Source organism: Tachyglossus aculeatus, chromosome 9, assembly GCF_015852505.1.
Source record: "Tachyglossus aculeatus isolate mTacAcu1 chromosome 9, mTacAcu1.pri, whole genome shotgun sequence".
NCBI classification, from domain to species: Eukaryota; Metazoa; Chordata; class Mammalia; order Monotremata; family Tachyglossidae; genus Tachyglossus; species Tachyglossus aculeatus.
Genome location: NC_052074.1, coordinates 46,502,361 through 46,574,449, shown reverse-complemented (window position 1 = coordinate 46,574,449; position 72,089 = coordinate 46,502,361). Strand labels below are relative to the sequence as shown.

General features: G+C 44.3%; 1 protein-coding gene and 1 non-coding gene across 3 annotated transcripts; both read left to right on the top strand.

Annotated features, from left to right (window-relative positions):
• Window positions 1–36,036: 36,036 nt before the first annotated feature.
• On the top strand, window positions 36,037–68,349 carry ACVR1C (activin A receptor type 1C). Of its 2 annotated transcripts, XM_038751384.1 has the most exons (8): window positions 36,037–36,262; window positions 49,892–50,137; window positions 54,720–54,950; window positions 57,931–58,098; window positions 58,953–59,109; window positions 61,594–61,718; window positions 64,292–64,422; window positions 66,667–68,349. In XM_038751384.1, the coding sequence occupies exons 1-8, from the start codon at window positions 36,112–36,114 to the stop codon at window positions 66,790–66,792; spliced, it is 1,335 nt and encodes a 444-aa protein (XP_038607312.1). In that variant the 5' UTR covers window positions 36,037–36,111; the 3' UTR covers window positions 66,793–68,349. The 2 variants fall into 2 exon arrangements, with proteins under 2 accessions (XP_038607312.1, XP_038607313.1); XM_038751385.1 differs by lacking the exon at window positions 49,892–50,137.
• Window positions 59,604–59,769, top strand: LOC119932755. The gene has a single exon (XR_005452490.1). It is a non-coding gene; the product is annotated as a U1 spliceosomal RNA (small nuclear RNA).
• Window positions 68,350–72,089: the final 3,740 nt, after the last annotated feature.

Sequence of the window (72,089 nt, the reverse complement as noted above, 5' to 3'; positions counted from 1 at the left end):
GGAAACTTCTTTTATGACCTGTTGTCAGTATTCAGGGAAACAGCATGACCTAATGAATAGAGCATGGGCCTGGGAGACAGAAGGATCTAGCTTGCATCTACCCCAATGCTTAGAACAGTGCTTGATACATAGTAAGTGCTTATAATAATGATGGCATTTATTAAGCGCTTACTATGTGCAAAGCACTGTTCTAAGTGCTGTGGAGGTTACAAGGTGATCAGGTTGTCCCACGGGGTGCTCATAGTCTTCATCCCCATTTTATAAATGAGGGAACTGAGGCACAGAGAAGTTAAGTGACTTGCCCAAAGTCACAAAGCTGACAATTGGTGGAGGCGGGATTTGAACCCTTGACCTCTGACTCCAAAGCCCATGCTCTTCCCACTGAGCCACGCTGCCTATCAAATACCATCACTACTATTATTCAGGGTGCTGAGAAACTTTAATATATGCCTAATTAGCAGCGTTGTTCTGATTGTAACCTCCTTAAAGGCAGGAATGGCTCTTTTACTTTTTTCTTCTGTATTCTCCAAAGCTGTTTTTGAAGATGACACTAATAGCAATAATTGTGGTATTTCTTAAATGTTTATTATATGTCAAGGATTGTACTAAGTCCTGGGCTAAATGTAGGGTAATCAGAGTGGACACATTCCCTGACTCACTCAGGGTTTCCAGTATAAATAAGAGGGCAAACAGTTATTTAATTCCTATTTTTCAGATGAGGAGCCTGAGGCAGAGAGAAATTAAGTGGCTTGCCCAAAGTCACACATCAGGCAAGTGACAGAGCTGGGTTTAGAACCCAGGTCCTCTGATGCCCAGGCCTGTGCTCTTTCCATTGCACCATACTGCTTCTCTAGGACATTCATACTGGTTTTTTAAGTAATATTTGTTAAGCACTAACTATGTACCAGGCACTTTATTCACTAAAGGATAATCACAGTTGGACATAGTGTGTGTCCCATATGGGGCTCACAGTCTCAATCCCTATTTTACAGATGAGGCCCAGAGAAGTTAAGCCACTTGCCCAAGGTCACACAGCAGACAAATGGCCGAGCTTCGATTAGAACCCAGGTCCTTCTTGCTCTTAGACCTATGCTCTATCCAATAAGCCACACTGCTTTTCATCCTGTTGAATGTCCTCATAGTAATTAGGAATAATGTGACTGAGGCAGTTAGCCAAATTCTTTTGGGCAGTAGGGGAGTTGGGCTCAGGGTAAAGATTACATCAATGATGCCTTCAGGCAATCCCTAAATCTCATTTTCCTCAGTCTCCTTCAATATCTTCCCTCTCCAAACCACTAGTATAATAGAGTTGACTTACTTTAGTTGGATTTCCATCCCCTTCCCTGCCCACCTGGGGAAGCAGAAGCGTGAGTGGGAAGAAGGAGCCACAGATGGAGGGGTGACCCTTAAAAATAAAATTTGGCTCTTAGATAATTGAGAGCTGGCTGGGCCCCCAGCCTTCTCAAGACCTGGCTTAATTTCATAGAGAGGTGTGTCTCTGGCTTGGTGATTGTCGATGTTCACAGCAGGACAGTGAACCTGGCCTGGAACAAGATCAGTGGGTGTGGGTTGAACATTTAAAGAGTTGCCTTAGCCCTGCTGCCTCCAGTTATCATGAACAGGGCCAGGGTTGATGGCGGGACAGGCAAGAACAAGGCACAGTGAGGAGGTTAGCAGCAGAGGAGTGGAGTGTGCGGGCTGGGCTGTAGGAGGAGAGAAGGGAGGTGAGGTAGGAGGGGCGAGGCGCTGGAGACCCTTGAAGCCAAGAGTGAGGAGTTTTTGCTTGATTCAAAGGTTGATAGGCAATCACTGGAGATTTTTGAGGAAGAAAGTGAAGTGCCCAGAGCGTTTCTGTACAAAGATAATCTGGGCAGCAGAGTGAAGAATAGATTGAAGTGGGGAGAGACAGAAGGATGGAAGATCAGACAGGAAGCCGATGAAGTAATCCAGTCAGGATAGGATGAGAGATTGGACCAACAAGGTAGCAGTTTAGATGGAGAGGAAAGGGCAGATCTTGGCATTCATGTGAAGGTGAGACTGGCAGGTTTTGGTAAAGGATTGGATGTGCTGGGTGAATGAGAGAGTGGAGTCAAGGATGACACCAAGGTTGCGGGCTTGTGAGACGGGAAGGATGGTAGTGCCGTCCACAGTGACGGGAAAGACAGGCAGAGGACAGGGTTTGGGAGGGAAGATGAGGAGCTCAGTCTTGGACTTGTTGAGCTTTAGGTGGTGGGTGGGCATGCAGGTGGAAATGTCCTAAAGGCAGGAGGAGATACTAGCCTGGAGAGAGGGAGAGGCAACAGGGGAGGAGATGTAGATGTAGATTTGGGTGTCACTAGATTCATTGAGAGCTTACTGTGTGCTGGGCCCTGGGAAGAGTAGTAATGGTAATAATTATGGTATTTGTTAAGCGCTTTCTATGTGCAAAGCAATGTTCCAAGCACTGTGGTAGATATAAGGTAATCAGGTTGGTCACAGTTCCTGTCCTACGTGGGGCTCTCAGTCTGAATCCCCATTTTACAGATGAGGTAACCGAGGCACAGAGAAGTTAAGTGACTTGCCCGAGGTAACACCTGACAATACAACTGAGTTGGTAGACACAGTCCCTGCCCATAACAAGCTTACAGTCTAGTGATTCTGCACCCAGTAAGCACTTAATAAATACTTTTACTACTAGTATTACTCCTCCTATCACTACTGCTACTACTGCAATTCAATTATACTCTCTGGGCCTCAGTTTCCTCATCTATAAAATGTGGATAAGCTAGTTCTCATAATCTCACTGCATAGTAAGCTTTTAGGAGATGCCATAATTATTAAGTGAGCCCCCCACCAGACAACCTGTAACCTCCCCAGTGCTTAGAACAGTGCTTTGCACGTAGTAAGCGCTCAATAAATGTCATTATTATGATTATTATTATTAAGTATCCCTGTCTCCACATTAGCATGGCTGTAATGGACCATTGTGTCTGCAGTGCTCTGTGGAAGGTTCATTCCTGACTGTTTTAGTGACCCTTCTCTCCTGGGATCTTCACTTCTGAGCCTTTAAGCCCAGGATTCTTAACTCAGAACCCTAATGGTGTGATCCTTGTGTGAACCTTTAGAGAAGGGCATTCTCTGTGGACTGTTCAGCCTTTCAGAATGCCAAAACATGTTTTCTTTCCATGTGGTGGACTTTTTTCCCCTCCATCAGGTATGTGATTTTGTCAAGACTGCAGTCCGTGTCCTTGGACATTTCAAGGTAAACAGGCCCCTAAGGTATGTTATTCTCATACTTGCAGAGCAAGTCTCCCGACAGACTCTCTTTGGGCTAAGTGGAATTATGTGAAAATTAAGTTCCAATGTGTTTTGGAGAAAGTCAGTCAATCATATTTACTGAGCCCTTAATGTGTGTAGAGCAAGTGCTTGGGAAAGTACAGTCTAACAATAAACACATTCTCTGCCCAGACAACCAATACTGGAATTGCCTCAAAGTACTAGGCATTTTTAAGGGTGCTCACAGGACAGGCTTCTGAAAGTCATCAGTTGAAGCTCTCTGTTGAATATTTCTCTCCCAAGACAGAGACTCTCAGGGTAAGGGATTTTCAGGAGCAAGAGGAACCAGAGTTAACACAGCACCCCAAATTTTCCAGGTGTTTTTGCACCTAAGTTTGCTAGAGAATAAATAGGCAGCTGCAATTATTTCATTCCCCTTAAGTAAGCTGCTACATGTGAAGACTAAGAGGAGCCTGATGTCTAAGTCTAAGGAGAAATATTCTATTTGAAATGCCATGGCAGCTTTTATGTAACACTTCAATCCTTCGTGAATGGCATTTTAGGCCAATCTTTTCATTTGGTCTTCTGAAGATGTGTGTTTTCTCTGTAATCTAGACCAACATTGAATCCTAACGTTCAGGGAACTATCCTCTGTCATTGTGCATACACTTAATTTTTCAGAGGTGATAAATTCCAGAAACTATGGAGTCTATTAAAGTTCTAGTGGCCTCTCGTCTGCCAGTCGGGTTCCCATTAGGCATCAAGAAGGTAGGAGGGCAGTGGTGCAGCACATTGTGAAGTGTACATGAAGTCTCTTTATGTGCATGACCCAGTGAGACCCTCATTGCCTTGATGTCACAGTACCAAATTGCCATTTGTTAACATAAGAACAGTTGAAGGTTGAAACATCTCTCGTTTAAATTGTGAAACATGGCCCTCCGTGGCCTACCAGTTGTTTGGGAAAGACATTGCCTAACTGCCTTGCTTGTATTTTTTCATGAGACTGGAAGAAATATTGTTTACTAAATGTAGTGATATTTCTTGGCGAGTTTTGGGTGCAATTTTTGAGTCTCAACCTGCAGGAGACCTATGTAAGTGTGGTTGTAATTGGACTTTTCCCAGTAAACATTTCAGGAGGGAAAATATCATAGAGCCTGATTTGTTTTAATACTATTTCACTCTAACAATTTGATTGGAACCCATGTTTAAATTTTACCTGAAACTATTTCTAATGTGAAAGAACACCATTGCTACTTAGCATAAGCAACCACATTTGTTTCTATTCCAGCTGGCAGTCATGGGCTTGAGGCTTCTATCAATGGCCAACTGGTTTGAAGGGAAGCCTGTTACATATGTGCCTCCAAAACACAGTGAGTGCACATGTCCAGTGAGAAGCAGCATGGCTTAGTGGAAAGAGCAGGGGCTTGGGAGTCAGAGGTCATGGGTTCTAATCCTGGCTTCGCCACATAATAGCTGTGTGACTTTGGGAAAGTCACTTAATTTCTCTCTGCCTCAGTTCCGTCATCTATAAAGGGGGGATTAAGACTGTGAGCCCACATGGGACAACCTGATTACCTTGTATCTACCCCAGTGCTTAGAACAATGCTTGGCACATAGTAAGCACTTAACAAATACCATTATTATTATTATTATTGTTGTTGTTGTTATTGTCATTAAAAGCAGAGGAGACGTCTCAAGAACAATTAAAAACTTAGGCTTTTCCACCAAATGTTCGCTCAGAACTAAAGCCCTGTCAAGTATGAATAAACAGAATTTTCATCTCCTTGAAAATATTCTGCCACTTTGTCCTGGAGATGTTCAGGTGGTGGAATGTGGGTAAAATCCATTTTTATTTCATAGGCTTTTCTGTTTTCCAAGCTCTTCCTATCTATCAAAGCAGAATGTACCATCAGGGGCAATAAACTAAGTAGGCTGGTGTTGAGTACTCTATCTTGATAATTGAATGCTGATCTGGGCCCTCTATATCTTAATCAATTGACCAGTTTTTATGTCTTGTCTGGATTGAAGCACTCAGGCTTGCTTTTGCTAGACTGTAAGCTCATTGTGGGTAGGAAACATGTTTATCAACTCTGTTACATTGCACTCTCCCAAGTGTGTAGTGCAGACCTCTGCACATGGTGTTCAATAAATGTTATTGATTGATTGATACCAGTGATGTATGATGACTTGTCAGCCCTCCTGTACTTCTCCTATTCTGCTCTGTTCACTGGAAAGTGATGAATTCTTCCATCGAAGCTGCTAAGAGAGAAATCACGCTATACCAATCTATTTGGTAACTTACTTTTTGTTGGCCTATATTTTGCCTAGCATAATCCTAGCTATTTAGTGATAAAGTTCTGCCATCTCTTGTTCTTTCTGACAAAACTAATGGTTTTTAATAATCATGGCTTAGTGTAAAAAGAATGACCATGTAGAGGTCTGGAGTCCTGGGTTCTTGTCCCAATTCTCCATCTGGTCAGCAGAATGATGTTGGACAAGTCATTCAGCCTCTCTGTGCCTCTGTTTCCTCATCTGAAAAATGGGGATAATATACCTGCTCTTCCTCCCTCTTAGATTTTAAGTCTCATATGGGACAGGGACTGGTGGTAGATTTGTTATCTTGTATCAACCCTAGCATTTACAATAGTGCTCATCACCTAGTACGGCTCAATAAATCCCCAAATTGCTGTTGTTATTAAAAGAGTCTCGAATGAAAATGAAAGTACAGTCACTGGTATCAATACAGGGCTGAGGTCAGTATGGAAGTTGGGGTTTCCATTTGATGAGATGAGGCCTGGAGACCATCTACTTCTTGAATTTAGGTGCCATCCTATTCCCTGAATAATCAAGATTAGGCAGCCAAGGAGGCTAGCTTTCTAAACCAGGATTGGAAAAAGGTATGTAACTCTCCACTTCAATTCCCACCCGGTAAAAGCCAGAAAGTAATAGTCATCTGGTTTCCCTAGTGATTAATGATTAATACCTAGAAATTTCTTTGAAGATGAAAAGGGCGCAGGAAGCGGTGAGCATTATAGGGAAAGCCCTATGGGCAATTAGATCAGATCCGAACAAGTGAATAGGCTCCTCATTGGATGTGAGTTGACAATCAATCAATCAGTGGTATTTATTGAGTGTTTACTGTGTGCAGAGTACTGTATTAAACGCTTGGGAGAGCACAATACAAGAGAGTTAGTAGACATGTTCCTTTCCCTCAACAAGCTTACAGTTCTAGAGGGAGAGACATATATTACTACTACTACTAATAACATTGGTGATATTTGCTAAGCACTTACTATGTACCAGGCACTGTACTAAGCACTGGGGTGGGTACAAGGGAATTGGATTGGACCCAGTCCCTGTCCCACAAAGGGCTCACAGTCTTAATCCCTATTTTACAGGTGAAGTAACTGAGACACAGAGAAATTAAGTAACTTGCCTAAGTTCACACAGCAGACAACAGCGGATCAGGGACAAGAACCCAGGTCCTTCTGACTCTCAGGGCCGTGCTCTATCCACTAGGCCATGCTACTTTTTGTTAAATAAATTATGGACGTGTTCATAAGTGCTGTGGGGCTGCGGGGGGGCGGGGGGGGGGGGGGCGGCGGTGAATACCAAGCCCAAAGGGTACAGAGCCAAATGCATCCCTCCACCTTAGACTGTCAACTCCCTGTGGGACAGGGACTGTGTCCAACCTGATAAATTTGTACTTGCCTCAGCTTTTAAGACAGTGCTTGACACATAATAAATACTTCATGAGTATCATTATTATTGTTATTGTTAGAGATGAGAGAGAAGGAGTAGGGGAAAGAGGGCTTAATTGAGAAAATCCTCTTGGAGGAGATGTGACATAATAGGGAAGGTGGTGGATTAATTTTTTAAAGCCACAAAGCAACAATCAAGGCACTGGTGTAACAGTGACTAAGTAATATCTTTATCTCTAGGAGCCTTGGAGAGTTCCAAAAAGATACCCGAGGGAGAGTTCCAAAAAGATACCCGAGGAAGAGCTGACTCAATGGGTAGGGTCTGGTCTCTAACGATGAACGATAGAATTTTGGCTCTTTTCAATTGTTCATTCTTGATGAAGCAAAGGCTGAACAGATGACTTCATTGACATTAAATACTGCACTCAAGGGAATCTTGTCAATCTTGTGTTGACACCTTCATTTGTCCACATTTAAGCTTTGTAATAGATAACGTTTCTGATAACTGCTTCCCCACCCGCTATGCACAGTCATTTCTAAATCCCCAAAGCCCTTCAGAGGTCTTATCTCTTTTCATTTCCCAGATTTACCATCAAAAGGCTATTGTGAAGCCCAATAGTCCTCAAACTTCATGATCTTTGAATTAAATTCAACACCTTTATTAGTCAATTATGAAAAATTATTTATATACACTAAATTTTGTTTTCAATACAAAGCGATGCAAAATCCTTCATTTTGTTTCCATTGGTCTGATTATAGGCTTGCAGCCTGATTTGGAACTTACATTCAGTTTCAGTATTATTGGTGCTAATTTTCCAAGCACATCTCTGTGGGATGTTCTATAAATGTTTTGCATTGTAATTTTTTACTCATTTTTCTCCGCAAACAGTATTGGAGCCCTCTTCTGGCTATACATCTTCACTTTCCTAATTCAGAATCATACCTAGTAAGAACAATGATTTCTGCTTGACCTAATCCTTATATACTGAGGTCTCGTTACTTGCACCTTGCTGTCTGTTTTTTAGTAAAAATGCTTTAAATCTCTTAAAGCCAACAAAATGGATTATTGTATTTTTCACATTCAGTTAATTATTCAAAGATTCTAACAGGGTTCTGAAAAACTCTTTATTGGATAAGCAAAATGTAACACTTTTGGAAATTAATTCCTCTTGAACATAATGTAGCATGTATTGTTTCATTCTAGTGGATTTTTTTTTTTGCCAGTGGTTAAGATTGAAAATAATTTGAATGAGCTTATTTACTGTCATAATGTGAGTTACCATTGTTTCTAATCTCTTTTTCATACTGTACTTCAGGCCACTTAAGGAGATATTCTGAGGTGAGAAAGGTTCTTAGAGAAGAGACTGCTGGGTCCCAGTCAATCAATCAATCAATCAATTGTATTTATTGAGCGCTTACTGTGTGCAGAGCACTGTACTAAGAGCTTGGGAAGTACAAGTTGGCAACAAGTCCTGGCTCTGCCACTTGTCTGCTGTGTGGCCTTAGGCAAGTCGTTCAACTTCTCTGTGCCTCAGTTATCTCATCTGAAAATGGGGATTAAAACCATGAGCCCTGTGTGGAACGTGGACTATGTCCAACCTGATTAGTTTGTATCTACCCCAGTGCTTAGTACAGTGCCTGGAACATAGTAAGTACTTAACACATACCATTTAAAAAAAAGGAGAGTGAGAATGTTAAGCTGATAGCAGTCAAGAATGTTTCAGGATCTAGCAGTCAATCAATAATGTTTATTGAGCACCTACTGTGTTCAGAGCACTGTACTAAGCACTTGGGAGAATACATTAGAATTTGTAGACATGATCACTGCCTAAAGGAGTTTACAATGTCACTAGGAGACAGACACTAAAATAAATTACAGATAAGAGGAAGTAATAGTGTATATGATATGTACATAAATTCTACAGAGTGTGGTGAGTACTTAAGTACTTGTGAGAAGCACCATGGCCTAGTGGAAAGAGTCAGTTGTATTTACGGAGCACTTACTATGTGCAGAGCACTGTACTTAGTGCTTGTGAGAGTCAGGTTTAACAATATAACATGCACATTCCCTGCCCAAAATGAGACCATGGTCTTGGAAGTCACAGGACCTGAATTCTAATCCTGCCTCTGCCACTTGTTTGCTGTGTGGCCTTAGACAAGTCATTTAACTCCTCTGTGCCACCATTTCCTAACCTGTAAAATGGGGATTACATCCTACTCCCTCTTACCTAGACAAGAGCCCCAGTTGGAACAGAGACTATGTTCAACCTGATTATCTTGTATCTACCCCAGTTCTTAGTACAGTGCATGGCTCACAGTAAGTTCCATTAATGTTTTATTATTATTATTATTATTATTATTATTATTATTATTATTATTATTATTGTTACCTAAGTGCTTAGGTGGCATGGAAGTTCTGAAGTTAGGGGGCCAATAAGGTGGGAAATCAATCGGAGAGGGCCTCTTTGAGCAGATGTGACTTTAGAAGGGAAGAGGGCTGCGCTGGAGGAAGAGTTCTGTTCTCAGCTCCCACTACTTGTCATTTGTCCCAGCCGAGAAACTTCTTCTCAGGGGCCTTTTCCCAGTGTAAAATGAAAGTTCAGGAGAAAGCTGCTCCACAGATAAATATAGTCTTTATAAATATACAAAATTCTTAACGATCTCTTACAGTAGCTTGCTCTCATCGAATAGTGGCCATGCTTTGTATTGTTAGACATGTATTTCCTCGGTTACTCTAGGTTTAGAAAACTAACTCACCAACTCATCTCTTTCTATGCTCTTCCCAAGCAATTTATGTCTCACCTTTTTTCGGCTCCAACATGGACCTGCTGTATACCCTTGGGCAAGTCACAACTTCTCCGTGCCTCAGTTCCCTCATCTAATAAATGAGGATTTAAAACTTTTTTTTATGGTATCTGTTCAGTGCTTACTATATGCCAGGTGCTCTACTAAGCATTACTATCTACTAGATACAAGCTAATCAGGTTGGAGACAGTCCAGGACCCTTGTGAGGCTCACAGTCTTAATCCCCATATTACAGATGAGGTAACTGAGGCACAGAGAAGTCAAGTGATTTGCCCAAGGTTACCCAGTAGACAGGTGGAGGAGCTGGGATAAGAGCCCAGGTCCTTCTGACTCCCATGCCTGTGCTTTATCCACTAGGCCACACTGTTCTCCCTCACACTTAGAGTTTGGGCCTCAAGTAGGACCTAATTATCTTGTGTCTACCCCAGAGCTTAGTACAGTGCTTGGTACGTGGTAAGCACTGAACAGATACCACAGTTATTATTACGTGAACTTCCCTTATCCAGTTGAATCATTACTCAAATTTAGGTAAGTTCTGATTGAGAAAGAAAGATTAGTTAACCGAATAGGACTGGTGCATGTATGTCTGAGGTTATGGAACCTGAGTTTGTTGTGTCAATTAGACTTTCATATAGCTGAACTAGACTTGGTTCTAGTGTGTTTGATAAACTGGAATGGTACCTGTCCCCCACCTTGGTAATGAGTTTGTTAACTGGGGAATGCCCCCCAAAAGCTGTGAACACCATGAAATTCATTCTTATTTTTTGAATAATAATAATTGTGATATTTGTTAAATGCTTATGATGTGCCAAGCACTGTACTAAACACTGTAGTAGATGAACTATAGAAGATACAAGATCATTAGGTTGGACACAGTTCCTGTTCCTCAAGAGGCTCACAGTCACAGAGGAAGAACAGGTACTGAACCTCCATTTTACAAATGAGGAAACTGAGGCCCTGAGAAGTTTAGTGATTTGCCTAAGATCATATAGCAAGTGGTGGAGACAGGATTAGAACTCAGGTCCTCTGATTCCCAGGCCTGTGGCCTTTTCACTGGACCAGTAAGGTAGTCAAATTATGTAATGAAGAGGGAGGGAGCGCATTAATCTAGTTGCACTACAGGATTTCCCCTGTGAAGGGCAGGCAGACCCCTAAAACATGATTCTTTCCAATAGGGTTTTGATAATAATAATAATATTTGTTAAATGCTTACTATATGCCAGGCACTATACTAAGCACTGGGGTGGATTCAAGCAAATTGAGATAGACACAGTCCCTGTCCCAAATGGGGCTCACATTCTCAATCCCCATTTTACAGATGAATTTTCACCAACTGGACAGACCCCTGAGGGCCTGGGGCTGGCGAGGAAGAAGAGGCACAGGCCAATCAGGGGTGCAGTTTCAAAGAATGAGAAATGGAAGACAAGAACAGCCCAAAGAGAAACTCAGAATTAGGTAGCAGAAATTCTATTTGGGCTCTACATGGATATCAGGAGGGAAAATGCTAGAGAGAAAGGGTCTTCCAGACTTCCAACATGACCTGTCTTTGGCCTCTAAATTGCAAAGAACAGAACCTTTCCTACCCATTGAATGCTCCAAAAATCATTAGAGCAGAGCTGTTGGCTTGTCATTTGATGCTAAGAATAGGACTTAGTCATGGCAGAGAGAACATAAACAATAATTTTGTAATAATTGCCCAAGTTAGTGAAACCAATTATATTTGCTTCCTCTGACCTTCAAGATGTCTGTTAACTTACTCCAACTGTTAATATAATCCATTGCCCTGTGCCACTGAATGCTCTGTGCTGATCAGACTATAAGCTCCTCCTAGGTAGGGAATATATCTACCAACTCTGCTATATTGTACTCTCCTAGCACTTAGTATAGTGCTTTGTCCACAGTAAGCACTAAATAAATACTATTGATTGATGATTGATTGATCCGAGCTGGGGAGAGAGAGAGATGTAGAGATTCCTGAATCCAGGAATCCCCTTCCCTCACTCCGCAGCATCTCCGCTGCCCTGCTCCTAGCAGGTAAACATTCGGTGAAGGAATGGATGGGGACTTCTGTTGTATATGGGTTTTTCACCCATATCCTGTGAAGTTCTGAAATTCTGAAGTTCTGAGTTCTCACAATCTCACCGATTCAAGATAATGAGATCCTACATGAGGCTCATGGTCTAAGTAGGAGGGAGAACAGTGTGGCCTAGTGGACAGAGCACAGGCCTGGGAATCAGAATGACCTGGGTTCTAATCCTGACTCCACCACTTGCCTGCTGTGTGACCTTGGACAAGTCATTTGACTTTTCTGTGCCTCAGTTACCTCATCAATAAATTGGGGATTAAGACTGAGGGACGTGGACTGTGTCCAACCTGATTAGCTTGTGTCTACCCCAGTGCTTAGAAGAATGCCTGGCCTCTCCTCTTTCCAACTAACCCAAGCACTTATCCTAATCCCACCTTGGTTACTGCAGTAGCTTCCTTGCTGACCTCCCTCCCTCCTGTCTCTCCCCACTCCAGTTCATACTTCATTCTGCTGCCCTGATCATTTTATCTCAAAAACATTCAGTCTGTGTTTCCCCACTCCTCAAGAACCTCCAGCAGTTGCCCATCCACCTCTACATAATAATGATGATGATGATAATAATAATAATAATAATAATAATAAGGATGGCATTTATTCAGTGCTTACTATGTGCAAAGCACTGTTCTAAGTGCTGGGGAGGTTACAAGGTGATCAGGTAGTCCCATGGGGGGCTCACAGTCTTAATCCCCATTTTACAGATGAGGTAACTGGGGCCCAGAGAAGTTAAGTAACTTGCCCAAAGTCATGCAGCTGACAATTGGTGGAGCCAGGATTTGAACCCATGACCTCTGACTCCAAAGTCCATGCTCTTTCCATTGAGCCATGCTGCTTCTCTAAGCATGAAGCAGAAACTCCTTACCAACAGCTTTGAAGCACTCAATCACTTTGCCCTCTCCTACTTCACCTCACTACTCTATTACAACCCAGCCCGCACACTTTGCTCCTCTAATGCCAACCTACTCGCTGTACCTCGATCTCTACTGTCTCACCATTGACCTCTTGCCCATGTCCTGCTTCTGGCCTGGAATGCCCTCCCTCTTCAAATCCAACAGACAGTTACTCTTACGACCTTCAAATGTTTATTGAAGGCACACCTCCTCCAAGAGGCCTTTCCGGACTAAGTGCTCATTTCTTCTTCCCACACTCCTTTCTGCATCACCCTTACACTTGGATCTGGTCTTTTTATTCATTTCCCCACTTAGCCCAACAGCACTTATGTACAAATCTGTAATTTATTCATTTATATTAATGTCTGTCTCCCCCTCTAGACTGTAAGCTTGTTGTGGGCAGGGAACATGTCTACCAGTGCTATTATATTGCACTCTCTCAAGCACTTAGTACAAGGCTGTGCACACAGTAAGCACTCAATAAATGCAATTGATTGATTGATTAACACAGTTGCACTCCTGGCATCTGGGGTCTAGGATTTTCCTGGTTGGGAATTCCCTTTTTGTCCTGACCCAAGACCTAGTAATATTTCCTAAGCTCCCACTGGTTGCAATGCATAGTATGGAAATGTCTCTTTACTGTCAGTCAATCAGTGGTAAGTTTTGAGCATCAGTGGTATGTGTTGAGCACTTAATGTGAGCAGGGCACTTTGGAAAGTACCTTAGCTTACAATCTAGAGGGTCTTCTGAGAGGCAGAACAGCCACCTACCCCCCAGACACACACACCTCTTGGGCTTCCCATAAATCTTGACACTAGAGGCTTAGAGTCCAGCCCTGAGCCCAGTTGTCCAAAGGTGGAGAAAGAACGGTTTTACACAGTGGCACAAATCTGCCTTCCTGACAGTCAGTGTCCATTGTCTTGTGATCCGTTTTCACTCTCCTCCTTGCTTGCTTTCTGCCACTCCCAATAGGGGCAACTTTGAGAATGAGGTAGAAGGCCAATCAGTTGAACATCCATTCTCCAAACTAAGTCTACATGAAATCACCAGGATGATAGGACCGAATGGACCAAGTGTTGGGGAAACAGCCCAACTCAGCCATGTTGACTTTCAGACACCCTGGGGTTCTAGTTAGTTCATTTAATTGTCTTGCAGGTGCATCTTGGCTAGCCTCTCCATAAAAACCCGAAGAGAAATCTGATGATCCTAAAGAAGTTCTGGAGCCCCATGGATGAATCAGAGTGGAGTCAAACAGTAGTATTTATTAAGTGTTTATGGTATGCGGAGCACTGTACTAAGTGTTTGGGAGAATACAAGTCCAGCAGAAGGAGCTCCTGAGTTTCTGGGTTTAAGACCCCTGGGAATGGGGGTGAGAGGGGAGGGGAGGGGAGAACGGGCCCCTCAATGACAGACTGGAGGGGAAAAATGTGGCAAGATGAGAAGATGAGACCTGGGCAATATTTGATGCAATGTGGTGATATGCCTCCTCACCATATGCTTGTTCTCCAAGCGGAGCCTATACCAGGATGAAATGAAAAAGTAACCGCATGACACAGGAGGTTTTGGCAAGGGTACTTTTTATGTTTCATCCCAGGCCAAAAAAAGTCAAATTGGGATAATCACCATTAATTCTTTATTCTAGTGTGGGCTCCCCCTCCCACACACAATGTTTCCTTTAACACCCAAACTGAAAAACAAGCCCCCTAGTTTATGGACAATCTTTGCAACTCCCTTCCTCCTCTCTGGGTTACACTCTCAAGGCCCAGGTTGCTGATGGGTTATCGTTGTTTTCTCCTGATCCCACAGTCCAGTGCTCATGACACATAGTTGCCTTGGCAATGAATATAATACAAATAGATGATTACAAGGGGGAGATAGGTTAAATCTTGAGAAAGACATTTTGTCTACAAAGATTCTTTTGAACGGGTATTAGCTTTGAGCACAAACATTATTAAAGGAAACTTTGTACCTTCAGTATTAATGCTTTTTACATTGTTGCTTTGGCTCATGAGCATATGGCAATCCATTTAACCCACTGCAGTGTGTCCATTATAAAAAATGCAAACCCCAAATAATTTTTCAACTTAGGCAACGCTCTTTGTCGGAGAACAGAATCAAGTTTCAGGCGCTCTCCACAGAGCAAACTATTGGGCAGTTCTTCTGAGGATGGGGTTTCTGGGAAGCAGCAACTTTACGCATTGGGAGAAGAGCAGCCAGGGATTTTATCTCTGATGGTGGCCACAGGATTCTTAGGGAGAACAATGAGATCGGGTCCTTCCTTGTCTTCTATGTCCATGGTTACAGTTATTCCATCGAAGATACGGCAGAAGGGAGGCCTTTCACTTTAGAACCTCCAGCATACATTCTTATCATTCCAGCTGTTTGATTCCCCTAGTTGGCAGTGATTTGTGTTGGTAGAAATATCAACATGATTCATCTACTATGGTTACTAGTGTGTAAGCATTTCAATCTAGGAAGAAGAGTGTGGACATAAAATGACAATGTTTTGAGAGGAAGAAAGATAAACTCCAGCCTGCCCAAACACATCTCCCTCACTTGACATGGTGCATCATTGCGGGGATTCAGGCTTGCTTTTCCCCAAGCCTGCTCAGTTCAGGAGTGGCTCTGAGCCCCAGACATTGGGCCATGGCTGAGGGGTTGGGGGCTCTGAGAGATTCCTAACCCACCTATCTCTGGCTAACTCATCCATGCCAAGTCTCCAGATGGCTGCCTGGAGACTGAGAGAGCGAGTGTTGCTGTTGGGGAGACCTAGCGACATCCCCTGGCCTTGGCTATCTGCAGAGGGATCTGGAATGTAATCCCTTTTCCAACAGAAAATTGGCTCCCTGGTTAGTTTTGAATCACCTTTAACTGGACTGCGACTCCAGGATAGAGCAAGGAAGTTGACTCTCTGCTTATGTACATGTCTTTCTATTCTGATTACTTTCTCTGATTTATAATTTATTTTAATGTCTGTCTCTACCCTGCTAGATTATAAAATCCTCAAGGTCAGAGGTTGTGTCTACTACCTGAGTTTAGCAGGGTGCTTTGCACAAAGCGATCAGACACTATAGATGGATGGATATTAGTACATAAAAATACTAATCTAGGGGAAAAAACCACTTAGCCCTACTTGTCTACTGTTTTACCTTATAACTTCTGGTGAATCCTTAGGCCAGATCTACATGAGCAAAGGAAGTGGAGAATAGACGTGATTATTCAGACAACTCGTGCCTTAAAACACTTTCATCTTAAAGGCCATTTTTTTAAACTAAAATTGTCCAGACACCTTAACTCTACCTCTACTTTCTTAGACTTTGCTTTCTTTATTTTGTTGAACACAAAAATGAATGTAATCATTATAATTCTCTCCCCCCTCAATAGGATGTCGTGAGGACTAGTCAGATTTAAAGGGGAAAGTGTCCTTGGTAAATATACTGCAGTTATGAGAATCAGGATAGCAGAACTGTATCTGATTCATCTTCTTGTAATCCCAGGGCTTGACAGGGATATGGTTTTAAACATGTTTTGTCACCTGTCTACATGTTTTGTTTTGTTGTCTTTCTCCCCCTTCTAGACCGTGAGCCTGTTGTTGGGTAGGGACCATCTCTGTATGCTGCCGACTTGTATTTCTCAAGCGCTTAGTACAGTGCTCTGCACACAGTAAGTGCTCAATAAATACGAATGAATGAATGAAGTATTTGATTTGTCTGCCCAGAGCAATCGTTGTCCGATAGAGGCAGAGCCAAAAGCATGAATACGGTGTACTCTATTGCGACCAAACGATTAGCAAGGCGAGGTAGTCAAAATATGATGTTTCCTAGCATTTGGTTGTGCAAGGCTTTTTCAAAGCATCTGTTTTGTGGGTGTCTGGAAGACCACAAAAGCTTGTCCCACCTCCCCATCACCATTTTTTAAAAAATTGATCCAGGACAGAATGGGAACAAAATCTTTCCACCCTATGGAGTCTTTTATTTTATTTTATTTTTAATGTAGTGACCTCTTGTGGCTGAGTGGCCGGTCCACTTACGAGGCCTTCAGACAGCGCTGTTGGTGAGGATGAACTCTGAGAGAGAATAACTGTTGCACCAGGTCTTAAAACCCATTCCATCTGCCGAACACATCCCTTCTCACTTTCTGGTCCTCTTCTAGGGTCTTGAGGTTGAGCAGTCCTTAAATTTCACCTCACCTGAGCCAAGCGAGGGAACAAAAGCAGCTTTCTGACCCCAGAGAGGAGAGGCCTTTACTGGTGATAAAAGCATTTATTTCTGTTAGATTCTCCTAGAGCCAATGATGGCAATCTCCTAAAATTAATAACAGGGATGTTAAAGCTTCGATTCTTGGCCTCTTTTTTGGTTAATTAGAAAGATTCGCTTCACCCCCTGTTTGTGCCTAGCTTGGATACCTCAAAAAGCTCATCTCCAAAGAACTCTTATGTCTTCAATCACGAATGAATATAAGCAGAGCGGTAGGCTCTTAATAAAGGCCAGGAGGCACCCACCCTTGAAAAGGAGCTATTGAATTTGATTCAAAAACGTAGGTGAAGTTTTTCTCCTGCAGTTACAGTGTCCCGTTTGGGAGAAGGGTGGCAGCAGCGCAAAACCTTCCTGGGGAAGGAGCATTGATGGTGGCCAGTGGACAGGTGAGTCCAGAATCTGGGCCACATGCTGGGGCCCAGGTGAAGCCAGGTGCCCTTCACTTTCTTGGCCCTGCAGCTGTCACATCTTTCAAGGCAGTTGGGGTAGTGGTTCATCCTAGGGATGCTTGCAGAGTTTCATGCCTGCTGAGCTCCAAAAGCTGAAGCCTTTGGGATGTCCTTGAGATGTAGCATGGACCCCTGACCCCAGCAGGTCTATCAGGCTGGGCGGCAGCATCCAGGCTCCCCGTGGGGAGAGAGAGGGGGCAGGCACTTCCTGAGTACAAAGTATTCCCAGGGACTGCCGAGCTACACAGTAACCTGCCAGAGGCAAGGGGCAAGGAGGAACTTGGAGCCCTTCTGCCCACTTCTGGAACCCCAGCCACCCAGGCCAAATCTCAGCCCCAGGGCGGGTTCCTCGAAGGGGGATGGGACTGCCGACCCTGGAAACCTTCTCCAGGGAAGGACCTCCCCTCTCCCCCAGCAAGGACTCCCCACTCCTCCCCAGCAAGGAACCCCCCATAGAAGCAGCATAGCTCAGTGGAAAGAGCCCGGGCTTTGGAGTCAGAGGTCATGGGTTCAAACCCCGGCTCCACCGGTTGTCAGTTGTGTGACTTTGGGCAAGTCACTTAACTTCTCTGTGCCTCAGTTACCTCATCTGTAAAATGGGGATTAAAACTGTGAGCCCCCCATGGGACAACCTGATCACCTTGTAACCTCCCCCATGCTTAGAACAGTGCTCTGCACATAGTAAGCACTTAATAAATGCCATTATCATTATTATTATTATTACTATCAAGGACTCCCCATCTCCCCCAGCAAGGACCCCCCCACCCCCCAGCAATGACCCCCATCTCTTCCCCAGCAAGGATTTTCCTCTCCCCCATCAAGGACCCCCCTCTCCCCCAGCAAGGACCACCCCACCCCCCAGCAAGGACTCCTCATCTCCCCGAGCAAGGACTCCTCATCTCCCCCAGCAAGGATCTCCCCACTGCCCCAGCAAGGATCCCCCTCTCCCCCAGCAAGGATCTCCCCTCTCCCCTAGCAAGGATCCCCCAGCACGGACTCCCCATCTCCCCCAGCAAGTACCTCCTATCTCCGCCAGCAAGATCCCCCTCTCTTCCCCAGCAAGGACCCCCCCCATCCCCCAGCAAGGACTCCCCATCTCCTCCATCAAGGACCCCCATCTCTCCCTCAGCAAGGATCCCCCTCTCCCCCATCAAGGACCCTCCCCATCCCCGAGCAAGGACTCCCCATCTCCCCCAGCAAAGACCCCCCTCTCCCCCAGCAAAGACCCCCCTCTCCCCCAGCAAGGACCCCCCCGAGTAAGGACCCTCCCCTCTCCCCCAGCAAGAACTCCCTCTCTTCCCCAAAAAGGACCCCCTCTCCCCCAGCAAGGACCCCCCCAATAAGGACCCTCCCTTCTCCCCCAGCAAGGACTCCCTCTCTTCCCCAAATAGGACCCCCACCTCCCCCAGCAAGGACGCCCCTCTCTCCCCCAGCAAGGACCCCCACCTCCCCCAGCAAGGACCTCCCCTCTCCTCCAGCGTCTCCGGGCGCGCTTCCCGGGCGAGTTTCCCGGGGCTGCCGCGGTTCCCCGCGGGATCGGGAAAGGGGGAGTGGGAGGAGGCTCCCTTGGGCGGAGCCAGGTGTGTGTGTGTGTGTGTGTTGGGGGGGGAGCCCCCCCAAGGACGCCCCTCGAGGCTCCGCGTTCGTCCCGGGGAAGGCAGGGACCGCGACAAGAGCTCCTCGCCCCTCCATCGGAGGAGAGCGCCGGGTCGGGGGGCGCAGAGGAGACCTCCAACGGGGGCGACTCCCAAAGAGCCCCCCGAGGAGGGGGCCCAGCTCCTCCACCTCCTCCTCCTCCTCGTCCTGCCCGGGTAGCCATGCCCCTCTGGTCCCTGCCCGCTCTGCGCCAGGCTCTGCTGCTGGTGGTCGCCGGTGCCTCTCTGTCGGCAGGTAGGACCCCCCGGGGGTCGGGGGTCGGGGGGATGGGGACCCCTCTCCCCGGGCTGGAGCGGGAGGGTCGCCCCCCGGGCCCCCCTCGAAGCCCAGCCTGGGCCGGGGGGCATTTCCGCGGGCCCGGCCGAACTGGCCCCGGGGCGAGAGGCGTCCAAAAAGGGGGCGTGCGCAGTTGAAATGTTGGGGGGACCTTTGCAGTACCAATGATGGTATTTGTTAGGCGCCCACCAGAATGACGATAACGACGGCATTGGTTAAGCGCTGACTCTGTGCCGAGCCCTGTGGCTCGGTGGAACGAGCCCGGGCTTTGGAGGCAGAGGTCCTGGGTTCGAATTCTGCCTCTGCCACATGTCTGTGGGCATGTGGTCACTTAACTGCTCTGTCTCCCCCTTTCAGACTGTGAGCCCGCTGGTGGGTAGGGACTGTCTCTATATGTTGCCAGCTTGGACCTCCCAAGCGCTTAGTACAGTGCTCTGCACACAGTAGGCGCTCAATAAATAGAGAAGCCGCGTGGCTCAGTGGAAGGAGCCCGGGCTTTGGAGTCAGAGGTTATGGGTTCGAATTTCGGCCCCGCCTCATGTCTGCTGTGTGACCTTGGGCAAGTCACTTCACGTCTCTGAGCCTCAGTTACCTCATCTGTAAAATGGGGATTAAGACTGTGAGCCCTACGTAGGACAACTTGATCACCTTGTATCCCCCCCAGCGCTTAGAACAGTGCTCTGCACATAGTAAGCGCTTAACAAATGCCATCATCATCATTATTATTATTATTATTAAATACGATTGATTGATTGATTCTCTGAGCCTCGGTTACCTCATCTGCAAAATGGGGATTAAGACTGTGAGCCCCCCCGTGGGACAACCTGATCACCTTTGTATCCCCCCCAGCGCTTAGAACAGTGCTTTGCACACGGTAAGCACTTAACAAATGCCATTATTATTATTATTATTATTATTATTATTATTATTATTATTATTATTATTATTACAAGGTGATCAGGTTGTCCCACATGGGGCTCGCCGTCTTCATCCCCATTTTACAGATGAGGGAACTGAGGCTCGGAGAAGTGAAGTGACTCGCCCAAAGTCACGCAGCTGACAATTGGCGGAGCCGGGATTTGAACCCATGACCTCTGACTCCCAAGCCAAGCACCGGACTAAGCGCCGGGGGAGATACAAGGTCATCAGGTTGTCCTACAAGGGGCTCACAGTCTGAACCCCCATTTTTCCAGATGAGGTCACTGAGGCCCAGAGAAGTGAAGTGGCTTGCCCAAGGTCACACAGCTGTCAAGTGGCGGGGCCGGGATTAGAACCCACAACCTCTGACTTCCAAGCCCGGGCTCTTGCTACTACGCCCTGCTGTTTCTGCTGCTTCTGCACTGCAAGAGGGGTGACCCACCTGCCTGCCTCTCCCCTGCTCCCTTTTCCCCTCCACCCCCCCTCACCCCAGGACCCCCCTCGGGGCTCCAGGTTGGTCCCTGTGGCGGCAGGGACCGTGACAGGGGCTCCTCGCCCGAGGGAGACCCCCCAAACCCCACAGACCTCGCCCCTTCCAAAAGCGCCCAAAAACTGGGGGAAGAGGGGCGAGGTGGGCTTGAGGAAGGAGCTGCAGGGGAGGAGAAGCAGGGTGGTGTAGTGGCTAGAGCAAGGCCTGGGACTCAGAAGGTCCTGGGTTCTAACCCTATCTCTGCCACTTGTCTAATAATAATAATAATTATGGTATTTGTTAAGCGCTTACTATGTACCAAGCACTGATCTACTGTGTGACCACGGACAAGTCACTTCACTTCTCCGGGCCTCAGTTCCCTCATCTGTAAAATAATAATAATAATATGGAATTTTTAAGTGCTTACTATGTGCCAAGCACTGTTCTAAGCCCTGGGGAGGTTACGAGGTGAGCAGGTTGTCCCACAGGGGGCTCACAGTCTTCATCCCTATTTTACAGATGAGGTAACTGAGGCACAGAGAAGTGAAGTGACTTGTCCAAAGTCACACAGCTGACAGTTGGCGGAGCCGGGATTTGAACCCATGACCTCTGACTCCAAAGCCCGTGCTCTTTCCACTGAGCCACACTGTTAAGACTGTGAGCCCCAGGTGGGACAGGGACTGTGTCCAACCCGATTTGCTTTTATCCACCCCAGCGCTTAGGACAGTGCCTGGCACATAGCGCTCAACAAATACCATTATTATAGAGAAGTAGTGCGGCTTAGTGGAAAGAGCCCAGGCTTGGGAGTCAGAGGATGTGGGTTCGGATTCCGGGTCTGCCACTTGTCTGCAGTGTGACCTTGGGGGGCAAGTCACTTCACTTTGTGCTCAGTTCCCTCATCTGTAAAATGGGGGTTAAGATTGTGAGCCCCAAGTGGGACAGGGACTGTGCCCAACCCGATTTCCTTGTATCCACCCCAGTACTTAGAACAGTGATTGGCACATAATAAGAGCTTAACGAATACTATTATTATTATTAATAAGGGGGGAGCCGCAGGTGCACCAGGAAAGCTCTTGGGGGGCCATGAAAGGAGGGCAGAAGTGCTAAAAGGAGGGGGTGACCCTGCCCGGGGGAGACCCCCAGTGCGCTTTCGGCCGGCTGGTCCGGGAGGTGCTGGTCCTGTGCGAGGCGCAATGTTTTCGAAGCACCTGCCCGCACCCAGGACCCAGGAGCTCTGCCGGGCCTCAGATCCTGATATTTGATCCTCCAGGTGCTGGTGGAAAGCGGGAAAACCCTTCCTCTTCCCCGGGAGTCTCTTCCCAACCCCAACTCCCAGCTAACTTTCCAGAGTGAAAGGAGACACACCCTTTGCCAGCTCCTCCAAGGTGTAGGCGGGAGGTCGAGGTGTTAGTTGACAGGAGCCTCCAAACACCTGTGCCTCCCTTACCTAGGAACCCGGGAATACCTGGGTCCCCAACCTCCTGATTGCCAGGTTTCTGCCTTTATCCGCCTCGGCATGGCACGGGCACTCTTGGGACCAGGCTTGGAAGAGACGATCCAATTCGCTGTCCGCTTTCTGAGTTTAAGGGGTCGGGCAGCATTTCCAGGTTTCTGAACCTCCAGAGTCAGAAAAGAGCGATTGTCGTTCCAGAGGGGTTGATTAACGAAGTAGGATGAACGAGGCACGGTTTTTAAAGAACTAAGAATAGCTGGGAAAAAGAGATAACAGGGGAGTGATGGACTCCCACGGAACTGTCTTTGCGTTGAGGAGGTGTAACCTGCTTCTAAGGGAGTGGAGCTGTTCAGGCTCTGAGACGGAAGATTTAGGATGAATTGGGATCTAGGAAAGGAACACCGGTACATCTTGACCAAAGTCTTTCTAGGAAAAGGCGGGGAATTCTGTGGCTTGGGATTTTCAACCGAAAGTGGGAGAAAACTGTAAGAATACTTGTGGGGGAACAGGATGACTCTGCTAGGGGCCGGACTGATTGGCCTTTCCGGATGATCATCTCCCCAATTAAACATCTGCATGATGTGGATGAGCAAGCAAACTCTTAGATGGGTCAGTCTGGTGAATTTCAATCCTTTATTTTCAGAAGTCAATACAGCTGCAGGCATTTTAAATCAGGGAATACTCTCCTTTAACTTCTCCAACTTTTTTTATGGGGTGGGGAGTGGTAAGGATTTTATGAAAATATAGGGCCCATCATTCCACTAGCTGTTACATTGAAAAGGAAAACTCTAGCCCCAGCATGGGAAGATGAGGAAGAATTTGTTTAGGGCATACTTTTTTTCTGGGAAAAGTTAGGGGAGACAAGGGCCCTTGCCCAGAAAGATCTTAAAGAATGTTTGAGGAGAGAGGAATATATACAGTGTAGACTACCTGGGGACAGAAAACATGTCACTCCATACTGTACTTCCCAAGCACTTAGTAGAGTCCTCCCAAACCAAGCTGGTGCTCAATAAATGCTACTATTCTTCTACATATAGTTTAGGGAGTTAAGAAGGATGTGTATAAGTTTATCGCATTAAAAAAAAATCATGTTTCCAACATTAAGAATCAAATTCTTTATTGTGAAGGGAAAGAAACATTTTTAGAGCAGTGGCTACCAAAACTATATGCTTATTACAAATACTTCCTTCTGTGGGCTTAAAACCTTTTTGAAATACAGTCAACTCATTTTAAAAGCCTGCTAACAGTACCCCTATTCCCTTCTTTCTATTGTTCTTCAAACAAGTAATTCCATGGGCTTTAATCTTTGTCCTTTCCCTGTACAAATGGCAATGTAAGTTAACATCACATCCAAATGTGGATTCTGGAGCATGGATGGAAGGCATTTTTTTTTAATAAAAAAACTGTTCTCAGGCAATTGCCTGAAAACATTTTTAGAGCTATTCTTCTTGCAAGCGATCATTTATCAGTCACATAAGGAGTGCTGGAAAGAGTATGTAGCACAATGCTCACTCTCAGAAATGAACCCTCTGTTAAAGAGAGCATGCTTCAGAGAGAGACAGTACAAGAACTCACTCCTTCAAAGGCTACCAGGTTTGACAGAACTTGATTTCTTTTGAGGGCCATCAGAAATTCTTGAATATTTGAAAAACTCAGATAGTCAGAGTACCCCTGTGCTTTGGCTGATCAATGCCCACAAAACTTCACCCTCATCAGGGGTTCTCGAACCTGGAAAGGAGCAGAAAGTCCCAGCCCACTCCCCCAACCTCTATTTCCCATTTTGACCCAGCCAATGAGACTCGCTTAATAATATTTGGAATTACCCAAGAGCTACTTGCATTTCATATGAGATTGCTCCTTTTCCAGATCCACCGTTAGGTTATTGTACTTGATATTTATTAAGCACCAATAATAGTGTTACCCGGATGCAGTCACAACTTGGCAGCCCCTCGGTTACAGCTGAAAGCTTTGAGATGGCAGCTCAGCTCTTCTTCTTTATTGGCTGGAAGCTAAGAAGAGGAGACAGGTTCCCTGATCCACAGGAAGAATTTCTCTGGGTGAAGGGGGAAGAATGTTTGATTGGGAGGTCTCATCTGCAGTCCAGCAGAAAGAGAGCCCGGACTTTGTGCTGTTAGGCTCTGTAAATATGAGGGACACCTAGCACTTCAACCTTGGTATTGGAATCTGGGAACTTCCAATGCTTGAGAGAGATCAAAGCCAGGGTGTACACCTGAGCCTGGGATAGGTGCATCTTGAGGGGTGGAAAACTCAGGTGCATCATGCATTTGTTTCCACCAGTAAGCATCAATCTGTGGGATTTATTATGTGCCTACTGTGAGCAGGGCAATGTACTAAGCACTTGGGAGAGGACAAGAGAGTAGGTAGACATGCTCCCTCCCTGCCCTTAGGGAGCTTACTAGCAAATATCACTTCAAAACCAATCGCAAAGTTACAACTGAGGATAAACTAGATGTGTTGTGTACTGCTTAAGTATATTCTTAACCACATAATGAGTCTTTTCATCATTTTCAAGGAACTACAGAATATGCCCAGTTCCTTTACATTCAGATTCAAGCCAAGGCATTGTGGGTGACTTATTTTCTTTTCTGCCTTTCTTTCACACCAACCTGGCTCTGACTTTGAACTCAGTGTACTCTTATGAGTGGGTCTTATTGTCTGCTTTTCTGGTGGTAGATTAAACAATTCCCTCCCATCCCAGGTTTTATTTTTATCCTATTAATTCATTCAAATTTTCTCTAAGCATCTGCCTCATCCTAGGGAAACAAAGCAAAGGAGAGTGAAATACTATCACCAGAGAGTGGAAAAACTATTTAATGCTTGGGGAAGGATAAGCAGAGGTTTTTAATTTTGCTTTTCTAACTTTTTTTCTTCAGTTTAAAGATTCTCATTGTCATAAAGATAATGTCCCCAGTAAATCCCAGGTCACTAATCTGCTCTTTGAAAAGAAAGTATTTTGTCCCGTGAGGAAGAGAGGGGTGAAGCCCTCCATCTTGGAGGCAGTTTGGGTGCGGATTCCCTTGCAGGAGGGGTTTTGCCTGGGTTACCATATTTATTTGGGTTATTAAGGTAGGGGTATAGAGCCTGGTTTTTCTGAATGGGCAGTGCCAGTGGCCATTCAATATGTGTTTGTGATATTTCCCTACATGATCACTTTACCCGTGAGAAGCAGCATGACCTAGTAGATAGAGCACAAGCTGGGAGTCAGAAGGACCTGGGTTCTAATTCTGGCTCCACCACAGTCTGCTGTGTGACTTCGGACAAGTCACTTCACTTCTCTGTGCCTCAGTTACTTCATCTGTTAAATGGGGATTAAGACAGTGAGCCCCATGCAGGACATAGACCGTGTCCAACTTGATTAGCTTGTGTCTACCCCAGCATTTAATACAATTCTTGGCATATAGTAAGCACTTAACAAATATGAAAAATAAAATGATTGGAAGTCAGAGAGACAGAGTGCCTCTATGGGACAGTAGGACAAGAATACTTTGGTAGGATGGTCTACTGTGGGGGTCTAGTCTATAAGCCCGTTGCTGATGGAAATTGTCTCTCTACTACTATATTGTACTTTCCAAGCACTTAGTACAGTGCTCTGCACACAGTAAGTGCTCAATAAACACGATTGAATGAATGAATGACTCTGCTTGGGGACAAATTAAAATTAAGCCCCAGTGTGTCCTTAGCAATGGTTCAGACAAGAGTAATGTTTGGTGGCCACATACATGTCCCTTCTCTGATCCTATTTTAGGAATGGGATCCTATTCTTATAGTAATAGCAGCTCTGTGACACGATTGACAAGTTGCATTTCAGACTTCTCCCAGCTGGTTTTCCTATTCCTTTGCCAACCTGGGTGGCCCGAGGGCAGGTGGGCTGAGTCCAGGTGGGCTGAGTTGAGGCATCGGGCAAAGGAAGGAGTGGAGGACTACTGGCACACCAGATGGGCAAGCTGTCAGTAAGATGCCTCCATCAGATTCCCCTTGGGAACATTTTTGGAAATGCAATCCCATAGCTAGAGCAGGCACTCCGCTGCTCAGATTATCTTTCTACAGAAATGTTTAGACCATGTCACCCCCCTCCTCAAAAATCACCAGTGGTTGCCTATCCACCTCTGTATCAAACAAAACTCCTCACTATTGGATTTAAAGCTCCATCACCTTGCACCTTCTTACCTCACCTCCCTTCTCTCCTTCTCCATCCCAGCCCACACACTCTCCTCCTCTGGTGCTAACCTTCTCTGTGTGCCTCGATTTCACCTGTCTCTCTGCCAACCCCTGGCCCACGTCCTACCTCTGTCCTGGAATGCCCTCCCTCCTCAAATCTTCCAGACAATCACTCTTCCCCCCTTCAAAACCTACTGAAGGTGCACCTCCTCCAAGAGGCCTTCCCAGACTAAGACCCGCTTCTCCTCAGCTACCCCTCCCTTCTGCATCACCATGACTCGCTCCCTTTGTTCTTCCTCCCTCTCCCCACCCCACAGCACTTATGTATATATGTATGTATCTATAATTCTGTTTATTTATATTGATGTCTGTTTACTAGTTTTGATGTCTGTCTCCCATCCTCTAGACTGTGAATCCATTGTGGGCAGGGATTGTCTCTTCTTATTGCTGTATTGTACTTTCCAAGCCCTTAGTACAGTGCTCTGCACACAGTAAGTTCTCAATAAATACAATTGAATGAATGAATGAACGACCCAATATGGGTTTTTCAGAGCCACTGTTAGGAAATGCCCCTACCTTTAGGTGACCACCAGCTGAGACACTGTTAGTGCCATTAAGATCCAGGCCAATTGTACGAAAGTTGGCTAAATGAAGAGTGGGTTTAAATGGCTACTCTTCAGAGCAGGGTAAAGTACATATAGGAACTCCTGTTATGATACTCTTCTCTTAAGCACTTTTAAGTGCTTGCTTGTGATTGAACCATTGAATTTTAAAGCTGGTATTACTTATAACACTCTCAATTAATTGTGGTAATTGCATTCATTAAGTGCTTACTATATACCAGGCTATATGTATTCTAAGCTCTGGGGTGGATACAAGCAAGTAGTTTGGAAACAGTCCAATTAGTGATAGCCCTCTGGTTCGACAGTACCAATGAAGTTTACCTTGACTCAAATATTTTCCTACCCCTCCCCGCTCTCCCTTAAATGAACCAGGCTGTCCTCCACAGGGAGACTGAAGCTCATTTCAACAGCTGTTTGTTCTCTATTTGTCAGATTATGTGCCCGTTCTCCCTTCCTTTTAGACTGTGAATCTCATGAGGGACAGGGGCTATTACCTTGTATTTTCCCCAGCACTGAGCACAGCAGTACTTGGCAAATACTAAGCACTTGTGGGAAGCAGCATGTTGTAGTAAATAAAGCACGGGCCTGGTATTCAGAAGGTAATGGGTTCTAATTCTGACTCCACTAGTCTTCTTTGTGACCTTTGACAAGTCACTTAACTTCTCTGTGCCTCAGTTACCTCTTCTGTAAAATGGGGATTGAGACTGTGAGCCCCAAGTGGGACAGGGATGGTGTCCAACCCGATTTGCTTGTATCTACCCCAGTGCTTAGTATAGTGCCTGGCACAGTAAGTGCTTAATAAATACCATGATTATTATTATTATTATTAATAAACCCTATCATCGGAAGATGCTTCTCTGTTACTACTATTGCTGCTACTCCCACTATGCTTCCCTGTCCTCCCTCTGCCTCTCTTCTGCCACTTTCGGAGGCTGAGTCTTGGACTGCATGGTCCCTGTGGCCTTGATTTTTATCTTGGATCTTTCCCTGGGGACACTTGTACAGTCTTTCCCTGGGTAATAACCCCGGATTAGCTCGCCCTGTGAATTGCCTAGCTCCTGCCAAGGCAGAAAACATTAATAGATAAGAGACAAAGGAAATGATTGACTTTGCCTCTCAGCTAAGACACCGCGTGTGTCAGAGAGCGGGCAAAGGGCAGGCAGCAGCAACGTCCGACCAGCAAACTTTTGGCGATGAGTGTTGTGATGGCATTTTTATTGTAAAGAAAGAAAACAGATCTGTGCTAGGTCACCACATTCAACCTTGATTAGCTTCTGAAGAAGAGGTTTTTGGCTACAACCAAATTTGTTCAGTTTTTGTTCGGCAGCCCCGTTTTTATCAGGAAATATGGAGCTGCTTTCTGGACTTCTGGAGAAATGGGACAGTATAGGAAACTAGAGCTGTGTCATAAAAATATCAATACTGAAAATATATGTAAGATAGTAGCTACTTTATATTTTGAGGTATGGATAGTTGGAACTCTTGGCATTTTGGTAGCTGGTCCACATTTGACTGCCTTTTGACTCATTTTCTTATATTAACTCTGCCGTTGTACCAACCACAGCATATAATGATAATAATAATTGTAATCTTTGTTAAGCACTTATTATGTGCCAAACACTGTTCTAAGTGCTGGGGTAGATATAAGATGATAGGGTAAGACACAGCTCCGTCCTGCTTGGAGCTCACAGTCTTAACCACCATTTTACCGATGAGAGAACTGAGGAACAGAGAAGTTAAGTGATTTGCCCAAGGTCACACAGCAGACAAGTGATAGAGCCTTGACTAGAACCCATGACCTTCTGATTCCAGACCTGTGATCTATCCACTAGGCCTTGCATCCCATGAAAGCCATGGAGGCTCGTTTAGCTGTCAGTGTCCTCCTGGAGTAGACAAGATCCCTGCCCTCAAGGAGATTGCAATCTAGTTAAAATGATGACTCCACCTTGTTTCCTTGGCCTGTAAACACCCAGAGGGCAGAGCCCACATTCCCTGCCCTGAGGACTCTGAATCAGGGTTAGGTAGTGCCTGGGGTCACTTTGGTGATTAAAGGCCCTCCAGGGCCCTAAGACCAGCGGGACCTCCCCACAACCCCATCAGAGAGGACTGGGGAGATGGTGTTTGAATCATGGATGTGCCATCATTTCCATCGTCAATGCCAACTCTCTCCTCGACCCCCTCCAATCTGGCTTCTGTCCCCTACATTTCATGGAAACTGCCCTCTCAAGGGTCACCAATGACCTCCTGCTTGCCAAATCCAACGGCTCCTACTCTATCCTAATCCTCCTCGACCTCTCAGCTGCCTTCGACACTGTGGACCACCCCCTCCTCCTCAACACGCTATCCAACCTTGGCTTCACAGACTCCGTCCTCTCCTGGTTCTCCTCTTATCTCTCCAGCCATTCATTCTCAGTCTCTTTTGCGGGCTCCTCCTCCCCCTCCCATCCCCTTACTGTAGGGGTTCCTCAAGTGTCAGTTCTTGGTCCCCTTCTGTTCTCTATCTACACTCACTCCCTTGGTGAACTCATTCGCTCCCACGGCTTCAACTATCATCACTACGCTGATGACACCCAAATCTACATGTCTGCCCCTGCTCTCTCTCTCTCCATTCAGGCTCGTGTCTCCTCCTGCCTTCAAGACATCTCCATCTGGATGTCTGCCCGCCATCTAAAACTCAATATGTCCAAGACTGGACTCCTTGTCTTCCCTCCCAAACCCTGCCCTCTCCCTGACTTTCCCATCACTGTTGACGGCACTACCATCCTTCCCGTCTCACAAGCCTACAACCTTGGTGTCATCCTCCACTCCACTCTCTCGTTCACCCCTCACATCCAATCCGTCACCAAAAACTGCCAGTCTCACCTCTGCAACATCACCAAGATCTGCCCTTTCCTCTCCATCCAAACCGCTACCCTGCTGGTTCAATCTCTCTTCCTATCCTGACTGGATTACTGCATCAGCCTCCTCTCTGATCTCCCATCCTCCTGTCTCTCCCCACTTCAATCTATACTTCACGCCGCTGCCTGGATCATCTTTGTGCAGAAACGCTCTGGACATGTTACTCCCCTCCTCAAAAATCTCCAATGGCTACCAATCAACCTACGCATCGGGCAAAAACTCCTCAGTCTTGGCTTCAAGGCTGTCCATCACCTCGCCCCCTCCTACCTCACCTTCCTTCTTTCCTTCTACAGCCCAGGCCGCACCCTCCACTCTTCTGACACTAACCTCCTCACAGTGCCTCGTTCTCACTTGTCCCGTCGTCGACCCCCAGCCCACGTCCTCCCCCTGGCCTGGAATGCCCTCCCTCTGCCCATCCACCAAGCTAGCTCTCTTCCTCCCTTCAAAGCCCTACTGAGAGCTCACCTCCTCCAGGAAGCCTTCCCAGACTGAGCCCCCTCCTTCCTCTCCACCTCCTCATCCCTCCGCCTTACCTCCTTCCCCTCCCCACAGCACCTGTATATATGCAAGCTCACCTCCTCCAGGAGGCCTTCCCATACTGAGCCCCTTCCTTCCTCTCCCCCTCGTCCCCCTCTCCATCCCCCCCATCTTACCTCCTTCCCTTCCCCACAGCACCTGTATATATGTATATATGTTTGTACATATTTATTACTCTATTTATTTATTTATTTATTTTATTTGTACATATCTATTCTATTTATTTTATTTTGTTAGTATGTTTGGTTTTGTTCTCTGTCTCCCCCTTTTAGACTGTGAGCCCACTGTTGGGTAGGGACCATCTCTATATGTTGCCAACTTGTACTTCTCAAGCGCTTAGTACAGTGCTTTGCACACAGTAAGCGCTCAATAAATACGATTGATTGAATGAATGAATCCATAGCGGTTCCTACCAGGTTTGATCAAGATGTGGGTGAGACTTGGTCCACCACAGTCCCAAGGCCAGAGGCCTGCTGGGGCCACTGACTTTGCCCATGGAAGGCTGGGAGGCTGGAAAGCGCTGCTGCCATGGGGAGAAACAGCTATGTTTCTGCCGAGATGTTGATGGTCAAATTCTGGCCTGCAGACTGGACTGCGTCAGTTGGCTGGCTACATTCAGCACACTCCATTCTTTTTGATATTCTAGCCTTCTGTTTTGTTTTGAGTCCTCTTGAAGGTGACACAGGGTCTGAAGCAGCCATTATTGCTGACCCCCTATACCCAGTGTTATCCCCCGCCCCAACTGCTTTCAACTGGATGTTACAGTTTTTAGCTGGTCTGTCCTCTGCTAATAAAATAAAAATAATTTTGGTATTTGTTAAACTCTTACTATGTGCCTAGCACAGCTCTAAGTGCTGGGGGAGATACAAAGTAATCAGGTTGTTCCACATGGGGCTCACAGTCTTAATCCCCATTTTACAGATGAGGTAACTGAGGTGCAGAGAAGTTAAGTGACTTGCCCAAAGTCACACAGCTGATAAGTGGTGAAGCTGGGATTTGAATCCATGCCCTGTGACTCGCAAGCCCGCGTGCTTTCCACTGAGCCATGCTACCAGACACTTTATGTCCCGACTCGCTCCCTTTACTCTACCCCACTGTTCCAGCCCCACAGCACTTGTGTATATATGTACACACCCATAATTCTATATATTTATATTAATGCCTGTTTACTTGTTTTGGTGTCTGTCTCCCCGCTTCTAGACTGTAAGGCCGGTGTTGGAAGGGATTGTCTCTCTTTATTGCTGAATTGTACTTTCCAAGCGCTTAGTACAGTGCTCGGCACACAGAAAGTGCTCAATAAATACGATTGAATGAATGAATGAATGAATGTCTGGAATTTTTATTTATAACGTCCAGCCTCCTTCCACTTCGGCTCCTGCTGCCGAGTGCAGTGGTTTGGAAGTGGCGCCCATGAATTCACAGGGACCTGAGAATAATAATAATAATAATAAAAATAACTGCGGTATTTAGTAAGCACATACTATGTGCCAGGCACTGTACTGAGTACTGGGGGTGGATACAAGCAAATTGGGTTGGACACAGTCCCTGTCCCCCATAGGGCTCGTGGACTTCAGTCCCTATTTCACAGATGAGGGAACTGAGGCTCAGAGAAGTGAAGTGACTTGCTCAAGGTCACACAACAGACAAGGGGGTGGTCCTTTTTTTTTTTAATGGGATTTGACTCTCAGGCCCATTCCCTATCTACTAGGCCATGCTGCTTGGCTCTGGAGCATGGGAAGGGCCAAGGTCTAAAGGGTGACATGCTCAGCAACGAACTAGGTCCTTCAAATCTCTGCCAAAGAACCCTTTTGTGTGTCTCCTTACAACATCCTCACTGGCTTCCATCTGTTGCTTGCACCTCTTTCCATGCAGCGGCCCTTATTTTCTCATCGTTTTCGAATAAAAAAAGTATGTGTTGTTAGTCCCTTGAATGAAACTGGTCGTTACCACAAGGTAGGAGGACTGGTTTTTAATTTGATTGCTTTAAATAGATTCTTATTTATTTACTGAAACAAAATGGGGCAGAGAATGTGCCTACCAACTTTGTTGTAGTCTCCCAAGCTCTTAGTACAGTGCTCTGCATACAGTAAGCTCTCTATAAATGCCATTGATTAGTTATGTGTATGCATGTGTGTGCATGTGAAGGGGAAGGCCCAGAATTCTTGGGGGTCCTCAGTGGCCACCTTGCTGAGTGCACACCTTTCAATCAATACACCATTGCAAGCGGGAGGTTACCACTGCAGTGGCCCCCTTAGAAGCCCTCGCCTCTGACCCCTGAGGCCCTGGGGGTCCTGTTTATGGGTGGCACGTCAAGCATATCCAGAGGCCCAGGTCCACGGCCCTGTTTCTCTACTCCTCCTTATCCCCTCTCTTCTGCCCTTGTTTATATTAATGGCACTTACGGAAAATGCTTGCCCAGAATAGGGGCAAAGCAAAACCAATCCTTTTATACTTGTTCTGACATAAAAATTGCATTTAATATGCACTGAAAGCCACATGACATTTGCTGAGGTGGTTTGGCACTTTAATATCGGTGAGGCACTCAGAAAATGTTTTCATTTCGTCTTAATTGAGAACGCTCTTTTTTGAAAAAAATAGCTTTTGCTTGTTCTGGGCTATTTTATAGTCATGAATTACCTGTCTTTCTCCACAGTAAATTGTGTTTTTTAGCTCTGGCTCTCTTCTGAGAGGTGGAACATATACTATGTTTGAAAAATTAGGCAAAACTATCAAAATGCCTGACATAACTTTGTGAGACTGAGAATAATTTCAGCCCTGTATCTCTTTCCCCTAATTTCCCAACAATTACAGCAAGCCGAAGTTTGAAAAGATTATTTGTGTCCTTTCTTTCATGACAAATGCTTGTCAGCCTAAATTCTCTTCAGGAGCATTTTATTTTTAGTATTTACTATTCTCGCTGGTCGTGTCTTCTTCACGGGGCTGGCAGCTTGGGACGCAGATTATCTGGAAATCTCCTGGTGGATCATGAGGTGGGGTGGGATGAAGTGGATGTTCAACCTGCATCATTTCCATAGGGCCTCATACCGACTGCCTCCTCGATGACAACCATTGTATTCGTTCAGCACTTACCAAGTGCCAAATCCTGTACTAAACTCTGAGTTAGCTACTGGATTATCAAGTCAGACACAATCCCACACTTTGACTCTGAGGGCTTGCTGAAAAGGGGTTGGCTCGAAGGGGCCCAGGATAGAATGAAATACAAATGAATGAAGGAATTGTGGATGCCGCAGTGGGCACTGGTGGAGATGAAGGAATGTAGTGAGCGGAGTCTGGTGACAACAATGGGTAGGATGTCATTTTATCTTATCAAGTCATTTTATCTCCTCATCTGTCCCTTTGAAATGGTGCTCAACCAACTCAGTGCCTTTCGGCTCTCACTCCCATCCAGAGCCCAGCATTGATTGGGCCTGGTCCTGTGGAATCTGGCTGGAAATGGACCAGATTCTGTATTCCTGTTTCAAGCTGGTATGGTTACTGCAAGGAATCTGGGTTTCACTAGGTTAAAAGTGAGCCCAGATTTCTTTTGGCAAGTGGGTGGGGGTTGTGCTCCTGAAGCTTCTTGTGGGCAGGGAGCCTGTCTACCAATTCTGTGATATTGTACTCTCCCAAGTGCTTAATACAGTACTCTGCACAAAATAAGTGCTTAGCAAATACAACTGATTGATTTTATAGCAAATTTGCTTGTGGAGAGTTGTTCCTTGGGCTGTTGAGATTTCCAAATTCCATAAATCCATGGAGACATTCATATCTCCCCGACAGTGCCCCACACCCAGACTTCTTCCTAGAAGAGAGGTCAGGGTCTCCAATGGTTTGGTCTAGGGTCCTTCATGGTCCAGCTTAGACCTGGACTGATCTCTGTGGCCTGGCACCCTGTCCTAGTCAGAAGTGAGGATGGAACACTTCCTCCAGCCTTAGAGTTTGTTCATAACTGAAAAGGGAGTGGAGCTCTGTTTTCAGAAAAACTGCTCTATTAGGCCCTAGAGAAAACTGCTACGTGGCTGGTCCTATTAGGGTGTGTGGATAAAAGCAGCTGGGCATTACACGGAGGTGGAAAAGGAATCCTGTCCCTCTTTCAACCTTGGTCTTTTTATTTTGTAGACTGGGTGAGACTGACAGACCAGCTCCTCCTGCTGCATTTCTTCCCAGATCTCTCCTCTTTCTGCTTCCTTACTCCCCAGGACCTCCTTCTTCTCACCCTGGTACCTGTGGTGAGGACAGTGAGGGGCCAGACAGAGGGATTCAGCAGGGGCCTCTGTGCGAGTAATAATGCTCCCCTTAGGGGAGGTGGTGAAGAGGATGATGTTGATGTGTCATGACTGCTCTAAGCACCGGGGTAGAGACAAGCTAAACAAGTTGGACAGAGTCCCTGTCCCACAAAGGGCTCATAGCCTAATCCCCAATTTACAGATGAAGTAACTGAGGCACAGAGAATTTAAGTGACTTGCTTAAGGTCATATAGCAGACAAGCTGCGGCGGAGCCAGGATTAGAACCAAGGGTCCTTTTGACGCCCAGGCCCATGTTCTCTCCACTAGACCAGGAGTTAAAAAGCTCACTAAGCTGTCCTCACCGCTGGAAAGGGGAAGCCTGAGGTGGGGCCTCAGGGGCATCAGATAAGATTGAAATGTGTTGTAATGGCTCAGCTCTGTCCCAGACTGGGAGTGGAGGGCAGGGAAGGAGACCGAATGTCAGGGAACCAGGCAGGAAAGTCAGAAACATTTTTCCGGGTAGGACTGTGCTTCATCTTTAACAATCTGCTTAAAAATAGGCAACCTAAAAACCCAGCTGGAAAGAGTGCAAGTCGTGACACCCTCTAGAATAGTGGGGAGGGTGGTTGGCAGGGAAACTCTTGGGTTTATTGCACCAAGGACACGATCATTTGGGCTAAATTTCCAACTCGAAGTAAATTTAATATTGGTTATTGGTTAACTGAATATTGACTTTCTCCAAATATTTCTTAGTAGTTGTTTCAAGGTAGGAAAACTTTTGAATAAACAAATCAGACCTCATTGTTCTTTAGAAAAAGTCATTGGGTATTCAAAACCTGGCTATTTCAAAGTCTGCTTTCTCCAGCCTCTTCCATTTAGAAGAAACGAGATTTTGCTGCACTAGGATTTGTGGAGCAGTAACCGCTACTTGTAAACTTGGACTAGCACATATCATCTGGGGTATCAAATACCTGTCCTACTGGAAAAGTAGCTTTACGACACTGACAATTAACCTCCAATTGTCTTTTCAGGATGGGATTTTGATAAGTGAATAAAATTTTCAAAAGGAAACATGATCTCCTACAGACAAGGATTTTCTACTTCCCCCGAGCCCAGGTGTCATGGTAGCAAGGGGATGTCATTCTTGTGAAGGTCGTGTGCTTTGTTAGCACGTTCATTCTTAGACTGGTCCTCAGCCCATAATCCCATTTCAGATGCCTGGGGGGAAGAAGAATTTATGAAGAAAATACCCGCGGTTCAACTCCAGATGGGAGCTCATATTGAGGGAATCGGTCCGACAGTCTGCTCTCTTGCATTGTCGTCCCTTGTGTCATTCTTTGTGTCATTGTCATTTCCCAGGCCTGAAGTGTGTGTGTCTTCTATGTGAGCATACGAACTTCACCTGCCAAACAGAAGGGGCATGCTGGGGCTCAGTCATGCTGGCCAATGGCAAAGAAGAGGTGACAAAGTCCTGCATCTCACTTCCCGAGTTGAAAGCCCAGGTTTTTTGCCACAGTTCTAACCTCACGAAGACAGAATGCTGCTTCACAGATTTTTGCAACAACATAACACTCCGCCTCCCAACAGGTAAGCAACCGTCAGGGTTAAATATCTCAACTCATATGTTAGGAGCAGTAATGTCCGGCATTAACTTCCTCTCCTCCCCCTCAAATGTCTCCCATTATATTTATTAATTTGTAAGGCAAACTGTTCCAGAGACTTACCTCTTGCTTGTTTTGAAAAAAAATACTGAGGCATAATGGTTGCAGTCACAGGGCTGGGGAGAGCCAGGGATTTGATAAATTCCCTTCTCTAGGACCTTGAGTAATAAACATTTACTCTGTGCCAGGTACTGCTCTAATCAATGAGGTAGATATAAGATATTCTGGTAGGACACGGTCCCTGCCCCATATAGAGCTCACAGTCTTAATCTCCATTTTACAGATGGGGTAACTGAGGCATAGAAAATTTAAGTGACTTGCCCAAGGTCACACAGCGCCAAGATTAGAACCCAGGTCCTCTGATTCCCAGGCCCGTGCTTTATCCCCTAGGCCACATTACTTCTCAAGGTGACTATAATATTATTGTTAGAGCCTTCCCAAACAAATGAAAAGTCTGGAAAGGCTGTCCTGAAGAGGAGAGCTAAGGGAAGAGCCAAAGCAAGAATTAAGCATCCATATGCTGCCAGATTCGAGTCTCCTTCTAAGGTTCTGAATATCTTGTCTGTGGGTGGAAATTTAGAAACTAATGGGAACTCTGTGCATGGAAGAGATTGGAGGCAGTGGGAATCATAAGAAGGGGATCTGGTGTTCCCTGTTACACCATAAAAACACCATTATTGCATCAAAAAACTGTCCAGTCTAGTGCTTGGAACTGAAAGTGGCAAGAATGTTCAGAGGCACAGCATGGGACGATTGCCCTTCTTGATTTCCCAAAGTTGTCGCTTGTTGGACATTCTTTTGGTAAGGACTTGGATTTATGGCCTCATTTTTTTAGCCAAAGAAGTGGGGGAATGACTGCCTCTCCTCTTGGGGCTTCCTGGGATCCTGGACCACTTCAACCTGGAATCCCTTACCTGTGCCGGAAACTTCAGAGAGCAGCCGCGGCAGCAGGCACGCCATCGGCCCATTTGAGAAGCAGCGTGTGCTAGTGGAAAGAGCAAGACACTGGGAGTCAGGAGATTCTGGTTCTAGTCCTGACTCTGAAACTGGACTTCAGTGTGACCTTGGGCAAGTCATTTAGCCTCTTTGGGCCTTAGTTTCCTCATCCGTAAGATGGAGCTGAAATAGCTGGTGAGCCCCATAAGGGAGAGGGACTGTATCTGATTTCTGGGCAAGGGGAACCTGTCGGAGGCAAGGAGGGGAGGAGGGAAAGTAGCACTTTTCATGGCCTTCGTCCCACACTTGGGGTGCTTGGAAGTCCTCTCTCCCTCCCCCTCCCCCCTGCCCTACCTCCTTCCCCTCCCCACAGCAACTGTATGTATGTTTGTACAGATTTATTACTCTATTTTACTTGTACATATTTACTATTCTACTTATTTTATTTTGTTAATATGTTTTGTTTTGTTGTCTGTCTCCCCCTTTTAGACTGTAGACAGTGACTTCTAGACTGTGATCCCATTGTTGGGTAGGGACAGTCTCTGTATGTTGCCAACTTGTATTTCCCAAGAGCTTAGTACAGTGCTCTGCACACAGTAAGCGCTCAATAAATACGATTGAATGAATGAATGAATGAAGTACAGTGCTTAAGCGATTTGCACTCAGTAAGTGCTCAATAAATGCGATTGAATGAGTGGGATCTGAGTGGAGGGTGCAGAGCTAGGTGCCTTGTAGCGGGGCCTACAGTGAAATCTGTTCGATCCCTGTAAAGAAGATGGCGTGGGTCTCCCATCGTCATATCATTGTTATGGCCATAAATCCCCTCTAGCTGCCTGCTCCGTGCCTTTTCAGAACTGTATTAAGCAGAAGTGGGCGTAGACTATAGCTGCATGGGTATAATTCTCCTTTTGAAGTAGGTGGATGGGAGTCAGGCACAGAATCATTTCAGGTGCCAGCCAAAATCGTCAAAGCATCGCAGGGAGCTCGAGTTCTCCGCTCTGCTCTCAGCTGAGCAACCCTCTCTGATCTCTGTTCATTTATGCCTTGGCTAGTAGTTGGCTTCTGGGTCCTTTCAGACCTTAGTTTTCCACCCTGTGACATCCTCCCCCTCGCACCCCTCCTCGGCCCTACTGATCCTCAGCTGGGAATCCCGCCGTTCTGCTCTGCTTGTCTTTGCTCTGAGCTCTGAGTTTGGGCCAGACATGCTCAGTTAGGGGTCTCGCTTTCCTCCTTCACTCGGCTCTGTTGCCAGCTCAGTTACGGTCTCTTCTCTGTTTTCCGAGTCTCCCTTCCTCCCCAGTATTAATTGTAGAGGTATTGATGGTATTTATCATGTGCTTACTTTGTGTAGAGTGATGTGCTAAACACTGGGCTTGATAATCAGATCTGATACAGTGCTTAGACTTACACGGAACTCACAATTGATAAGGTAGAGAGAATAGGTGTCTTATCCCCATTTTACAGGTCAGAAAACCGAGGCCCAGAGAGTAGAAGTAACAATACTTATCAAACACCTGCTGAGGGTAGTGCACCCAGACAAAGTGGTTGAGAAATACAAGACCCACATTTCCTGCCCTTGAGGTCAGTAGAGGCAGAGCTACTGTGGTTGGAAGCATCAACAGGTATGGAGAGAGGTTGCAGCTTTGGTACATGTGCACTCTAGGAACGCAGGCTGCCATGGGGCTAGTAATGGGCTTCTTATTCTCTCTGGCAGGAGACTGGTCTAGAGGAATCAAGGATCATGTTTCTCCTGGCTTTCCCAGTTCTTTCTTGTGGTTTGCAGACCCTCACCTCAAAATAGAACTTCCTCATTAGTTTATTCTGAGTCCCTGACCAGCTTTGGCCTAGTGGAAAGAACACGGGGCCTGGACTCAGAGGACCTAGTTATAATCTCAGCTCTGTCAGTTGCTTGCTGTGTGACCTCGGGCAAGCCACTTAACTTCTCTATGCCTCAGGTTCCTCAACTGTAAAATTGGGATTGAGTACTTGTTCTCCTTCCTTCTTAGACAGTGAGCCCCATGTGGGAAAAGGACTGCGTCCAACCGGATTAACTTGTATCCAGTCCAGCGCTTAGAACAGTGCTTGACACGCAATAGTAAGCACTTCACAAATACTATTATCATCGGGTGAACTGACTGTGGACAGGTTCATGACCCCACTAAAGGACGCAGCCAGGTCTTGGTGGATATCTTCAGGATGGCAAAAACGGCTTGCTAATGGTCGCAACCTGGGGTGATGATGGGCTTTGAATGGCAGCCTTAGGGTCCTGTCAAAGAAGTTGTTTGGGAAAGAAGGTTCTGAAGAGAAATAGACTTAGGTGACCTCCAGAGAGGATGTGCTTTAATCCTTGGACAGGTGACACGGTTCAGCCGGAATGTTCTTCGGATACCATGTGTCTGCCTAGATACAACATGACACAGTATTGGAAGAATGTAGAGTGCACTCCTGTTTTCCTCTATTTTGTCATAATTAAGAAGAAGCATCTTTCCCAGAATCCCTTTGGGTGAGATTCTACCCCAGTATGACCTCCATGGTACGGGAGACTCAGCGTACTGTTAAATTGTCTGCCAGTTTAGAATGAGCATCCAACAGATGATTATTAATAAGAACTGTAGCTTAGTTCTGATTAACAACTATGACTTAACTGTAACATGGTCTGATAACTTACAATCAGACCATGTAACTTACTCAACTCTAGGAATTGGCTTTCTTAAGAGATCATATTTCTAGAGTTTGGGGAGGCCTGAAACATTCCTTCTGTATTGTTCAGAAGCTTCTGGTCTTTCTGTGGGGATAGTATTCAATGGACATCCTTAGGGGATTTATAATCTCTGCAACTCATTGAGACTATTTGTAATGAAAAGGTGGAAACAGCCAGAATCGGGGTAGGATGCCTCTCCCTGAGCCATTTGTGAAAAAGATCATCCTGGAACAGAGGTGCTAAAACCAATGCCCTCACTTGCTGCTTGTAAACTTTGCTGCTACTGTTCTATTGTGCCACGTGGCTCTTAGAAAGGCAGGTGAACTGTCTGTTGCATCAAAGATGACTGTCAGTAATTTCATTTCAGAGGTCAAGAAGGGAGGCAGAGAAACAGCAATGCAGGTGCTCCTGTGGAATTTTAATCCCTCCCCAGTTTCATCAGGGATATAGTCAGGAAATTCAGGGCTGAGAGCACACTATCTGCTCAGACCAAGTTTAGTCGAACTTACTACTGCACTTGCTTTCTTTAAAATGACAGCTTTATAGCTGAATATCAACACGGCTTGGCTTAAGATCCTTTGAACTTCAGCATTCTACTCTGTAAGAGACTAGTTAACAGGCCAATGCCAAAAAAAACAAAAACCTAGGATCTTTTAAAAGGTTGCAAAGAATGGATAGTCCATACAGCAAAACACAATTCAAATGCTTTCAAAGTAATAATAATAATGTCAACAATTAATTAGATTATTAATTATATTAATAATAATATAATAATTATTATAACAATAATAATAGTGGTCTTTGTTCAGTGCCTTTCTCTGTGCCAAGCACTGCACTAAGTGCTGGAGTAGATACAAGGTCAAGAAAGTAGCAATTTTTTCTTTAGCCAATGGAGCTAATCACTGTCACTATAATTACCGTGGTACAACCGAATTCATTAATACCAAGAACTGCTTACATGGTTGCCTGTCCTTCATAGGTGAAGAAGATGCCACTGATGATGAAATTCACTTGGTGCATGTGTGACTGAAAGGACCAATGTGGACCCACAGTCCTGGCTGCGCTGTGCACACAAAAAGACTGTTCCTCGTTGTGTTATTTTGTTCGATGTTTGTCACGCCTGGTACTGTTTTTGCTTTCCCCCCCCCTTATCTCTTGACCTTTACTTAGCTTCTGTTCCAAATTGCAGAACACCATTCTGTGTCTATCTGTGGCAATTGACTCCCACTTTTCAGCTGGGGTGTAACATTGTCAGAGGTTTTGCTCTACTGTTTTACTGTTTCTAAGAACTGACATCAGAGAGAAAAGCATAGATCTCTAAAATGTAAACTTAATGAATTTGTTATGGAACATATTTTGAATTGTGAAAGTCCATTTTTTAATCTTCATGTAACTTTTATTATAACTGATGAGACATGAAATATAATAAGAGGTCATTTTAGGAGACTGACTAAAAGAACATATGACATATACACAACCCATGGAAACTAGTCATTTTGGTCAATGAGGAGTATTTATCAAGCACTAATCCCTACAGAACACTGCACTAAGCATTTGAGAGTGTGCAGTAAAGCTAGTAGATGTATTCTCTACCTTCAAGGAACTTAGTGTCTAGCAGGGAGCCAGATACTAAAATAAATTATAGGGTGGGAGGGAGCAACTGAGTGTAGAGATAAGGACATAAATTCAGTGAGGGTAGTATGAGTCCCCAAGTGCTTATTCTCTCAAATCTGAACTAGTGATCAGTTTATAGGCAGAGGCAGAACAGTAAACAGCAGTAGCTGTGGAAAACAGAAAACACAGTAGCCCAACACGGGACAGTCTTTGTGTGTGCCCAAGGGGACCAATTGTTCATTTGCCGGACTTTCTTGCCACACATGCCACTTTGTGAATAGTCACCAACTGGCCTGGGAGTCAGAAGTACAGGGTTCTGATCCCAACTCCACCATTTGTTGTGTGACCTTGGGCAAGTTAATTGATTTTTCATTGCCTCAGTTACCTCATCTGTAAAATGAGGATTAAGACTGTGAACCCCATGTGGGACTTGGACTGTGTTCAAGCAGATTAGTTTGTGTCTAACCCAGCGCTTGGCACAATGTATTTAGTAAGTTTAGTAAATTTAGCATAGAGTGTTTAACAAATAAATGAACCCCATGCGGGGCATGGCCTATGTCCAATCAGATTAGCTTGTATCTACCCCAGTGCTTAGTTTAGCACAATAAGTGTGAAATAAATAAATATTAAAAATGCATGATTGCTATTTAAATGGATGTAGGTGCTCAAAGCCACCAGAGGGGATAAAGAAACTCATTGGAAATAAATCCAGAAAGCCTGCTTTTGAGGAGTGTGGAATTTAAGCATCGTGAGGAGTCAGATGGTGGTTGTGGTACCTGCTTCTGGAAGGTGGTATCTCTTTAAAGGACTGAGCTGAAACTCTTTCATGTTACTGCCATAAGCAATTACTTATATTAATGGGAACTGATTTTTTGACTTGGTGAACAGGCACTCGGCCTGTTCCGAGAACTTCCAGGGTATCTGGTGGTACTACAGGGTCATCACAAGAACAGTTACAGTTGGTGCTCTGAGGAGTTAATGATCGCTTGACAGGTGGGACAGACAGGCGTTGTTATGGAATAATGGAAAGACAGCATGCCTCTGATACTTTTGTAGTCGTATATGAATTCTAAAAGTAGAGTAGGCAAACTTTACAGGGAAGCAGCACGGCTCAGTGGAAAGAGCACAGGCTTTGGAGTCAGAGGTCATGGGTTCAAATCCTGACTCCTCCACTTGTCAGCTGTGTGACTTTGGGCAAGTCACTTAACTTCTCTGTGCCTCAGTTACCTCATCTGTAAAATAGGGATTTAGACTATGAACCCCACGTGGGATAATCTGATCACCTTATAAACTCCCCAGCGCTTGGCACTGTGCTTTGCACATAGTAAGTGCTTAATAAATGCCATTATTATTGTTATTACAGACTGAAGTTTGGTGGAGGGATTCTTTTTTTTTTCATTCAACTGTGAGACCAGATGAAATGTGGGGATTTCAATGGAGGCATTTTCTGATAAGGATTTTTGGGAAGTTAAAATTTTAGAATTTGTTGATGAATTTCCAGGTTAGAGCTAAAGATTCTGTGGACTTGAGAAGCAGCATGGCCTAGTGGAAAGAGCACGGGGCTGGGAGTCAGAGGACTTGGATTCTAATCCCAGCACTACCACTTTACCTGCTATGTGATGATGGGCAAGTCACTTAACTTTTCTGTGCCTGAGTTTCCTCATCTGCAGAACAGGGATTCAATATATGGTCTCACTCCTACTAGACTGTGAGCACCATGTGTGACCTAAACATCTTGTATCTACCCCAGAGCTTAGTACATAGTAAGCACTTACCAAATTCCACAGTTATTACTATTATTATTATTACAAGGGACAGGTGAGGGGAAGAGAGCGTGACCTAGTAGAAGAGCAGATCTGCCAGATCTGCCACTACTTGCTATTTGTGATCTTTTTTTATAATGGCATTTATTAAGCACGTACTATGTGCAAAGCACTGTTCTAAGTGCTGGGGAGGTTACAAGGTGATCAGGTTGTCCCACAGGGGGCTCAAAGTGTTAACCCCCATTTTACAGATGAGGGAACTGAGGCACAGAGAAGTTAAGTGACTCGCCCAAGGTCACACAGCTGACAATTGGCGGAGCCGGAATTTGAACCCATAACCTCTGACTCCAAAGCAAGGGCTCTTTCCACTGAGCCACGCTGCTTCTCTATCTTCTCAATCTTGGGACAAGTCCCTTAGCTTCTCTGGACCTCCCTTTCCTCACCTACAAAATAGGGATGAGCCCTGATTTCCTTGCCTCTTAGATTGTGGGACAGGGGGACAGAGACTTGGGAATGGATAACTCCATATCTACCCCAATGCATGACAGCTAATGCAATGTTAATGCCATAATTAAGAAGAAGTGTCTTTCCCATGATCTGGGCACTGCTCGGTCTAGAGACAAGCCACTTGGGTGAGTACTTGGAGGGGAGAGGCTGGAGTAGACTAGCTTTTCTTATGTTGATTGGAACTTTCAACCTGTCAACCTACGCATCAAGCAAAAGCTCCTCACTCTCGGCTCCAAGGCTCTCCATCACCTCACCCCCCCTACTACCTCACCTCCTTTTTCTCCTTCTACAGCCCAGCCTGCACCCTCCGCTCCTCTGCTACTAACTTCCTCACTGTGCCTTGTTCTCGCCTGTCCCGCCATCGACTCCCGGCCCACATCCTCCCCCTGGCCTGGAATGCCCTCTGTCCACACATCCTCCAAGCTAGCTCTCTTCCTCCCTTCAAAGCCCTACTGAGAACTCACCTAGATTTATCACTCTATTTATTTTACTTGTTCATATTTACAATTCTATTTATTTTGTTAATAAAGTGCACTTAGCTTTATTCTATTTGTTCTGACGACTTGACATCTGTCTACAAGTTTTGTTTTTTTTGTCTGTCTCCCCCTTCTAGACTGTGAGCCCATTGTTGTGTAGGGACCGTCTCTATGTGTTGCCGACTTGTACTTCCCAAGCGCTTAGTACAGCGCTCTGCCCACAGTAAGCGCTCAATAAATACAACTGAATGAATGAATGAGTGAATGAATGAACTTTTGCCCCTTTACCTTGGGAGGAGAGGGGAGTGCTTTGTGAGTTTCTTATTTTGCATCTAGCAGAATTATTTTTCTCCAAAACATTTTCCTGAGCCGACCTGACTAGCAGATGTTGCCAGAAGCTTTCAAATAGGTAAATCTGACTTAGAGCAGTAGATGTCACTAGAGTAATGCATTTTTCTACAAACTCACCCACTTTTGAAGAGTGCTTACTCATTTGCTCTTTACTTGATTTGCCAAAGTGAATGCAGGTTGTAAAGGACAGTAGCCTGAATGTAATGCAGATCAGAGAGCTGTCTATGAGAAATTATTGGGAAATTTATTTTTACCTAGCACATCCATAACAATTTAGATGGGTGTCAAGAGTGGCAATGCTTATACTGTTCCTCTGAGCATCTTGCAGTGATTACCGGGGACAGAATCCTAGACAGGGAAGACTACTGACCCAATCCAGGAGAGGCTTTATGTTCTTATAGCTATGCTGTTGGTCAATCAATCAATCAATCAATGGTATTTGTTGAATGCGTACCATGTGCAGAGAACTGTACCAAGCGTTTGTGAGAATACAATATAACAGACTTGTTACACCCCGCCAATAGTGAGCTTCCAATCTAGAGGATAGACCACTGTTCTGGAAATCAAGAGACCTGGGTTCTAGTCCTGGTTCTAACAATATTAAGCTAAGATGGTCAAAGGCCACAGATGCCCTTTATAATGTGTTAGACGTCTGTTCATAGTAGTCACTAGTACTATAATCAATTCCTATGCTTTCCAGATCCAGCCCTATCCTTGGCCTGCCTTGTACCATGGCAATGACACTTGACCTCTCTGAAGTTCATTTTCTTTGACTGTAATGATAATTATAGTATTTGTTAAGTGCTCACTATGTGCCAAGCACTATACTGAGTGCCGGGGTAGATACAAACAAATCAGGTTGGACACAGTCCATGTTCCTCATGGGGCTCACAGTCTCAATCCCCATTTTACAGATGAGGTAACTGAGGCACAGAGAAGTGAAGTGACTTGTCCAAGGCCACCCAAGCGAACAAGTGGTGGAGCTGGAATTAGAACATTACAAACTTCTGACTCCCATGCTCTATCCACTACACCATGTTTCTTCTCTGTGGAACTGTAGAATGAGGCAAATGATAGCTTCCCTGTCTGACAGGGTTGTAGTGAAGTTAGAATATAGGTAGGTTAGGAAATATATTTGGGAACAATAAAATCCACAAAAAGTGTATTTTTCAAGCATTATTATTATTATTATTATTATCTTGGCATTTGTTAAATGTTTACTATGTGCCAGGCTCTGTACTAAGCATTGGGGTAGATCAAAGCAAATCAGTTTGGGTAGTCAGTGTCCCACAAGATGATGATGGCATTTGTTAAGCGCTTACTATGTGCGAAGCACTATTCTAAGCACTGGGGGTGGGGGAATTCAAGGTGATCAGATGTCCCACATGGGGCTCACAGTCTTAATCCCCATTTTACAGATGAGGTAACTGAGGCACAGAGAAGTTAAATGGCTTGCCCAAGGTCACACAGCTGACAAGTGGTGGAACTGGGATTCGAACCCATGACCTCTGACTCCCAAGCCTATGCTCTTTCCACTGAGCCATGCTGCTTTGGTCTTAATCCCCATTTTACAGATGAGGTAACTGAGGCACAGGGAAGTTAAATGACTTGCCCAAGGCCAAACAGCAGACAAATTAGAACCCACAACCTTCTGAGTCCCAGGCCTGGGCTCTATCCACTATGCCATGCAGCTTCCCCAATGCTTTGGTGAGTGTTTTGGGGGAGAGGTTCAGAATTTTCTATTAGCAATGTCTCTGCTGCACAGAATTGCAGGCTGGAGAATGTGCTACCCTGAGCTTCCAGGATGGGAGAAATTGCTGACTTTCCTCCCTGGTTACACAAAATCTGGACATGGTTCTTTGAGATCTGGGTGCACTTGCCTATACCCAAGGTTGGCGCCATTTAGAGAGGAAGAGGTTAGCGTCAGTTCACATGACCCATCTCCTCTCATGTCAGCTCCAAGACATAGCTCAAAAGGAGGCCTATGGCTAGTGCAGTTCAGGGAATGAAGTCTTGTGGCCACTCAATCCAAATGGCTCCAGGGAGATTCCCACAGCTGGTAGAGAGCACAAGCAGAATTCATCCGGGTCTGTGTTAAAGTTAAATGAAAACAAGTGCTGGAAGCATTTAATGTATGCACCTTACCTGATTGTGACTTCCACCCCAATGCCCCCTAGATTTTTAAATAGGCAAACTGGTGATAGGAAATCTTTTCAATGCATTAGATATTTTCATTTTGGAAACATGAGTATTATTGGAAATTTTTGAAAGACCTAAAGCAAGGCTAAAGGGATTATTGCTCAATGCTAATAAAGTTTCAGTTGAGTTCACAAGGACCTCAGTTAATGATTGCTTGACTACACTAGGAGCAAATAAAGTTAAGCACTTTTAATGGTTGCCCGGAACTTAGATCTACTCCTCCTCCCTGACCAAATGTATCCAGAACCCCCTGTTCATTTCAGAGGAGACTAAGTCTCTAAAGACAAAGTTGGACCCTGTGCTGAAAGACTTGTTGTTAAAAGCACCTTGAATTGTAAGCACAGAGTCCTTCACATTGTGCATGTCTGGGGACTCATCAGGAGACTGTGTAAGTTTTAAGTGGCTTCCCCTAAAGACTGGAGAATACACGATTTTGGCTTATTGTTCCTTAACGTGTTCTTTTAATTAAGGATTTATAGAATATACACGAGACAGCATCTTCTCAATTCTATTTGCCCTTCCCCTTGTCAGTTTAAAAAATACTCTCCCTGATTTACAATTCATCCATAAAGTACGTCATCCTACTCCTAGTAGTAGGACATTTCTTTTCCAAAACAAAGGAGGCTGATTGATGATTTTGCAATTTTTTCTCCACATTCAAAATCTAAACCAGTTACAGTTATTCCCCAAATGATTTTCACTGTGCAGAGAAAGCAGCAGCAGTGGCTTCATGTGAAGGCCTTCAGAGAACTTTCCATTCCTCGATCAGTGGTAGTTATTGAGTGCTTACTGTGTGTAGAGTACTGTGCTTAGTGCTTGAGAGAATACAGTACAACAGAGTTTGTCGACACATTCCCTTCCAACAAGGAGCTTACAGTCTAGAAGTGGAGACGTTCACAACATAGAAAAGCAGCGTGGCCTAGTGGAAAAAGCATGGGACTGGGAGTCAGAGGACCTGGGTTCTATTCCCAGCTCTGCCGTGTGTCTGCCGTGTGAGCATGTGCAAGTCACTTAACTTCTCTGTAACTGCTCTGTGCCTCAGTTCCCTCATCTGTAAAATGGGGATTCAATCCTACTCCCTCCTACTTGATAATAATAATAATTATGGTACTTGTTTATTCATTCATTCAATCATATTTATTGAGTGCTTACCATGTGCAGAGCACCGTACTAAGCCCTTGGAAAGTACAATTTGGAAACATATAGAGTCTCTACCCAAAAACAGGATCACAGTCTAGAAGGGGGAGACAGATAGCAAAACAGTCATTCATTCATTCATTCATCCAATCATATTTATTGAGTGCTTACTGTGTGCAGAGCACTGTACTAAGCGCTTGGGAAGTACAAGTTGGCAACATATAGAGACGGTCACTACCCAACAGTGGGTTCACAGTCTAGAAGAACAGGCACAGTCTAGAAGAACAGGCACAGTCTAGAAGAACGGGCACAGTCTAGAAAAACAGAGCAAGTAGACAGGTTTCAATACCATCAAAATAAATAGAATTATAGATATATCATCATCAATCGTATTTATTGAGCGCTTACTGTGTGCAGAGCACTGTACTAAGTGCTTGGGAAGTACAAGTTGGCAACATATAGAGACAGTCCCTACCCAACAGTGGGCTCACAGTCTAATAGAATAATGGCATTTATTAAGCGCTTACTATGTGCAAAGCACTGTTCTAAGCACTGGGGAGGTTACAAGGTGATCACGTTGCCCCACAGGGGGCTCACAGTCTTCATCCCCATTTTGCAGATGAGGTAACTGAGGCCCAGAGAAGTTAAGTGACTTGCCCAAGGTCACACAGCTGACAAGTGGCGGAGCCGGGATTTGTACCCATGACCTCTGACTCCAAAGCCCAGGCTCTTTCCACTGAGCCACGCTGCCATTAGTAAAATAGAGTAATAAATATGTACAAATATACACAAGTGCTGTGGGGAGGGGAAAGGGGTGGCAGAGGGAGGGAGTGGGAGCGATGGGGAGGGGAGGAGGAGAAGAGGATAAGGGGGGGGTTCAGCCTGGGAAGGCCTTCTGGAGGAGGTGAGCTCTCAGTTGGGCTTTGAAGGGAGGAAGAGAGCTAGTTTGGCAGATGTGTGGAGGGAGGGCATTCCAGGCCAGAGGTAGGACGTGGGCCAGGGGTCGACGGCGGGCCAGGCAAGAACGAGGTACAGTGAGGAGGTTAGTGGCAGAGGAGCAGAGTGTGCAGGCTGGGCTGGAGAAGGAGAGAAGGAGAGAAGGGAGATGAGGTAGGAAGGGGCAAGGTAATGAAGAGCTTGGAAACCAATAGTGAGGAGTTTTTGCTTCATGTGAAGGTTGATTGGCAACCACTGGAGATTTTTGAGGAGGGGAGTGACATGCTCAGAGTAGAAACTTGTTAAGCGCTTACTATATGCCAAACACTGTTCTAAGTGCTAGGGTAGATATAAGTTCATCAGGTTGGACACAGTCCCTGTCCCACATTTTATAGATGAGGTAACTCAGACCCAGAGAAGTTAAATGGCTTGCCCAAGGTCTAACAGCAGACAGGTGGTGGAATCAGGATTAGAACCCAGGTCCTTCTGACTCCTAGGCACGTGCTCTAGTGGGACAGGGACTGTGTCCAACTTGATTAACCTGTTTCCACTGCAGCACTTAGAACTGTACTTGGCACATAGTAAGCACTTAACAAGTATCTTAGTTATTATGATCATCATTCCTATTATAATCACAACTAAGGATATTGCATGTCTATTTCCTGGGGTCCTATGGACCTCCCAAATGCCTGACATCCTACATGGAGGATGTAAGCATGAATTACATTGTTTTCTTGCATTTTCTTAAAAAGAAAAAACTACACATTTTGTTGCTTTTTGACTTACTGTGACTAGTACATGTCATGCTTGGAAAAATATCAGTTACAGGTGAGTGGTTTGCATAATGGATGAACCAGCATGAGCATCCAGCAACTGTATTTTTTATATTTCTAAGATATTTACAGAAAGACTAATCCGTCTTTCTTTTTTTGAAGCGGCAACATCGCCTAGCTCATCTAAGCTAGGACCAGTGGAATTGACCATAATAGTTACTGTTCCAGTTTGCCTCTTGTCTGTAGCTGCAATGCTCACCATATACACATGCCAAGGCCGCCACTGCTCCTATAAGAAGAAAAAAAGACAAAATATTGAGGAACCCCTTTCTGAATGCAACTTAGTAAATGCCGGGAAAACCCTTAAAGATCTTATCTATGATATGACTACATCTGGATCTGGATCTGGTATGTATTCACACCTAAATAAGCAAAAAGACTTTCTTTTGACAAATAAGGAAATGGAAAGTTCCAGTTCCTGCTGTTAACTTTCCTAAATGCATCTAACTGTGAAACTACTTTCAGTTGCAGAAGTATTTCTAATGAAGTTATCAGCAAGAAAGTGCCATACAATAAAAGAAGTTATGTCTCTGTCATCACGTGACTTATGTCTTCAGGCTCTCATTTTACATTATTTCAGGGATTTCTCAACATATTCCTGAAAGTAGGAGGAAGCGGCATTGACCCAATTTGGAAAATGAGACTTAGCTTGTGTGTGCTACGATGGCATCTTGCAATCATAAGTGATTGATTGTGTCTAAGGCTTCTTGGAATAACTGTAGTAGTTGTGGTACTTGTCTGGCATCCCGAGAGACTTGTGTAAGCAGCCAGAACTGAAAACAACATTAATCCTTGAAGCAGAAAGGCAGGGAGCCAAGGTGGACATCCAGGTCTGTTTTGCCCTTTGCTTCTCCTCTGTCCCCAAGAACAGTCCGAAGGGATTTGTCACGGCAGTTGTACCCTTGGCTCCTTCTTAAACGTACCCTTGTGGATCTCAGCCATTCTCGCTGTGAGTCCTACAATTTTGGGAGGGAGTTTCAGGAAGAAACTCCTGAAACGCTTAAGCGCTTAACTCCTTAAGCACTTAGTACAGTGCTCTGCACGTAGTAAGCGCTCAATAAATACGATTGATGAAGAAGCTAGCCTCACTCCTCCCTCTCTCTTCACCTACTTCCATCTCGAAACCTCATAGACTTCCTAAATCTCTCCTGAAGCCATTTTTGTAATGGTACTTGTGAAGGGCTTGCTATGTATCAAGCACTGTTCTAAGCACTGAGGTAAATACGAATTTATCAAGTTGTACACAGTCCCCGTTCCACACTGGGCTCACAGTCTAAATTAGAGGGAGGGAGGATTTAATTCCCATTTTACAGATGAGGTAACTCAAGCACAGTGAAGTTAAGTGACTTGTCCAAGGTCATGCAACAAGCGATTGGTGGAGCAGGAATTAGAACCCAGGTTCTTTGGCTCCCAGGCCCATGCCGTTTCCATTCAATTGATTGGATTTGGTTTGGTGTCGGCCCAGTTGGGGTTTACGGCTTGAGGTCTGGGGATGCTGGGACTGACTGGAGCCCATTTTGGACCAGAAAAGTTGTTAATAATTTGTTCCCATAAATAAAACTGGGGCAAATACAGAGGTCTGGCAGGGATTTCCTTTTCCTAAATAGGACAGGTTTGTTTTAACCCCACAGGGATTCTGCTCTCTTTACTTTATAAAATAATCTGCTATGGGTTTTTTTTTAAGGCGAGAAGAGAGTTGGCTTTATAGGTCAAGACCACAAGGTTGGCTCTCCAGGAAACAGAAATTTAAGTTTAATGGGGACTATTTATTCTCCTTGAATCTATATTCTCGGCTTTCTGCTTATTGTTCGTCATTCTTAGAAATCCCCCAAGCAGAGGCTGTCATTGGATGTCAGGTCTGTTCTTTGCACCGTTCAAACCACAGTCACCTAGGGGAGGATTCATTCTGAAGCTAGAAGTCTGCTAATTTGAATCAACGGTTCAGTTTGGCAAGGGTGTGGCTTGAAACACATTTGCTAGAAGAAAGGAAGTGGGAGTGAAGTCCCTTTAGTTTTAACCACTAAAATTTTTTTGTGCCTATTGCCAAAAGTAGTTACTTTAAAAAAATTCCTTTTCAAAGCTTCTGTTCCCAAAGGATCCACTGCAGCTTTGCCTTCAGTTGGTTGTGGTCCTAGGTAATGATTGCTCAACAAACACCATTGATTGATTGATAGAAGCTACAGCATGTTATTAGAAACAAACCCAGAGGAGGAAAAAAAGAGCCTTTCTTTTTAGCATTTTTTCATCATCTTACATATCTGACTTTCCAATACTTGGTGGATGGTAATGATGGTGTGGCTTCAGATTTTGCTTAAAGGCACCCAGTGTGATTCTGCTGCTGGAGTTTGTGACTAATTTTAGAACCCGATTATTTAATAATAATAATAATAATAATAATAATGGCATTTATTAAGTGCTTACTATGTGCAAAGCACTGTTCTAAGCACTGGGGAGGTTACAAGGTGATCAGGTTGTCCCACGTGGGGCTCACAGTCTTAATCCCCATTTTCCAGATGATGGAACTGAGGCAAGAAACGTGAAGTGACTTGCCCAAAGTCACACAGCTGACAATTGGCGGAGCCGGGATTTGAACCCGTGACCTCTGACTCCAAAACCCGGGCTCTTTCCACTGAACCACGCTACTGAACAGTCACTGTTTCTAAGGAGGATGAACTCATACAGAACAGCCAAGCCCAGGAAAAGGAAGTAGATTGGTGGCTGTACCAAGAATTAATAAGTCAGTGGCTTCTCTTTCTCCTGAGTGAGAATTCAGGATCCTAAATCCATGAGTTCTGGGGTCCCATCAGGAGCAGAGTGGTCATGTTCAGGACACCATAGCAGCCATTCTGGAATGAACCCCCCTTCTCTTAACAAATTGGGGCATTATTAACAGGGCTGTGTCCGAAAGCAAATGGGCTTTGGGATTCTTTCTTCCAGGGCAAATGGCCATTTCATAGCTGGATCCTGCTGTGAGTTGGAAATTGAGGCCTTTCTTGACCTTCATGTTCTGGTGCTTCTAATGATGCTCTCTTGCACTTACAGAGCTCTTTTCATTTCTCAAAGTCTTCCATGGAAGCTCTGTCCCATCATCATTTAAACTCTGTAATGCTTTCAGGCATGAAGTCTATAAACAGGCTAAATTACACAAATGTTGCTTCCGTAGTTTGCTCGTTTTACCTTTTTGGTCTGAGAATGTTAAAGTTGTGGGGTTGGGACCAGAACTGAAAGGCCTATAGGAAGCACTCTGTCAGAGCAGGTGAAGTGATGAAATCTGGAACTGAGGACTGTCAGGGAGGAGTCCTTACTGCATTTGTAAAGGGCAATTGATGTTTTGTAACCTGCAATTCATTTTTAATTTCAGCAAGGTTCCAGAATCCCTAAATGGTAAAGTTACCATTAACTCCCCTTTGACAGTGAGCTCCTTGTGGGCAGGGAGCCTGAGTTTTGTTTCAGTTATGAATTCCCAAACACTTGGCACAGCTCTTTGACCTCAGTAGATACCCAATAATCAGTCAGTCATATCTACTGAGGACATTCTGTGTGACAAAAACTGTACTAAGCACTTGGGAAAACACAGTATAGCAGAGTTGGGAGACATGTTCCCTGCCCACAACAAGCTTACAGTGTAGAGGGGGAAACAAACATTAACATAAATAAATAAATTAAAGTACAGGTAGGTACATAAGCGCTGTGGGATTCAGGGAGAGATAAATAAAGGGTACAAATCCAAGTGCAAGGACAATGCAGAAGGGAGTAGGAAAAGAGGAAATGAGGGCCTAGTCTGGGAAGGCCTGATTGAGTATAGAATAAACTCTCTGATAATGATAAGCAGATCCGCTGAAGTCGCAACTTTAGAGCCATGTGAAGTGTCTCAATTCACTGATGGCTCCTTCCAAGTCATGGAAGTTCATTCATTCATTCATTCAATCGTATTTATTGAGCGCTTACTGTGTGCAGAGCACTGTACTAAGCGCTTGGGAAGTACAAGTTGGCAACATATAGACGGGACCTACCCAACAGTGGGCTCAAAGTTTAATTCTCTTTAGGCTTAGCTTAATTGTTCACCTTTTTAGTATTTAAATCTGGATCTTTGAGGCTAAGAAGAGAATAAAAGGGAACTGCCCCTCCTGCTCATCTTCCCACACCTGCCCATTGATGCCCTCTTGGCAGGGGCTGGGTGGGGAGATGGGAGTGGGGGCTTAAAGATTCTGCAGAATCTTATGTAGTATTTGCATTGAGCTGTTCACATTTTTAATGTCGCACTGAACTTGTTCTTTGCAGTTCATTCTTTGAGTTTAGCTCATTTTCTAGAATTAGGAGCCTCCCTTTTCTAATATCCAGGACAACAGCAAGATCATTTTTGTTAGTACCTGAAGGGTTGTTCTTAAATTAGGAGGAATGATGGTGACATTTTGAAGAAAGCTGTTGCTCTTCTGATTATCGAACAGAGGATTTTAAGAAATGAAATGAGCAATGGGGGAATTTGTGTTACAGCATCGGTATGGTTGGAGCAGGCTTCCGAGAGACAAAATGACAGGCGAAGGGTTTTCTGGATATTTCCAGTTTGTAAAACTGTCTTCTCTTTGGATTTCAGAAGGGACATTATGAGAATGGACTGTGTCTTGAGTGTCCATTTTCTAGACTGTAAGTTCATCCTCTAGACTGTAAGCTTGTTGTGGTTAAGGAATGTGTCTGTTATATTGCTATATTGTACTCTCTCAAAAGCTTAATACAGTGCTTTGCACACAGTAAGTGCTCAATAAATACAATTGAGTGAATGAATGAATTCTAGTAAACAACATTCTAGAAAATGGATCATGTAAGGACATTTTCTTATCCTAGAATTATGGCCATCTCAATGCCTTTAAAGATTACCCATGTTCATTTATTGCTATCCTCAATGATAGTGTGTGGGGTTTCTTTTTGTTAGGTTTACCTCTCTTGGTCCAGAGAACAATTGCACGTACAATCGTCCTTCAAGAGATAGTGGGAAAAGGCCGGTTTGGCGAAGTGTGGCATGGGAGGTGGTGTGGGGAAGATGTGGCTGTGAAAATCTTTTCTTCAAGAGATGAAAGATCTTGGTTTCGGGAGGCAGAAATCTATCAGACGGTTATGCTGCGACATGAAAACATCCTTGGCTTTATTGCTGCTGATAACAAAGGTATTTAATTTCAAGCAACTTTTAGTCTTATGGATAAAAATGTCCAGTGCATTTTCAGGAGAAAATAAAAAAAGAAATCTCTGGATTTTCATGCAGAGAAAATATGCTTGATTTATGTCTATGCATGTCAGTGGATCTTTTTTAAAAAAACCTCCTGAGCACAGACATCTATGATGTCAAATGGTCATCATCATCATAACCATCATTACGGTCAGTCCTCAATTACTCTTCTAACATTGTTATTTCTGTTTGTTGACATGGTTTCTTATTGCTTGTCTGGTTCTTTGTATCAGTCCTCCGCTTGCATTGGGAACTCCATGTGGGACAGAGCTCTGTCTGATCTAATTACCCTGTATCCACCCTAGCATTTGGCTTGATGCCCAGCACATAGTATGTATCTAGGAAACACTATAACCAACCAATTTCCCTAGGTGCTGGAAATTACAGTGAAAGTATGTCATTGCCTCTACCCACTGAACTCATGCAATTTAGTGCTTGAGGAGTCAGAGAAAATACATTGACAAATTATATAGTAAAATAAAAACAAAAAGCAAAACAAAAGGAATAACATAAGGAAAGAAATAAATATTCAAATCAAGTGGCCATGGTGATAGTAGTTCACACTTTGAGATCTGGCTTCAGCCCTCGAAAAGTGGGCAGTGATGTCTCACAGAAGTTGAAAAAATTCTGTACGACAATTTCCTATTTTGGTTGAAATTCTGAAAGCCCACAAGCATGCATCTATGGGATCTAAATTAGACTTCCATCTCTTGACTGTATCAATGTAGCCACCTTGTTAAAAACACTATTAAGATGGTAACCCATAGATATGAGCCTGGGGAGATGATGCGTCTTATCTGGCCTCTGCAGCTAATTCCACAATCCAAAATTGGGTCACTGGGAAACCTCATTTGGAAAAAGGAAAATGATCGGACCGTTTTTGGAATAGTAGTGGTGTTTTAGTCACAGCCATGATCTCTATGTGTGGGATGATGATGTAGAGGAGCAGTGTGTCTTAGAGGCAAAAGCACAGTCTTGGGAGTTAGAGGGAGTGGGTTCTGATTCCGGCTCAGCCACTTGTCTGCTGTGTGACTCTGGGCAATTCACTTCTCTGTGCCTCAGTTCCCTCACCTGTAAAATGGGATTAATACTCTGAGCCCCACGTGGGACAACCTGATTACCTTGTGTCTATCCCAGCACTTAGAACAGTGTGTGGCACATAGTAAGTGCTTAACAAATACCATTATTATTATTATTTCTATGTAACATTGGTTGCACTTTTCTTCCCTTCAGCTCAAAATACTTTGCAGGAGAATTTACAAAGGTAAACTATATTTCATTCATTAAAGGCTGAAATAGTAGCTGAGTTTCTCCTGCAAGTTGGATTCGATGCCGTCTTTGATATAATGGTAGACTGTGAGCCCACTGTTGGGTAGGGACCATCTCTATATGTTGCCAACTTGTACTTCCCAAGTGCTTAGTACAGTGCTCTGCACACAGTAAGCACTCAATAAATACAATTGAATGAATGAATGAATAACAATTATTCCATGATTCCTCCAAGCATCCTGCTGCTACTGTAGGGAGAGAGACCACTGGACTGGATTCACTATTGTTCTGACCCAGCAGTGGTATTCTTATTATTATTATTCCTCTAGAACTTAAGCTCCTTGTGGGCAGGGAGTATGTCTACAAATTCTGTTGCACTGTACTCTCCCCAGTACTTAGTACAATGGTCTTTCAAAAACCTCCAATGGCTACCGATCAATCTCCGCATCAGGCAGAAACTCCTCACCCTGGGCTTCAAGGCTGTCCATCACCTCGCCCCCTCCTACCTCACCTCCCTTCTCTCCTTTTACTGCCCAGCCCGCACCCTCCGCTCCTCCACCACTAATCTCCTCACTGTACCTCGCTCTCGCCTGTCCCGCCATCGACCCCCGGCCCACGTCATCCCCCGGGCCTGGAATGCCCTCCCTCTGCCCATCCGCCAAGCTAGCTCTCTTCCTCCCTTCAAGGCCCTGCTGAGAGCTCACCTCCTCCAGGAGGCCTTCCCAGACTGAGCCCCTTCTTTCCTCTCCCCCTCTTCCCCCTCTCCATCCCCCCGTCTTACCTCCTTCCCTTCCCCACAGCACCTGTATATATGTATATATGGTTGTACATATTTATTACTCTATTTATTTATTTATTTATTTATTTTACTTGTACATTTCTATCCTACTTATTTTATTTTGTTGGTATGTTTGGTTCTGTTCTCTGTCTCCCCCTTTTAGACTGTGAGCCCACTGTTGGGTAGGGACTGTCTCTATGTGATGCCAATTTGTACTTCCCAAGCGCTTAGTACAGTGCTCTGCACATAGTAAGTGCTCAATAAATACGATTGATTGATTGATTGATTCACACAGTAAACACTCAATATATAACGCATATTGATTGATTGATAATTATCTTCCCAAGTGTTAATAATAAATGATGATGGTATGTTTGTACGTATTTATTACTCTATTTATTTATTTATTTTATTTGTACATATTTATTCTATTTATTTTATTTTGTTAATACGTTTTGTTTTGTTCTCTGTCTCCCCCTTCTAGACTGTGAACCCACTGTTGGGTAGGGACCATCTCTATATGTTGCCAACTTGTACTTCCCAAGCGCTTAGTACAGTGCTCTGCACACAGTAAGCACTCAATTAATATGATTGAATGAATGAATGTGCAAAGCACTGTTCTAAGCACTGGGGTAGATGCAAGGTAATCAGGTTGTCCCACGTGATGCTCAGTTTTAATTATTATTATTATTCTTATTGTTATTAATCCCCATTTTACAGATGATGTTACTAAGACATGGAGAAATTAAGTGTCTTGCCCAAAGTGACATCGTTGATAAGTGGTGGAGCCAAGATTAGAACCCATGACCTCTGACTCCCAAGCCCATGGTCTCTCCACTACACTATACTAATGAGATTTTATTTTCTTGACAGATAATGGAACTTGGACTCAACTGTGGCTCGTATCTGAATATCATGAACAGGGCTCACTATTTGACTACTTAAGCAGAAACACCGTGACCGTAGATGGGATGATTAAATTGGCGCTCTCTGTAGCCAGTGGCCTCGCCCACCTACATATGGAAATAGTTGGTACACAAGGTATTTATTTCTCTTTGCACATGTTTGACTGAAAACATAAGTTGACATGTTATTGATACCCTTCCGGATCAAATTGATCAAAAAATCAAATTTAAGCTTAGTGTTTTTAAGTTGTCACAGGTATACCCATCATGCATGGAAAGAAATGGGGAGAAGGGGAAGAGGAGCATGGAAGAAAGAGAAGGAAAAAATAGGATCTTCCTTTCAGATTTCTGTTCTGTAATTTAAAGATACAAAGACCAGTAATAGCCCAGAGAGAGGAAAGTTGGGTTTTTTTGCAAAGTGACCCAATTCTCCTACAATCTAGAGGTTACATCTTTGCCAGTACCTTTGTTTAAGAAACTTGTGTTGCAGTGGGTTGTCTGACTCCACAGGCCTGCGACAAGCCATTTCTTCTGATGCCGGGTCATGCTGTATCCAACAGGCTTGTGTTGCTGAAAGAAAATTCCCTTATTCCTTTAGAGTGGTCCTCGATAAAATATGGGTTGAAAAAATACTAAAAGGCAGAATTTGAGTGTACTGGAGCTGGAGGATACAGGATCACAGCAGCCCATTTAGGAATGACAAAGTTAAAAATAGTGTACAACTTGGAGACTAAATTGGAGCCTGCCAAAGGATGTCTTCTCCAAAGAAACCTTATTTGTTCTTTAAGGTTGAGTTTCCATAGATATTCCCATTGGTGCTAAATAGAGATATGTGTCTGTCAAAATAAAATGTTCTTTTGAGGAAGTTGGGATAGTGAGTTCTCTTCCCAGTGTCTATTCTGGAATTCTTTTTTAATTGCTCACTCTAGAGACAGAGGAAATGTTTTCCAATGAGAAAAGCATTAATGTGTCTTCTTTTTTGTTTCCTAGGTAAACCGGCAATTGCACACCGTGATCTAAAATCAAAAAATATACTTGTGAAGAAATGTGAAACCTGTGCCATAGCAGACTTGGGCTTGGCTGTGAAGCACGATTCAATACTGAACAGTATCGATATCCCTCAGAACCCAAGAGTAGGGACGAAAAGGTCAGTAAGCCAAATGTTCTTTAGGGAGGGAACCAAGAACGCAATTTCCACAAATATACCTTTGTGGTTTCCAATTCTCCATTTCCCACAATTCTGGGAAGCCCACCTTTGGACTGAGCCACGGTGAGATAAGCAGAGGGCGTGAGGTTAGAGTGGGCATGGGTGAAACCCAAATCAACCCCTTTGTTCTGCATCTCAACCAGAAAACACCACAGCCCGGCAGACATAGTCTTTATAGCATCACTGGTATAGGAGAAGTGTAGGAAGCAATACCAAAACTGTTGTAGACTGCTGATAGATTTTCCAAAAGCAGTTGGCATCACCAGCTCACTTGGGTTCTGGCAGTTGTCAAGCAAATATGCTGCCTGAGACATTCAACAAGATCCCCTAGCTACTCCATCATGGTACGCTTGTTTGAGTCAGAAGGAGGAGCAGTGTGTCCAGTGGAAAGAGCACAGGCCTGAAAGTTGGAGGATCTTGTTCTAATTCTGGCTCTGCTTATCTGGCAGGGGATATACCATAGTCACTTATAGGTGGTATACCTGAGGTGAGACTCAACCATTGCACTTGGGATGTGTTGACGTATGCGATTTCCCCAAATGCGGGAAACTTAACTGCCTAATTTATGGTAGTGGAGGACTGCGTTTGTGCTCTCCCCCTGTGTCTTTTTTTTATGAGAAGTTGCATGGCTTAGTGGAAATAGCATGGGCTTGGGTGTCAGAAGGCGTGGGTTCTAAACCCGGCTCCACCACTTGGCAGCTGTGTGACTTTGGGCCAGTCACTTCACTTCTCTGTGCTTCAGTTACTCCATCTGTAAAATGGAGATTAATCAATCAATCAATCATCATATTTATTGAGCGCTTACTTTGTGCAGAGCACTGTACTAAGCGCTTGGGAAGTACAAGTTGGCCACATATAGAGACAGTCCCTATCCAACAGTGGGCTCACAGTCTAGAAGGGGGAGACAGAGAACAAAACCAAACATACTAACAAAGTAAAATAAATAGAATAGATATGTACAAGTTAAATAAATAGAGTAATAAGACTGTGAGCCCCATGTTGGACAAGCTGATTACCTTGTTTCTCCCCCAGCTCTTAGAACAGTACTTGGCACATAGTAAGCGCTTAACAGAGACCATCATTATTATTAGTATGTGCTTGCTGTGTGACCTTGAAAAGCGTCACTTAACTTCTCTGCGCTTCAGTTACCTCATCTGTAAAATGGGGATTCCAAACCTGTTCTCCCTACTTAGATTGTGAGCACTGTGTGGCACAGGGACTGTGTCTGACCTGATTATCTTGTATCTTCCCCAGCACTTAGATCAGTGCTGGACACATAGTAAGCACTTAACAATTATTATTATTGTTATAGTTATTAATACTAGATCTGAGTCTGTCCCTAATGCCATCAAAGTCAGGCAGGGCTGGGGGTAAAATTGATCCTCTGTTGCCATGCTTGCGAATGGGACATGGGCATGCATGGAAACTGGAAGCAGAGAACTCTTCTGATCCATCAGGAAACCCAATAGATACGAGCTACGTGGAAAATCCTAAAGGCAGTCAGTCTGCCAGGAACTGCTGTATGTTTAGGACCGTGCTCTATGTCAGTCTTTCCGATGACAGTTTTGATAGAAACTGATGCAAGGTAGTCTGATGTGTCTAGCAGAAAGCCTGTGCTTTTGTACAGGTGAGACAAAAGACGTGAGCATTAGCGGAAGACAGAGATCAATCAATCCTATTGAGTGCAGAGCACTATTCCATGTAGTAGTAACAGTATTTATTAAGTGCTTATAGGGTGCAGCACAGTGTACTAAGCGCTGAGGTAATATTCAGAGGTGGGTATTACACACCGTCCCTGTGCTTGGGGAAGTACAATAAAACTCAAAGACATGCTGTCTACCCTCAAGTTTATAATTGAAATTAGAGATTCAGAGACAGGGCCCAATAGATTATAAACTCCTGGAGAGCAGAGATTGTGTCTACCAACTCTGTTGTATTGCACTCTCCCAAGCGTTTAGTGCAGTGCTTGGCACACAGTAAGATTTGAATAGATACCATTTATAGATAGATTGATTAATTAAGACCCTTTCTTTGCCCTGCTGCTGCCACTCCACTCAGCTCCTTGGAAGGAGAAGGCAGAAGGCTGGTGGCGATGCATCTCCCTTCAGAGATATTTCACTTCATCCTCTCCTCTGGAAGACAGAGCTGTTTTTATGGGCAGGAGGGTTAATGCTGGGGTAAGGGGAGAAAGCATACCTTGTCATCTTCCCTTCAGCCCTCCTATACCTTAACCCTCTCAGCTAATCACTGCCTGGGACCGTCTCCTTGGCAAACAAAGCACCGGAAACAGCAGTCTAAATGGTGATGAGGTCAATTTTATGTAGACTGAATAGATTCTGTATAGATACTGTTTCAAATGAATTTCAGGAGGCCAGCCTTAAGTCCACTTGGGGAAATTTTCAAAATCTGCACTTGCTTTTGAAGGTATATGGCTCCGGAAATACTTGATGAAACAATGAACACTAGCATCTTCGAATCCTTCAAGCGTGCAGACATATATTCTGTTGGACTGGTGTACTGGGAGATAGCCCGGCGATGTTCAGTTGGAGGTAATTTTATGAGAATTTTATAATTTTAATTTTTTTTCTTTCCCTGAACTCTTCCCCCTTCTAGAAAATAAAGGGTGCTTTGGAGATTTTGAACTCTTTGGTAGCCCGCCGTAAACCAGTAGTGTGTGTTACTTGCTGACCAGGGGATTTACCTTTGGTTGTTTGATTACCTTAAACCTTGCAGCGAGCAACAACTCAGGGTTGAATTATTTATGCTTTTAAATTACTTTGTAAAATGATATATTACATAAAAATAAGATTTCAGCACTCACTTTTTCAAAAGGAAAGTAATTTTCTTTGTTATGAAGAGAACTAGGGATTGGTGTAATAGAAACATTTCAGGCTGTGATTTAGTCTGTTCTTTTCTATTTTTGCCTTTATTACTTTCTAGGCTACAGTATTCGGGGAACACTTTGGAGACATGATTTTAGCACAGGCATTGAAGCACCATCACTGCAGGACTGGTCCCTCCCTATATCACTGGTTTCAGACCTACCAGACTTAGTTTTTAATGCTCCCAGTCCCAAATCCCAAAAAGGATTTGCTCTGGCTTGTCCATTGAAAAAAGAGAATTAAAAGGATGAAAAAGTAAAGCAAAGAATTGTGGTAATATGAATGTGCACTTACTTGCTTCAGCCGCATTCACTGACACACTGACTGTTATGTGTGATTTCTGAATTAGAATAGTGGTGTTTGTTAGAGCGTTCTACATGCCAAGCACTGTACTGAGCACTGGGGTAGATGCGAGGCAATTAGGTTGGACCCAAACTGCCTCTATGGCCTAGGAATGCCCAGCTTAATATATTCGGATGAAACATGAGCTCCTTAGTTAAACGGTGTGTGTGTGTGTGTGTGTGTGTGTGTGTGTGTGTGTGTGTGTGTGTGTGTGTGTGTGTGTGTTTTAGCAGGTGGTTGTAATTTACAGTATGTTATGGAACTTTAATATATCATACTCCAGAAAGCAGCATTATGGCATTAAAGAAGCTTGCAATGGATCCATGAAGTAGCAGATTGAACACAGTTCTCGGAGTCATAAGGACCTGGGTTCTAATCCGTCTCTGCCACATGTCTGCTGTGTGACCTTGAGCAAATCACTTCATTTCTCTGGGCCACAGTTACCTCATCTGTAAAATGAGGATTAAGACTGTGAGCCCTGTGTGAAACAGGGACTGTGTGCCTGATTAGCTTGTATCCACCCCAGCACTTAGAGCAGTGCTTGGAATCAAGTAAGCGCTTAACAAGGTCCATAATTATTACATGCCTACATGGGGGTAATAAGGAACTTGGGGGCAGGCATAAGTAGACACCTCCTCTCCTGCAGCTGATGTGCAACAGCGGAGGCTGCCTTCCAGCAGCTCAGCATTCCTTTCTTTCCCTCACCAGTCACTTTGCTCCAAGCCCAGAAACAGCTTGGAACCGGGTAAGAGAGTGGTGAGGTGGAAGTAAAGGAACTTCTGCTCCTCAAAACTCCCTTCCGCACTTCGAGAACTTTCCTGGGGCTCCCTGATGAGGCCTCGGTCCGGCCCTGGCCTGGATGCTGACATTCAAAATCGCTAATTTCTTAAGTAGAACTAAACATGTTTAGGAGAAAACTACCTAATCAGGGTTCCAGTTCCATACCCCCGGTACCATTTTAAATCTGATCTGCTAGATAATTCTTCAAAATATGGACCTAGTTTTTCCATGAATTTTCCCTGGGTAATGAAGTCAGAATAATAATAACAATAGTAGTTATGATAATGATGATATTTGTTAAGTACTTGTTATATGTGAAGCACTGTACTAAGTGCTGGGGTAGATTCAAGATAGGCAAGTCAGACCCAGTACCTGTCCCACAGAGCACATGGCTGTAAGCTTCTTGAGGACAGGGATCCCATCTACCAACTCTGTGTATTGTATTGAATTCCCATTTTATAGTTGAGAAAACTGAGGCACAGAGAAGTTAAGTGACCTATCTAAGTTCACAGAGCAGGGATCAGAAGCAGTATGGCTCAGTGGAAAGAGCCCGGGCTTTGGAGTCAGAGGTCATGGGTTCAAATCCTGGCTCTGCCAATTGCCAGCTGTGTGACTTTGGACAGGTCACTTAACTTCTCTGTGCCTCTGTTACCTCATATGTAAAATGGGGATTAAGACTGTGAGCCCCCCGTGGGACAACCTTATCACCTTGTAACCTCTCCAGCACTTAGAACAGTGCTTTGCACATTGTAAGTGCTTAGTAAATGCCATCATTATTTTATTATTTATTTATTATCAGAACCCAGGTTCCTCTGACGCCCATACCTCTGCTCTTTCCATTAAGCCATGCTACTCCCCATGGTAAGAAAGATAGGTTTGGATGGTTGTTCAACACTTCTCCCTAGCATCCGGAGGAAAGGTTATATATTATGGTGAAATATATATGTCTCCCACAGTGTCCAATGCAGATCTCCTAATTGATAGAAATTGGGTATACTTTCTGCAGTACATAATAGTTTTTCATAGAAATCAGAACCATTCCTCATTTACTGTGCCTTGTATATCAAATTCATTGATTTTTCCGTGATTCCTGATTTTACCCTGTAAATCTCTTATAGGGAACATTGAGGAGTACCAGTTGCCATTTTACGATATGGTGCCTTCAGACCCCTCAGTAGAGGAAATGAGGAAAATTGTTTGTGAACAGAAATTTAGACCAAACATTCCCAATCAATGGCAAAGCTGTGAGGTAAGATTTTGGTGGGCTTTTTTTTTCTTTTTTTTTTCACGAATACCCAAACCAAAGGAAGACTCCAGAGTTCATTCTGTTCATTTCTTGGCCTCTGGGCAAGTTTCCACAAGAATCCTTCCACACCCTTAGGTGTTAGTCTTTCCTAAAGCTCCAAAAGGAGATTGCCCCCAGCAATCCATGCTTTTGTATGCCCCACTTCCCCTCAAAGAGCCTAGTAAAGGGCTCTGCACACAGTAGGTGCTCAGTAAATATTCTTGATGGTGGTGATGATAAGTTAATAATAGCATCTGGAGACCCTCAAGTTCTCTATAGCCAATTCTTACTTTCCATGGGCAAGTTTGACCTATCCATTGGTTTATTGGACAGCAGACTCGGGCTCAACTCCTTCAACAATCCTACTTTCCCTCCCCGCATCCCTACTCCTGAATCTGCCATTGGAACTGTTCCATGGTGGAAAAAAAAAGCCTTGGGGAAGAAACCACAGTAGTGGAGGTGGAGAAGTTTGCTCAGCTTTCAGGAGGAGACAAATTTTATTCTGGAGATCTAGTGAAGGTAGCAAGTGGCCCTCAAGACCTTAATTTGATGTTGTTGTGAGGGAGTGAGTAAGCACAAAGAATAGAAATCTGAGTCTAATTAAAACACCTCATTTTAGCCAGTGGCTGGAAATGTTTTTCACCAGATATTGAGAAGTGTTGAAATGGGCTGATTAGCATTTGATCCCCTCTCCCTTTCCCTTTTCTACCCTCTGGGGAGTGAAAGTAAAGTGTCTCTGAGGAGGAGGAAGAGGTGGATTAATGGAATTTGTTGAGCTGGATGTAAAGCACTGTACTCAGTGCTTGAGAAAGTCCATCAAAAGCATAAGCATACCGTTTCCCTCTGTAGACAGTAAGCGCTCAATAAACACAATTGAATGAATAGATTGCAAGCTTCTTGTGGGCAGGAATTGTTCATTTCTACCAACTCTGTTGTACTGTACTGTATTTCCCAAGCCCTGAATACAGTGCTCTGCACACAGTAAGTGCTCAGTAAATGCCACTGATTGATTGATTGATTAGTTGATAAGACATTCCCTGCCCACAGTGAACTTACATGCCAACAGGGGAGATAGACGAAAAATAATATTTCCAGATGGAGTAATTAGAATAAATGATTGAGACTGTACAATTGGTTTTACATATATATCATGAGGTTGAGGAAGGACGTGAGGTGGCTGTCAGGAGTTTATCAAGGAAGCTTTGTGGGAGGAGGGGGGATTTCATGAAGGTTTTGGACCACAGAGAGGGTGTAAGAAGAAATGAGAATGAGATAGTGTTAGGAGTTAGCTTGGGATAAAGAGTGAGGGAGTAGTTGGTGAGAAAAGGCGACCAAAAAGTATGATGGGAGAGCAGTTTTTGCTTGATGCAGAGGGAAACGGCAAGCTAGTGAAGAGTTCTGAAAGGCAATGTGAAGGTATTCTATGCAGTAGTGTGTAGTGGAGATTGAAGAGAAGAGAGGCTGGAGGCTGGAGACCAGCGAAGAAGTTGATAAATAATCTAGCTCTGATATGAGAAACAGTGAGGCTTAGTGGATAGAGCATGGGCCAGGAGTCCGAAGGACCTGGGTTCCAATTCCAGCTCCACCACTTGTCTGCTGTGTGACCGGTAAGTCACTTAAAGTCTCTCTGCCTCAGTTATCACATCTGTAAAATGGAGATAGAGACTGTGAGCCCCATGTGGGATAGGGGATGTGTCCAGTCTGATTTGATTGTAATTACCCCAGCGCTTAGAATAGCACTTGACACATAGTAAGCACTTAGCAAATACCATCATTATTATATGACAAGACCTTAGTCCATGGTGGTAGCTTGAAGTTCAGGGGCAGAGGTGTGGAATGAGTAGATCCAGGAAATGTTGCTTTGGGATAGCTGGCAGGATATAATAGTAGTATTTATTGAGCACCTGCTGAGTGCAGAGCACTGTACTAGGTGCTTAAGAGGTACCCCAGAAGCAAAGACCACAGTTGCTGTCCTAAAGAAGTTTGAATCTAACAAATCGAAGGTTCCTGTAGCCAAAATAAGGTATGCACCAATTCAAATATTTTATACAAACTTAAAGGTACCAGCTAGGCAGGTAACCAGTTGTTCATCTCCCTAGTGTTTAGATAACTGGTTTTCTACTTTTGGTTTTCTCCCTCCCCACCTCCCTTCCCCGCACCCTCCCTTTCCCTTTCTCTCTTTCTCTCCCCGTCCTCTTCCTCTTTAAGGCACTCCGAGTAATGGGCAGGATAATGCGGGAGTGTTGGTTTGCAAATGGAGCAGCTCGCCTGACAGCCCTGCGTATAAAGAAAACCATTTCTCAGCTTGGTGTACAGGAAGACTCCAAAGTCTGAAGGGAGTTAAAAAGGAATCTCTCTCTCTCTCTCTTTCTCTCTCTGTGTGTCTTTGATTTGATTTTGTGTGTTTGTATGACGTTTTTGCTTTGTTGTTTTTCCTTTGCTCTACCTCAAGATATACAGTATTTAAGTGCCCAAAACTCAGCACTGAAAAGTAACTCTAAAGTTGACCGCTGGTGGGGGCAGCTCTGGGCTATTTTTTTAAGATATCTCTTGTCTTGTTTTGAGAAGCAACACTGACTGGGTTTTGATCTATTTAGATAGAAAAAGGGTTAGAAAAATAGCAAAAATGAGCCAGGAAAACATACAACAGAAGACGAGCTATATTTTATTAAAAGCTTTTTATTCTACTTGAAACAAAACAGATCACTGATGAATTGTCATGCTCAAAAGAAATGTTTGTTCTCCATACAAAATATAAGGACCAAATCCATTACACATAAGAAAAGTTCCCTTAAATTTTGTACAATAGGGAATCAGTATGTTTTTATACACAGAATGAATCTGTTTAGATGTATTGTATCTGCTATCTAGTAACCACACCAACAAGAATAGAATATTTCACAGAGATGGTACTGAGGTACTGAACCCCAATAAATCCTTTTGAGGTTTTCTAGTTGGCATTTTCCACTTAGGCAGGGCCATCACTATGAAACTGTACACTTCCAGCAAATGGAAAATGTTCCTTTAAAACAGGGGTGGGAAATGGCCTTTGACAGACTATAAACACAAATCAATGTTTAATCTTGTCTGTGAAGATGGGAGTCAGCTCAGTGACTGAGATGTTTCTGAAGAAATGTTTTGGTCCCTGTAATTCAGGAAGACTGAGGACTGTCTTTGGGTGGTATAGGTGCGTGGGGACCGCTAATCACCCTGAGTCACAGAACTGCTCCATTAGTGATACTGTGGTAATACTTCTTGGACAATCTCCAAGAGGCAAATGGATGATGTGGCCTGACCTGTATGTTTCATCCTCCTACTGCTTCTCTACCTGGAACTGGAGAGGGCATTTCCAAGAAGGCAGAACTGGAAACCTGACATCAGAAAGCCTGTTGTCCTTCAGTCAGGAAGCTTTAACCTGAAAACCACTTCTCAAGGTGGCTGGACACACCAGTTTGAAACGTGTTTTGAAGAAATGTGTCCTAGGGCAGCACAAATCCTGTGGCTCTGTCTGATGATCTAGATGTGATCTACTAGGAAATTGTTGAGGTGTGGAAAATCACTACATTTGAAAATCACTACATTGTCTCATGGTACAGGCCTGGGATATCTCTAGAAAGAAAGTCTTAATCTTCTACTTTGGTGTAATCCCTGAAAAATCTGATGGAAAAAAAAAAACATTTCTTTTCGGACTTCCATCGTCTAGCACACGGCACAGAATATGTTAGACTTAGTAACAGAATGAACAGGTTAAGACCTTCTTAATTTTTTTTTTTTGGCTGTAGATGTGGTCTTAGGGTTTCATCATTCAAAAATCTCAGTTTTGGAGGTAATTCAGCCATTTAAATATACATTGGATGAAAGATTCCAATAAGAGATCTCAGAAACATTCATTCATTCAGTCTTATTTATTGAGTGCTTACAGTGTGCAGAGCACTGTACTAAGCACTTGAGAGTACTACATAATGATAATAACAATAATAATAATAATGTCATTTGTTAAGCACTTACTATGTGCAGAGCACTCTTCTAAGCACTGGGGGTGGGGGATACAAGGTGATCAAGTTGTCCCATGTGGGGCTCACAGTCTTAATCCCCATTTTACAGGTGAGGTAATTGAGGCTCAGAGAAGTTAAGTGACTTGCCCAAACTCACACAGCAGACATGTAGCGGAGCCGGGATTCGAACCCATGACCTCTGACTCCAAAGCCCATGCTCTTTCCACTGAGCCACGCTACTTCTCTTGGCAGAGTAGAGTTTGGGGAGGTTTAGGAACACCAAACTGAGAATTTGGGGATCCCAACAAAATACAAAGCATCCATCTTTTCAGTCAGCTCTACTTACCTTCCAGACTGGGCCTAGGGAATAGAAAATAATTCTGATTTAATTCATTATCTGATCAGTCTTGCCTCCATGGGAAGACTGGTCAGAAACACATCAAATCGTGTGGCCTTGTTAATAGTATTTATGATAATAATTATAATTATGGTATTTGTTAAACACCTACTATGTGCCAGGCACTGTTCTAAGCGCTGAGGTAGCTACAAGGTAGTTAGGTTGTCCCACATAGGGCTTACAGTCTTAATCCCCATTTTGCAGATGAGGTAACTGAGGCACAGAGAAGTGAAGTGACTTGCCCAAGGTCACACAGCAGACAAGTGGTGGAGCCGGGATTAGAACACATGACCTTCTGACTCCCAGGGCTGTGCTGTAGTCACTATGCCATGCTGCTTCCCTAGGGATGTTTCACCTGCCATTTTACTACAACCTTGCATGAACTAGGAAATAAAAACCCACAAGTAATTTCCTGAAGAAACACTGTTTAGCGGTTGTACTCAATTTCATAAGTGTTAGCTCTGGGTCTCAGTGCTGGTGAGTCTCCAGGGCAAAGGAGGAACACAGATTAATAACTAGAATTATTAGGCTATTAGAAGACCCCAGTGGTTTTCCTTAGGTCAAACTCTATTTTTGGAAAAATCTGGTTATTTTTTACATGTAACAGTTCCAGAAATAGAGTGCAGTCTGCAGTGAGGCTGTTCTCACCACTTAGGGCCCAGCCCAGTAGCCAGAAAGGACAATTTAGGGTATGTCTTCACTAGAATTGAAAAGCAGCGTGGCTCAGTGGAAAGAGCACGGGCTTGGGAGCCAGAGGTCGTGAGTTCAAATCCCAGCTCTGCCGCTTGTCAGCTGTGTGACTTTGGGCAAGTCACTTAACTTCTCTGTGCCTCAGTTACCTCATCTGTAAAATGGGGATTAAGACTGTGAGCCCCCCGTGGGACAACCTGATCACCTTGTATCCTCCCCAGCGCTTAGAACAGTACTTTGCACATAGTAAGCACTTAACAAATGCCATTATTATTATTATTGGAATTTCAGAAATGCAATGGACTGTTGAAATGACCTCAATCTGCCCCAAGGGTCAAGTTAATCTGGGCAAATGTATTATCCACTTTTAACCTGAATCAGTACTAAAGAGATTCAGCCTTAGCACCAAGTTCATAATGCAGAAACGTGGGACCCTTAGTTCCTCCCTTATGGAACTAACCTCGGCCTCGGGTTCACCAACAGCGTCCAGGGCATTTCCAGTGCCTAACCCTCCCCCTTCCCATCCGCCAGCGGCCACCTGGGTATCCCTCCTGGTTGCTTCCAGGATTCATGCAGGATGGCAGCAGAGAGAAGTAAGCAGGGCTGAATTCCAGCCTTAATGAGTGCCAGCTGTCCAGAAGGAGAAGTCTCTAGTCAATCCAGAAGCAATAGACCTACGACATTCTCTCAATCTAGGAGAAGAAAGACTCAGACTAAACTGTTAAGGCTGAGGGCAAAGAGAACTAAGCTGCCTCACCACTGCCCCTTCACTGTATTGAACATGTGGTTGCCTACTTGTGTGCCATTAAGAACGATGGAGTTTCAGGACTTTTTTTTCAAACAAGTGTTGTTCCTGTCCTGTCAGCCAGTCTTTCAGTGGTGAGTGAATTGGAATATTAAGCATTTGAAAATATAGAAATCCTGCACAAGATTTATAACCTGTCATTCTATTTAACCAATTTGTACCATGTCAAAACTACCCCGTCTGTGTGGATGACCTTTGGCAGAGTTTTTGATAGAACCATCTTGCGTCTTTTTAAGAGCGACTCCTTTATCCTGGGTGAATCTGCTCTTTAATGGTCTTACTAATTCGACTGTGAGTTTGGAGAAGCATCTGTCGGTTTCCTAGAGAACAGTGTGTTATTGACAAGTGAGCTGGTAAAGCTAGTTAAAGGGCTCCATCCTTGGTGGGGTGGGTGGTAGTTTTGGGGGTGAGGGAGGAGCTGAAGGGTCAGCATGAGAGGAGGGTACAGAGAGAGCAGAAAGGAGAGAGCATAGGGGCAGAGTGGCACGAGGCTGAGGACATACCCAGACTAGGAAAAAAAGCAGCAGGCCAACTCCTTCTTCTGTGTTCCCGCAGTCCACTTATCTTTCCCCCAAACTCTCTGGTCAGCTCTCTCCTGGTCTTTCCAGCGCTGGCTGTTGACTAACCAGAAACCGTGGGCACATTTTCAGGGGTTTCTGAGGCCGTACACCCTTCTGTGTAGGTTCTGTATTCCTCAACTGACTCAGGTTTCAATCTGGAAAAATATGTGATACCATGTGCACTTTTTAAGGATAATTTGTTCTTGGTGAGTGGGGAGTCTCATCCCCTTCCTGCTCAGTAGTAGAGACATAACACATCTGAAACCTCTCTAGAAAATAAAGTGGGATCAAAATCAAAATGGAGAGGAAGAGCAGAATTCAGTACCGTCCTGTCCAGTTGGCTTTGACTCAGGTGGTAACACTGTACCTGGAAATGGCCACTGTCCCTTAAAGGAGTCAGATAAACCATAAAATTTTGGGCAGCCTTGCTATACATACTTCAATGCTACTCAATGCTATGTTACTCATTGTTAACTCACATGTATGTGAGGATTGTGTGTCTTCTGGATGCTGTTAGAAGGCATAGCTGTATGCTTTTGTTGGCAGTTTCAGTGTTCTCGAGTGTTTTCTCTTTGACTTTAGTGAAAAATGAAAAAAAAAACCCACCCCAAATGCACCCCCCCACCAAACCATTAATGCATTGTAGCATGAATCACTTTCTTAAAATAAGGGAAAGACTTTGTGGGGCTATAGTTCAAAACTGTTCTAAAATCACCACTATGCTGTTTTGCTATGATGTGGGAGCATGTGCTGCTTTTATGCTTTATCTATAAAAAAAAGAATATATATATATGTTTCATCTGGCATGTCAAAAAACAAGTTTCTGATTTGAAGTTAATGGAAAAAACAGTTGTGCTTCATTTGAGTTGCACCAACAGCACTCATTTTTGCTCTTCCCTTTGAAATAATTTAATTTGATTACTTTCTTTTCACAATTTAAGCTTTTAGAAAAATAGATTTCCAGTTCCTGTAATTGTTTCTAAGGGAAAATTTGAAATCAGCTTTTGCTTAAAAATGGAAATCTCTATAAGGTTTGCTACGGGAAGAGTTTTACAGAAATTCAGATGCTTGATATTTTTAAAACAATTGTTTTCAAGGGAATTTATTTAAACTTATTTTTTTAATTCAGGAAAGAACTTTAACAACTCTGCCTCTTTAACAAGAAACAAAAAAAAAACTGATTT

Bases quoted from the DNA above. Each gene is read 5' to 3' on its own strand.
- ACVR1C (XM_038751384.1), top strand. From the start codon at position 36,112: ATGCTGGCCAATGGCAAAGAAGAGGTGACAAAGTCCTGCATCTCACTT. The intron at 54,951-57,930 runs GTATTTAATTTC...TTTTCTTGACAG, and splicing joins TATTGCTGCTGATAACAAAG to ATAATGGAACTTGGACTCAA. The intron at 61,719-64,291 runs GTAATTTTATGA...AATCTCTTATAG, and splicing joins CCGGCGATGTTCAGTTGGAG to GGAACATTGAGGAGTACCAG.